This window comes from Hordeum vulgare, chromosome 2H (genome assembly GCF_904849725.1).
Source record: "Hordeum vulgare subsp. vulgare chromosome 2H, MorexV3_pseudomolecules_assembly, whole genome shotgun sequence".
In the NCBI taxonomy this organism is placed as follows: Eukaryota; Viridiplantae; Streptophyta; class Magnoliopsida; order Poales; family Poaceae; genus Hordeum; species Hordeum vulgare.
Genome location: NC_058519.1, coordinates 661,715,988 through 661,788,076, shown reverse-complemented (window position 1 = coordinate 661,788,076; position 72,089 = coordinate 661,715,988). Strand labels below are relative to the sequence as shown.

The 72,089-nt window shown below is 43.9% G+C and overlaps 1 protein-coding gene across 1 annotated transcript; it reads right to left on the bottom strand.

Moving 5' to 3' along the window:
• Positions 1–37,562: 37,562 nt before the first annotated feature.
• LOC123428549 (transportin-1) lies at positions 37,563–49,981 on the bottom strand. Its single transcript, XM_045112770.1, has 29 exons — positions 49,554–49,981; positions 47,909–48,196; positions 47,318–47,407; positions 46,886–46,963; positions 46,735–46,815; positions 46,429–46,479; positions 46,224–46,309; positions 45,992–46,058; positions 45,847–45,903; positions 45,732–45,761; positions 45,224–45,283; positions 45,010–45,126; positions 43,320–43,433; positions 42,761–42,859; positions 42,286–42,411; positions 42,125–42,199; positions 41,857–41,928; positions 41,610–41,720; positions 41,093–41,176; positions 40,120–40,227; positions 39,732–39,833; positions 39,587–39,649; positions 39,371–39,445; positions 39,054–39,125; positions 38,853–38,977; positions 38,676–38,727; positions 38,509–38,577; positions 38,372–38,431; positions 37,563–38,280 (listed from the first exon to the last, which is right to left on the bottom strand). Exons 1-29 carry the CDS (start codon positions 49,737–49,739, stop codon positions 38,197–38,199), a joined length of 2,682 nt encoding a protein of 893 aa, XP_044968705.1. The 5' UTR covers positions 49,740–49,981; the 3' UTR covers positions 37,563–38,196.
• Positions 49,982–72,089: the final 22,108 nt, after the last annotated feature.

The following is a 72,089-nucleotide window of genomic DNA, read 5'->3' as shown; positions in this document are numbered from 1 at the left end:
TCTTATTGCTCCACTATTTGATTTTTTGTAAACATAAGAAGAATTGTGACATAACTATTAGCATTAACAACTCAAAATATGTGCATTTACATTAAGGTTCAAATTTTTAATAAAGTTAAATAATTCAATTTTGATACAATTTTTTGTTGATTGAAGCTTATATTCTTTTGCAACATGTGTTTGTATAATTTATGTTATGGGTATTTCTTAAAGAAAACTTTTGTTATAGTGGGTTTCACCAAAAAGTTCAGAGGAAACCAATACTTTAACATTTTTTCGCCAATTTACAAATGCCCCGAATATATTATAATATGTTTTTATATGAATCATTAAATATCTTTAGAACTTAGTAGAGTAAGTTTAGAGTATCTACACTCTAAAGCATATCTATATACATCTGTATGTAATTCGTAGTGGAATATCTAAAGAGACTTATATTTAGGAACGGGGCGAATATTATGTACCCACGAAATTGTATTATGTTTCATTAAAAAATCTTATATAATTTTTTTCCCACGAAATTGTATTATGTTAATATTAATTTCAGTAAGAATTGCAGCACGATTTGGTTTACAAGGTTCAGACTTTGCTGCGGTTCGATTTCAGATTCAGTTTCATCAAACTAAAGAGAGTCGGTGACGAAAAGGGACATCTTCTTTTGGGGTTTTCTTGCTGGGGACGGAGCGCAATCCGATCCGATCCCCTGCAGGCGACGGAATACGGCGAAACCTATCAGCAATGGCCGGCGTCGCCAGCCTCCCACCGGACATGCTGGCCAACATCCACTGCCGCCTGCTCTTCCTCGACCGCCTGTCCTTCGCCGCGGTCTTCCCGGCCGCGCGTGCCGCGTTCAAGCCGGAGGCGCCGTGGCTCATCCTGCACGGTGGCGACACCTCGGAGAGCGCCACGCTTTTCTCCCTCTCTGACCCACGCGCCGCCGCTGCGTGCGCTCCGGGGGCCGACCAGGTCATCCTGGGATCCTCCTCCCACGGCTGGCTCGTCGTCGCCGACGAGAAGGCCCAGCTGCGCCTCATTAACCCGGTCACCGGCGAGCGGCGCATGCTCCCGGCCATCACCACCATCCCCTGCCTCATTGACAATGGCTTCAACTTTACGATGGTCCAGCAAAAATACTTCGTCAAGGGTCCCCCGTACCCCGGCGGCGGCGACCGTCCGTCATTGGCGACGTATACGGTCCGTGCTGACCTGATGCGCCGCTTCTTCTATCGCAAGGTCGTCCTCTCTGATTCCGCCGCCATGATGGTCACGGGAACGCGATTCGGGGTCCCGGCCTTCGCCACGGCGGGTGGTGGCGCGTGGAAGATGGCGCCCTCACGCGATGGCATCGAGGACGCCATCAACCACAACGGCAAGTTCCACTCCATCACCTACGCCGGCGCTGTCGAGGTGTGGGAGCAGGACGCAGATGCAGACGACGTGTTCAGGAGCGCAGTGATCGCGCCAAAGCTGCTACCGCTGCCCGCCGATGCGGATCACCGCAAGTACCTTGTGGTGGCGCCGGACGGCCGGCTGATGGTGGTGCTGGAGGACTCCAAGGAGACCTGGGACGTATGCTGCCGTCGTCGGAGGGCGTGCTCCTTCAAGGTGTATGTCCTTGTTGGCGAGCAGTGGAAGGAGACCGACGACATTGGAGAATCCGTGCTGTTTGTCGGGGTGAACGGCTCGCTGTGCGTGTCAACGATGCAGCACCCGGAGCTCAGGGCTGGCTGCGTCTACTACACCGAGAACGATGTGGGGCTGTGCAACGACCTGCACAAGCACGAGCAGAGTGGCATCGGGGTGTACAGCCTCAAGGACGGCACGGTGGAGAAGGTCGAGGGCCTCGGGCGGCACCGGAGCTGGCCACCACCGGCCTGGTTCATTCCTTTCATCCCTTGATAATAGATAAGATGATTGATTTCACACTACTTTATTACTGGTCAGTACAGATGCAGTAACAGTTTGGTTTGAGCATAGCTTGTTTTCAAGTTTTTCTGAGTAAACGGTTCGATTTATTCCGATTTCATGATACCATGATTACAACAATGATTATGAATTGGTTAATTATTAACTTGTGAGGTTTCTGGATCAATAAATTTAATTCAGAACTAAGCTGCAGAATAGAAGTGTAATTGTGGTTATTTCTTCCAAACTGCAATCAAGCTAACAACAGACTGCACTTGTTCCTCTCGAGGATGAATAGATTGTTTCAAAGGGGATTTATTGTAGTGTGCAGCAGATCGACATAGCTAATACAGTTTCGTTTGCAAAGGGTTCAGTCTAGCATGCAACATAAATGAACCATGTTGCAAACTGCAACCAAGTTTGTTTCCTCAGAAAACATGTTGCAAACTTGTCATGTATTTTGTGATTGTTTCAGACAGCAACCAAGTTGTTACAGCATGCATCATAAACCAACTATGAAATAAAATATGTTTACCTACCATGCATGGTCGGGAGTACGGCATCTCTTACTTCCTATGGATGATCAAGGTTAGTTTGAACAATGAAAAGGTGTAGGGTGTTGTGTGGGTACAGTACATTACCAGCCAAATCGGTGGCGTTCGGTTTCTGCTGGAGCTGGAGCAGCATCCTCTGCTTTCGTTTACCAGCAGAGTAACTAAAGAGAACAGTTTGGTTTGCAACTAGTTTCTCTTCTTCCTTTCTTGCTGTAACACATTAACAGTTCAGCTTGTTGGATGGTTCCTTACCTGTATCTGTATGTATGCTTGCCATGAAAAGCTACACGTGTTCTTCAGGACAGATTATTCCAGCAGGAATTTAGATGTGCTCCTAGTCACTCATGCCCTATCTGCTGCTGAGAGGGAAAACTTTGTCAGGCTCCCCGCTCCTCACTCAGTCATGTCCAAGATTGTTAGCTTCACCTCTCTCTTCCGCGAAATGTTGCATAGAACCATGGTCAGCACCACACATCTCAGAGTTGCATAAGTTCAAAAAACAAGGAACATCTGGACTTGAGAGTGAGTTTCTTTTTACACGAGTGCATCGGCTCACCTTATTTTATATAGTTTTGAAATCACATTTAAATTTTGAAATATTTCAAAAAGAATTCTACATGATCATATGGATGTATATTATGCATGTGTAAATTTTGGTGATGAAATGAGTAAACGTGTGATCTTTAAAAATGACAAATTAATGAGTGAATAATACATGCCCTGTTCATCTTCCCACAATCGCGTATATCATTTTTGTGTAATTCACTTGCACATGTGTAATATACGTCCATATGAACATGTTGAATGTTTGTGAAACATAAAAGCATATAGAGCTCGTGCACCAAAGTGACTTTTTGGGAAATCTCTTTCACGTTTCAACTCCATCATGCCTCCCCCCAACCCCCACACCCACCGCTCTTCCTATCAGCTCCATACACTTGAATATTTAAGAGCCACGTCTCACTTGCATATCCCAGAATACTTCGTGTACGTCATTTTCAGTCAAAGTAATGTGTATTTTTGTTAATTGCAAAGACAAACTGTAACTTGAGTTTACAACTTTACTTTCCCCCAATGATCATTGGAAACGATTACTTGAGTTTACACGCTAGAATTTCTATGGAATACAAACGATTTGTTAGGAAAATCCCTATAGGATTTTATCCTAGGAAACAAATGACCAACATAGCAAAAATTATAGGGATTGTAATCCTACAGAAGTCCTATGACAATTCTTTAAATCAAAGAGACCCTCAAAGTGTGCGCCTTTGGATATGACGGTTCTATCAATAAACACGAGTTAGAGGGCACTGAAGAAGAATACTTCTAAAATTGAAGGGCTATCCATTGGCCACAAAAACCCCCGGGATGCATGTTAAGCATGGACCTTCAAGCATCGCATAGGAATTTTTTCACTCTGGAGAGAATTGTGGGAATTAAAACAAAAAGAGACCCCGGCCATCAACACCATCGACTGCGTGCCATGTCTAGCTAGCTCATGAGCCAACATATTGGCTTCCCTTCCCTTAAATTTTGATTCGATCCATGAAAAAACGAGAAATAACTGGTCATCCCTCTGATAATGAGACCGCACACGCATTTATCCCTCTTTTCTTTCCAATCTTTCACAAAAACTTGGCAGTCAGTTTCAATCTCCACGGTTGCCCATCCTTGCTCAATCGCAAAGAGCATAGCTCCCCGCAAACGAGGGCTTCACCTATATAGGTATCGGCTATTCTTTGGTGCGTATTAAATCTCCTGGCCAAAAATTACCTTGGTGGCCATGAGCCACCATTGCCGTACCAGACGCCCCCACATTGATGTCCATGACTGCATCGGTGTTAATTTTGACCTTTCCTTCCTTTGAAAGTTAATTGCAAAAACCATCGACATGGAAGGCTAAAATTGCAAAAACCACAATTTTACAGATTTGTGTCAAAAACCACTAATTCTGAGCCTAATGTTTTGCAGAAAACACTAGTTGACGACTTAGGCCATTTTAATCACGATTATGATAGATGGGTCCCGCTTTTGCTGACGTGGTACAACTGTTCGAGCAAGCCGGCGTTAGATGTCGTTAGTCCTAAATTTACAAAGCAGTATATAACATTTTATATAGAAACTCTTCAATAAAAAAACAATCAGCCACATGTGTATGTATAGACGAGCGTGTGTCAACCTCAGCGCTGTTGTTGCTTGTGGCTCGGCTGGCGCTGGTGCTACTCGTGGCCTAGCCTAACGCCGGTACTCCTGCTGCTCATGGCCCGGCTGGCGCTGCTGCTGCTCGTGGCCTAGCCTAACGTTGGTATTGTTGGTGCTTCTTCTCACGGCCCGACCAAACGCCGGCTCGGCTGCTGCGCTTGCGCTCCAACCAAACGCTGGCGATGTTGTTGTTGCTCGCGGCCCGTGGCTGCACTACTGGTGTTGCTTCTCGTGGCTCGGCCTAGCGCTACTGCTGCTCGGGCCCGGTCAAACGCCGGTGGCGCCGTTGATAGTTATAAGTGAGCGGTTTAAGTCCATGCACACACACCAATTTTTTTATTATTTATAAGAGGCTAGAAAGTGGACTATGCCGTCGTGGAAGGGCTTTTTTCGTGAGAAGAAAATTCGAAGTGTTTTTTTTCCAAAATAGTAGATCACACGTCCACTTTGTCATCCAGTCGCTAACGGCCGGTCTAATGCCATGTTAGCATGCCTAATCAGCATCTTGTTTCATATAAAAATGTGATTTACACCATATGTGCACGTCAAAATCAAGTTATGACACCAGTTTAATGTATATCACAAGTTTTATCACTAAACTGTTTTTTTTTGGGTCAAGTTATGGCACCAGTGGTGTAATTGACTCTAAAAATATATTTAGCTATGTACTTATATTAGACTTTTTTACCTTTTAATATATATTATTCTTATTGCTCCACTATTTGATTTTTTGTAAACATAAGAAGAATTGTGACATAACTATTAGCATTAACAACTCAAAATATGTGCATTTACATTAAGGTTCAAATTTTTAATAAAGTTAAATAATTCAATTTTGATACAATTTTTTGTTGATTGAAGCTTATATTCTTTTGCAACATGTGTTTGTATAATCTATGTTATGGGTATTTCTTAAAGAAAACTTTTGTTATAGTGGGTTTCACCAAAAAGTTCAGAGGAAACCAATACTTTAACATTTTTTCGCCAATTTACAAATACCCCGAATATATTATAATATGTTTTTATATGAATCATTAAATATCTTTAGAACTTAGTAGAGTAAGTTTAGAGTATCTACACTCTAAAGCATGTCTATATACATCTGTATGTAATTCGTAGTGGAATATCTAAAGAGACTTATATTTAGGAACGGAGCGAATATTATGTACCCGTACCGAATTGCTTAGTAATTACCCGCACGCATGTTAAAGCTTATTACTGCAAGTGTGTATGTAAAAGAGCACACCAAATCAATGGGAAAAGCAAAAAAGGAAAGACGGGCAAGATACACATTTGATGATTCACACAATCACAAACATCGATAGGAATAAAATGAGAGGAAGATGAATCTATCCAGGGACATAATATGATTGGAATGCGATCAGAAGAATAAGACTGTGACCATCAACAATGAGGTCTGAGTGATCTAGCCCTAGCCCCGCAAGAAGAAGTAATCTTGATTGTCAACGGGGAGCTAAGCAGATGTTGCAGTGCTCTCTCTCATCATGTCCCAGAGTTGGTTTATGATTCTAGCTTATCTTTAGAAACGAAGAAAGAACACACACACATAGACACCTGACTTGCGAACGCATGGCAGGGTACTGTTAGGTTGATCTCTCGTTCAATGGGCCCAACGGCTCATTGGAACCTTGACCCACGCCCTGATCAGGGGCGTCCAGCCCAAGCAAGGCTGGTGGGCCCCTGTCGCGCAGTGCTATAAAGAGGAGGTGGGGACCATGGCACAAGATACGAGGTTCGCCGCCGCCACTGGTTCCCCACTCTCAACCCTAATCCGATCCAGAGGGTAGCACTGAAGCGATGGGAAGTCCATCACCGCCGCTACCGGATCTCTCTCTGCTTCCCCACCGTCGTCACCACCTCACGACGATCGACCGGAGGGAGCTCATCGAGTGCACCACAAGGTAATAAATCACTGTCTGATACCGAACACATCTAGCCTAAGATCCACGGGATCTATCAATGGCATCATGAGCCATGAGGCTTTTTGATGTGTTTTCGGATGAAGAAGTACAAGTAAAGATTTCCTCCTCCCCCTATGAAAGATGGAAAAGAAAGGTCATAACTTGAGGGAATATATTCTCTCTAAAGAATGGCTTCACAAGAAAAGAACTCTTGGATATTAATTCAAGAAAAGAAAGAGATATATCATTGAGAGTCTTGGTTGACGAATGTCTTTCATGTACTCTCTATGAAGCAGTCTCCCTTTCAGTCAACACGATTGAGATACATGCATGCTTAATTTGACCAACGTTGGATCAAGTATGTGTGTCAAAGATAATTCAGATTTATTTCTGAATTTGATGATTGAATATGCAGTCAAAAGAGCCAATTATGGCATTTATGTCCCTTACAGGGAATTACCCGCATGGCGGGAAAAGTCTGGGAAAAATGCCTGCGTAACCGGGTAAAGTTGACATTGTATTATGTCAACAATCCGTGTATGGTGGGAGAAATTTTGGCAAAGGCCTTATCCTGTATGACAGGAGAAAGTTATGATGACTCATGTGCGGTTAATGTGTCCCACTATGGGAGAAAAGTATGGAGTAGCTATTAAGCTTTCCTAGTATCGACCGTACACCTTATGTGTAACGGTCATTAAGCAATCACTAAATCCAGAAAGGATAAAAGTAACAGACGAACCTAAAGACAAGAATGATATGCAAGTGTGACTTGCAAAAGTGACAATTATAAAGAACTCTGTTGAGTTTCTGAAATGAAATGAGGAAAAAGTACTCCTATACTAGTTAACTTATAACTTCATTTTACATGAAGTGATAAGATGACTGGGTTTCGAAATTGTGGCAGAAAAGTTCTTGCCACATTTCGAGGGGGAGAAAGAGACATGAAATACATTGTAGTGTACTTCATGACTCATCTGTACTTTAGATGATGTGATGCACATTACTCCTCTGTACTTTAGATGATGTGATGCACATTATGCATCTAAAGTGATCCATTAATGAAGAATGTGATTATCAAGGAGAGTACAGCAGTCATTAGATACCGTCATTATGATACCCCTAAAGAAAAGAAACAGTTGTGTTTCCGGATCTTTTATAGTTCCGAAAGCAGACTAAGGAATACAACAGTGGTGCTTAAACTGCCATAAAGAAGAAAGTTTAAAGATACGCCATTTCTTTAGTGAAGATGGAGTAATCTGGGGGAGCATGTTGTATGACCTATACAACACCTGTTGTTAGCTCTACAAGGGATCTTGTGATACAGGTCCCTGTAATACCTATTGCCTTTTGGAAATGGGTGACTATGGAATTAATATGCCTTTTGGCAATGACAAAGCAACGACAACCCCATATGAAAGAAGTGCCAGTACTTGAGATTTTGATGGTCTCTAGGAACGTGAAAATCAGATACTTGTGATTACTATAAAGTCTATGTTAGTGAAATTCCACCATTTGAATTTCGCTAACATAGACTTTATGAAGGGTCTACAAGGCAAATGTGACTCCAAAGGAAATATGTAAAGGTGTAAAACATGACTTAAATCGAAAGATTTTGTGCAAAGAAAATGAGAGGACAATTGCATTCATGCAAAGTTATAGAATGGGAAATTCGTTTCCCAATTCCTATGCATGTGGATGATATCCTACTTGCTAGTGGTGATGTCAATCTACTGCAGGAGGAGAAAAGAAGTTCTTGTCCTCAAAGTTCAAAAGAATAAAAGGGGTATTAGGAATGTCGCATGGACATGCTAAGAAAGATCTCTAAAGTATGCATACGAGAAAACCTACGTGTGTTCTTATAGTCAAGGGTAATGGAACTGGAAACTATGGTGTTTCAAAAGTTAATAAGAAAAGATTGTAAACGAACATGGTACCATATGCTTCAGTTGTTGGAAGCTCAAGATATTATCCTGACACAGTTCACGTATATATCCGGGTTGTTTTGGCAATGTCCAGTCCATAGATAAATCAATGGAATGGAGTCAAAGATATCGGCCTCATGCTGAAAGAAATAAGTGCTCTCAAAATATTGTGAGTACAAAGGCAGGACTTGTGAAATGTATAGCGAAATCCACAATTGTCGCTAACTTTCATACTCGGAGTTTTGTGTGGAAAATCTCCAAATGAGTGAAACGATTGTCATCAGTGTGATGCAATGATATGTTATAGCTTGATATGAGGCTGAGGAACAGGCAAAATGGTTAAGGCTACCTGTACCCGGAGTTGATAATGGTTGACAACAACGATAACCATTTTAAGTTCTTTCGCTCCTGTCACAACGAGTCAAGTGTTGATGCCAAACACACTGACAAAGAGTTACGTGTTGTGAAGGAGAAAGTCCGGAATTATGGAAAAATGCTTGAAGCATAAAAGCAACAAACAAGTGTTTGCAGATCTGCTTATCAAAGGCTTACCGCCCAGTGTGTCCGGAGAACACAAAGTCGACATGGGTTTTATGGTATAGTCTAATATTTCCAGACAATAAAGGGCCCAAGGTTAAAGAATCTGTCTCAAAATAGAGAGGTACATTGTGGCTGTCTGATTCCATCGGCAATTGAGCTGTGACGATGAAACATGCCCTATGTATTGATCTGTTGCGAAACGAGTAAAGTTAAAAGCATACGATGAGATAAGGGGAAGAATGTTAGGTTGATCTCTCGTTCAATGGGCCCAACGGCCCATTGGAACCTTAACCCACGCCGTGATCGGGGGCGTCCAGCCCAAGCAAGGCTGGTGGGCCCCTGTCGCGCAGTGTTATAAAGTGAAGGTGGGGACCATGGCACAAGATACGAGGTTCGCTGCTGCCACTGGTTCCCCACTCTCAACCCTAATCCTATCCAGAGGGTAGCACTGAAGCGATGGGAAGTCCATCACCGTCGCTACCGGATCTCTCTCTGCTTCCCCACCGTCGTCACCACCTCACGACGGTTGACCGGAGGGAGCTCATTGAGTGCACCACAAGGTAATAAATCACTGTCTCATACCAAATACATCTAGCCTAAGATCCACGGGATCTATCAGGTACAGCCAGAACCTTCTCTTGGAGATGCACGAGGAAATGGTCTGAATCGCCTTGCCTGTTCAGTCTTCAATTTCCCTGATTCTTGTGTAGACTGCAGACCCATCCTAATTCACCTAATCAGGATCTCAAACCGTATGTGCTATCTACATGGCTCAAAGGCCAGCAGCAGCCAGGAGCAAACAATGACAAAAGACTTCATTGCAGTTTGAAACAATGACAAAAGACTTGAGAGAGTCTCGCCACTGCTGCAAACCAAACACCGTCTCAAAAATTGTGATGTAAGCACCACCATGGCAACATTCAGATCAGAGCCTAAACTAATTAAAAGCACAAATGCAAGGCTCTCAGATTAGGCCTACGATTCTTAGCTCATGTACCCCAGGACCAATATGCATTCCTCCTCAGCCTCCCAACCTCCCAACCCTCCCAACCCTAGCCGCCCCCCGGCCTCACTCCCTCCCCCTCCCTTCCTCGCCGCCGAGTGAGGCAGCCGCCGGGCAAGCCCGGTGCGCCAAGGATCGCGGCGGCGGGGCCTTGGCCGCCCTGCCTCTGCGTGGGGAACCCCGGATCTGTAGCGGTGGCTCCATGGACGAGGCACGGCAAGCTAGCAGCCATGCGGGCGGTGGATCTGGCGTCCCGGCCGCGCGGGCGGCGAGATCCGGTGGTCGTTGACGGACGGCGGCGGCTTCTGCGGTGGCCGGTGAGCGCGATCTGGCGCATCCCCTCTTTCCCTGTTCGGCGTGTGGGCTAGCCTAGTCGGGCCGCGCTTCCTTGGATCGCCGGTTCTGTACAGGAGGCGTTGTTGGTGGCGAGGATCTAGTTCGGGCGAAATCCCTGGCCGGCCATGGCCGGCCGCGTCGATGGCATCGCCTGAGGACGACGTTCCCCTCCTTGGAGGCGTCGGTATGAACTGATCCCCTCACTTCCCCTTCCCCTAGGTCTCCTGGGCGAAAGCCCTAACTTTATTGGGCGGCGGCGGCGCTCACGGCGTCGTTCCCTTCTTGAAGGCACCGCTTTGGGAACCTTGGGGTTGGGTGGAGCTTGTGGATGGTGGGCGACGGCGGTGGTGCGGCCTATCCTAGCATGGATATGCGTCCGCTACTTGGAGATGGACTCGCGTAGGTGGAGGTCGTCGTTTGGCGTCATGATGGCGTCGATGGCGGAGGCACCTGCCAAGGCTGGCACCTCAATCTGCTCTGAAGATAAACCGGTGGAAGATGGTGGCGGCGACACATGTGAGTGCGTCAGACCGGTTTGTGCCCCGGACCCGGTATGTGGCTCGGTCGGGGCCTCTGGCTTTAGATGTTAGGCTTAGGTGAGAGGTCTGGGTATTTGGCCCAGCTTGCACCCCTTCATCATATAGATAGGAGTAGCGGCAGATGTTGCCAAGATGGCGGATTCAGGCATATTGGTATACTACTTTGTAAGGTCTTCAAAAATAATCAATAAAATGGTCGCATGCATCTCCCAGATGCAGAGACCGGGGGTCATCCTCCTTTTCTAAAATATATATATATATATATACATTCCTCCTTAATACTCCCTTCGTCCGAAATTACCTGACGCAAAAATTGATAAAAATGAATGTATCTACAAGTAAAATACATCTAGATACATCGATTCCTCCGACAAGTATTTTCCGACGGAGGAAATATATTATAACATACCAAGGATGTATTGATCAAGTTCGGATCCTAAGATTCTTAGCTCAGGTTGAAGACTGATGATGTCGCAACAGTCCTCAACAGGAATATAAACAGAGGATGCTACCCTTGTATAGGAATATAAAATTGTTTTCAGCTTGGTTGCAGTTGGGAAAAATAATAACCATAATTATTCTTATACTTCATCCGTTCCAAAATAAATGTGCAAGTCTAATATAACTTTATATTAAAGTCCGTACAAACTTGAGACACTCATTTTAAGACAGAGAGGGTACATATTATGTTTCGCTCTGAATTAAACCTGCTAATCCAGAAACCTCAAAAGCCAGTGATTGATTAGAAACTTCTTGGTTGCAATATATCATCGTATCATATTCATATCAGAAAATCAAATCTCTGATGCCTGTGGGCTAATTAATTAAACTGTTTGTTGAGGAAGAAACTGCAAACTGAGCTGTTCTCTGAGTTGTGAAGCATTTTTACTGAACCACCAATCCAAGGGGATGGAAGGCGTGAACCACGTCGGCGGCGGCCAGCTCGGCCGACAAGGGCCTCCACCTCCTCCACCGTGCCATCCTTGAGGCTGAACACACTGATGCTGATGCCACCCTGGCAGCCGTCCTCGGTGTAGTAGGCGCAGCCGGCCCTGAGCTCCGGGTGACTCCTCGTTGACACGTAGAAGGCGCGCGTCATTGATGTCCTCCGTTTCCTTCCACCTCTCCCTGTCGGCGTCGAGGACGCGCACCTTGAAGGTCTCATCCTCGGACTCCTTCAGCACCATCATCAGCCGTCCCCCCGGCGCGGCCACTAGGCATTTGCGGTGCTCCCGACTGGGCAGTGACAGCAGCCCTTGCCCGACCATGCCGGGGCCGTCCTGCTCCCACGCTTTGACCTCATCGGAGTAGGCGATTGAGTAGAACGAACCTGCCCGCTTGGTGGACGGCGTCCTCGATGCTGTCGCGCGAGGGTCCCGTCGGCCAGTTGATACTCTCCTTCCCAACCTTGGCACCACCGTGGCGCGAAGGCGCCAGCCTCCACCGGCGATGCTCCGCCGTGGCGAAAGCTGCGGCGCCGTACCGTGGATCGGTGATCAGCATGGCGACGGCGGTGAAGTCGGAGAGGACGACCTTGCGGTACAAGCGGCGGCGCATTGCGTTTGGGGTCATCGATACACCGCCGTCCGGATACAGTGGGGTCCCTCTCATGAACTGCTTCAGGTTGAGCGAGAAGCTGGACCCACCGTCATGGTCAAAGAGGCCGGAGATGGTGTCGATGGGCGGCAGCGCACGCCGCTCGCCGGTGATCTGGTGGACAAGGCGCAGACAGGCCCGGTCGTCGGCTACTGGGGCGTGCACGACGGCGGAGCAGCGGTCGGCGAGCGAGAAGAGTGTGGCGGTCTCCCAGGCGTCCCCGGGGCAGTGTTTTGGTTTTCAGTTTTGCATTTTTCTCGCCCCAGGCCGAGACGACCGAATTTCGGTCATTTTTAAAAATTCCGGTTGAAATTTGATCAACATTTGACTGAAATTTGATCAAAATTTATCAAATTTAACCAAAAATCATTCTTTTTGGCCGATAGATATTTCTCGTCCCAGGCCGAGATGGCCAAAATTTGCCTTTTACGGCCAAAATTCAAAACACTGCCGCGGGGAGAATGAGCCACGGCGCCTCCGGCTTGGACGCGTCGCACGAGGAGCGGAAAGCGGCGGTGCGAGGCGGTCGAGGAGGCTCAGGTGGTCGTGGATGTTGGATAGCGTGTCCAGCGGGAGCGGGAGGCTGGCGGCGCCGGCGACGGCCCGCGTGTGCCCGATTTGGCCGCATTGGCAGGATCGAGTGAGGATGGAATGGGAGAGGATGATCTGCATGGTCGGGGTATGTGATCAACGGTTCCAAAGTTACCCTTTCTTAGGTTCCAAAGTTACTCAACCTTACCGACTCTGCCTCTCTCCTCCTTTTTGAGAAAAACGGTAGAATATCCAAAAATACATTAATTAAATGTATACAATTAAACCCAAAGTGGTGCAGCAAAATATCCAAATAATACATTAATTAAATGTGTATAATTAAACCCAAAGTGATGCAGCTTAGAGCATCTCATGGGATCTCTTCCCGTGTTTGTGGCATTGTCTCTGATGTCATGGTGGAGCAGGAAGGTTTTGACATTCAGACTAACGGTTGTCTACGCAAGTGATAGCTGGAAGATGGTGCATCTTCTGCTGGGTTTATGGTTGGTGGCTCACAGTTTTGGTTTCCTTCTTCGACGTCGTTGTCGTGTGGGGTGTCAGATTTAGACTTTGATGGTATGTTCAGGGACATGTTTCTGTTCAGGGACATGTTTCTTTCAATCGCAATGGTTTTGCTTCTCGTCAACTACGTTGGAGGTTCCTAAAGCTGCAGATCAACGATAGAGTCAGGTCGAGCTCGGGTAAAGAGGTGGTTTGTCTTCTTTCACTTTGGTGGCCACTTCGATGGTGTCAAAGTAGAGGGACAGGCGATGGTATTTTGCGTAGGATTATCCTATCTTTTCAGTCTTGTAAGGTCGATGTTTATGTACCTTGTAACTTGGACTTATTCTATCGATGAGATACATATTACCATGAAAAAAATGATACGAGCGCCGGTAATACAACCGCATGCCCAAAATATCCTCCTCAGGTCCGGTCCAGCTGGATACATCTGAAGTGCAAATGTTGACCAACGGCAATTTGATAAGCATATAAAAGTGCATATATATATGCAATCTTCACAAACCAAAAAAGATAGATGCTCATAAGTTTTTACATATGTCCGATCAAAAAAGTTATAGTCGATAAACATCAAATATTTTTGCCCATATCAGTTGTCCGTACCTCCTCCGTCATCCCTCTATCGCCAACTCCTCCGCTTTGTTCGCCTTGCTATCAAATGCTTTGACATCATTGTGCATGGTTTGCATGATCTTTTGCTGCATCGGGATCCAACTTGTTCGTCTTCATGGTCAACATTTTGGTTTCCTCCAATGTGGCTGCGAACTCAACCCTTCTCTCTTCAAGCTCGGTCTTCTTCTCACTACTAGAAAAAACCCTATCACTAGCATAGGTCAGAAGTCTATCAATATCGCGGGCAGCCGCGCTGCTGCTATGGTGCTACACCTAACTTTTAGCAGTAGCGCATGTGTCCCGGCGCTACTGTTAACTACATTAGCAGCAACGCTTTTTTCTGACCCGCGCTACTAATAACCGCACATATTTTTTTATTTATATTGTATTTACACACGGTTATACATATTAATATACAACAACAAAAATAGTTGTGTAAAAACAATATTTAGATTGAAGTGGATGGATGCAAGTGATCAAGTTGGGTTAGAGGGGAATATGATGTTGTGAATTGCAACATCATATTTTCCTCTAATTCAATTTGGTCACTTGCATCCATCCACTTTAATCATCTAATAACTCATCATCCTCTTGATCATCTAAAAGCTCATCATCATCTTAATCATACCAAGTTAAAATGTGATAAAACAAAAAAATGCCATAATCATCATCGTCCTAGTTGATAATGCCAAGTTCATATAAACCAGAAAAACTCCTCTCTCATAGGACCTGGTCCACTCTCCTAGGTAAAATGTCATAAAATAGAATAACACATATATCTCCATGATGAAGTAAACAGATCCAACGGTCTCCAACTTGTGGATTGTGATCCTTCTTTATTTCTCCTCATCAGCCTCAACCTATGCACTAGTGGCATATATAATGTATAATGTGGGTCAGGTCCATTGTATATGTTGTCCTTAGCAGACATAACACTATTAACAAAGGGGACAAGAGAATCCTTCTCCTCCAAGTTAGATGCGATCCATAAGTATAGTGTGTCATGTCTAATTTCTTATGTGTTTCACTCAAAGACGGAAAATAAGCTTTCAATTAAAAATAAACAAGTTAAGTAGGAATGAACACCAAGTATTTTTAAATAAACAATGCAAATTACTTAACAAATATGGTTGACAAACTCACATAGAGGTCAAACTGGAAGCATATCGACATCCACCCAAATGTCGATATTACCTTCAATATCATCGTCAGGACGAATATCAAAGGTTATTTCCATATCCTCCTAAAATCCATATGCCTTGCATAGAGCTTGCCAAGTTGAGCAACCAAAATGTGAGTGATTAAATGCATTGTATAGTTTAACCAGAAATGTAAAACCATGTTTAGTCCTCAGGTGAACTCTCCTCGTCTCCATATTCTCCATTTCTTCAAAATCGAGCTTCTCCAAGACATACCGTCTTGCATGGCAGGGGATGCACTAATCGAATTTAAAAAAAAACAGAAATTACACGTTGAAGCAAAGAAACACAAAGCAAAGAAGCCAAAATAGTGGTCATTATTGCATACTGTAAAGACATCAAAAGTCTCGTCAAACTTGATGGTGAAGAACATGTCGTTTCGCACGTAAGGCATGTCGCACAGATCTTGATCTTTGCCGCAATAATCACACTCAGGAATCCCCTCGTCGTGAGACGACATTTCCTGTGTTCATGATTCAAGGATTAAAAATCGATGACAATTATTGATGTATATGAAAAATAAGAATGGGTTGAGTTTCGGTCTGTCGAGGCTTCCTTGAAAAACTCCCATATCTCATGGTGTATATGGTGGACACTCTCTCACACTCATATGCTGGTGTATATTGGTAGACACTCCCTCACACTACTATTTTGACCGTCGATGATGACCACTCCTCCCTTCGTTCCCGCATGCATTACCAAAACCTCTAGCACACGGGAATGAAGGAGGAAGCGGCCCCCATGACAACAGTCGGGATTCTTCCACTGATGTTTCGACCGTCGCTGATGGTCGCTTCCTCCTCTTCTTCTCTCCCTCACACTATTATTTCGACCATCGGTGAAGGTTGGACCTCTTCTTTTCTCCTTGCTCTTATACCGAGGTATATATCGCAAGAAGAAAATAAGAGGAAGCGACCCCCACAGCAACATTCGGTATTCCTCCATCAAGAACATACTGAAAGTTACACGAGGAGCTCCAAGAGACCAAAAGTCACCCAAATCATAAGCCAGGTAACATTACATAAAAAATGAAAAATGCAAAAATAGGACATATCGAGCGCCTAAAATTTGCCGAAAAAGAAATGAATCAATATTCTGGCAAAACATAGGCACTAGTAGGTGCTCAATGCAAAATGATACAAGTAGCACCAACAAAATGATGCAAAAAAATTCAATAGCAATATTATCACGATGAAGTACTAATATCCATCTAAATACATCCATAAATCCATCTAACTGATGTCTACTACACAACTTGTTCTTGTAGACTCGTGTTGGGTCTCCAAGCGCAGAGTTTTGTAGGAGAGTAGCAAATTATCCTCAAGTGGATGACCTAAGGTTTATCAATACATGGGAGGCATAAGATGAAGATGGTGTCTCTCAAACAACCCTGCAACCAGATAACAAAGAGTCTCTTGTGTCCCCAATACACCCAATACGATGGTAAATTGTATAGGTGCACTAGTTCGGTAAAGAGATGGTGATACAAGTGTAATATGGATGGTAGAAATATATTTTTATAATCTGAATAGATGAAAACAGCAAGGTAGCAATTCATAAAATGTAGCACAAACGGTATTGCAATGCTTGAAAATGAGGCCTAGGGTCCGTTCTTTCGCTAGTGCAGTCTCTCAACAATGCTAATATAATTGGATCATATAATAATACCTCAACCTGCGATAAAGAATCACTCTAAAGTTCTCATCTAGCGGAGAACATACGAAGAAATTGTTTGTAGGGTACGAAACCACCTCAAAGTTATTATTTCCGGTCAATCTTTCCAAGAGTTCATACTAAAATAACAAGTTATCCTTTCCGATCGAACCATTCAAGAGTTCATACTAAAATAACACCATTGATACATATCAATCAACCCTAATGTCACCTAGATACTCCAATGTCACCTCAAGTATGTGTGGGCTGATTATACGACATGCATCAAACAATTTCAGATTCTTCATATTCAATCCAACACAAAGAACTTCAAGGAGCACCCCAAGATTGCTATCGGAGAACATAGTATGAAAACGTGTAATCAACCCCTATGCATAGATCCCCAAGGTCACCGGAATATGCAAGTTGATGCCACAACATATATCAAATGAATCACTTGAATATCCCAATGTCACTATGGGTATCCGCATGCAAGACATATATCATGTGCTCTCAAACCTGAATATTCAATCCAACATAACGAGATCTTAAAGTGAAAGATTCAATTCATCACAATAATAGCATGGGACAAACACCATATGATCCAACTATATTAACAAGGTCTGTGATATATCAAGATCATGACATCTCAAGAACACGAGAGGGAGAGAGAGAGAGAGAGAGAGAGATTAAACAAATAGTTGCTGGTACAAACCCTCAGCCCCGAGGGTGGACTACTCCCTCCTCATCATGGCCTCCGCCGGGATGATGAAGATGGCCACTGGAGATGATCTCCCCCTCCAGCGGGGTGTCGGAACGAGAACCTGATTGGTTTCTCGTGGCTTTTGAAGCTTGCGGCTGTGGAACTTCTCATCTAGAGTTATTTCTAGAGGTTTCTCTATTTATAGGAATTTCTCGCGTTGGAATCACACCAAGATGGGCCATGATGTGCCCACTAGGTACCAGGCTGTGCCAGGGGGCAGGCGTGCCCTGGTGCGTAGTGAGAAGCCTGGGCCTCCTCTTCTTGGCCTGCTTGGTCCTCTCGATGTCTTCTGGGCGGAAAAAATCTCCAAAAAGTTTCGTGACATTTGTACTCGGTTTGATATTGATTTTCTACAAAGTAAAAAAAACAAGCAAAAAATAGTAACTGGCACTGGGCACTTTGTCAATAGGTTAGTTCCAAAAAATGATATAAAGTTGCTATAAAATGATCATAAAACATCCAAGAATTATAATATAACAGCATGGAACAATCAAAAATTATCTAAATGCATCCATCCAAATGCACTCCTCTACATTGATCTATCTAACCATCTAAATGCATCCATCCATCCATCTAAATGCACACACTCATCTAAATACATACATCCATCAATCTAACCATCTAAATGCATCCATTGATCTAAATGCATCCATTTATCTAAATGCATCCATTCAACTAACAGTCTGTCCATATAATTAAATGCATCAATTCATCCATCCATTCATCTTATCTAGCACTGCAAAAACAGAGGGGGAGGGACAAGGGGGGAGTGGGAGAGAGGAGGGAGGGAGAGCTACCGTTGCGTGGATGGTTGGCACGGGGAGGTCCACCGTGTGGGGAGGGCCGTGTGGGGAGGCTCGTGACGGGGAGGGCCACCGGGATGCGGGAGCGGCACCGGCGCGAGGGAGATACTGGATCGAGAGAAAGAGAGTGGGGAGTGAGGCGGTGGGCAGGCGTGTTCCTGGCCTGGAGCTCCTTCGTTTTCTCCGACTTTTTCTGCGCTTCTTCTATAGCGCAAGTCTCCTTGAATTTTTCAAAGTCCTCTACCATTAGTGACGGATTGTCAGCATGAATCTTGGACCACGGTTCATTCTTCAGAGTTTATTGTTTTCACCCTTACTTTACAGGTGAACAAGGCGTTGGTGAACGTCGCCATTGCCTTGTTGTTTATCTTTGTCATGGGTTCGTCAACCCATGGAAGTTTTTTTTTAGTCCGCACGGGAACAAGAACCTATTGTGCAACTTCGTTAGGAGTGTGTGGTCCATATGTGGTATCTTCTTTCACATGACACATATATCTAACACACACAAAAGAGTGACATGCTGCCTATAATAAAACAACCATGATGTATTTCATAAAAATGGTCATGGTCTTAATTAATAAAAGTGTCATACTACCTACAAATAGAACTACCATGATCTAATTAATACTAAAAGTGTCATGCTATCCTATGCACTGTCCTATGCACTAGCTCACTGCCAATGGGACTCCCTGTATATTTTTTGTGTTATTCTGTTAGTATATAAATTGCCATATTTGGATCAGTCCAGATATGGACATGCCACAATTGGCACTTGCCAAATTGGGTCCTCATGTGACATATAAGTGCAATAGGAATTGGGTGTATTTTTTCTTTTCGGTTTTGTGGTTGTTTTCGCCATAGAAACATATAGGTGTGATACATGATTTGGGGGGTATAAAAGCCCAAGGAATCCAATGGTGGGATTGGATTTCACTTTTGAGCAAGTTTGCAAAACTCCTATTTTGCGGTGATGTGGCATTTTGTGAATTTTGTAGTATTTATTCTAGGCATGCTTTGGAGTTTGTGATAACATGAAAGTGCTATACTTTTGTGGGTACTAGGCCTTGGTAATCTTGGTTGCCAAGATAAACTTACAGATGAGTGGATTTCTTGCTATTTAGTAGCGAAGAAACTGTTGCACAATCGCATGCTAGAATTTTACTAAGTGTTGAGACTCTTATTTTCGTTCCCTCTTCTGTTGATGGTTCCCATGGCTATTTTGATCCTTAGTGGTTGCTCCAATTGCATGATATGTATTGTTTGAACTCATCTACAACTTGGTGCCACAAGTTTGTCAATAGTACCTTGCATCATAGTTTTATTCAGTGTCAAAGTTGCTATGTTGATGAAAACTGCATCTAGTCAAAATCTATGATTTTGGCTAAGTCTGAGATTCTATGTTTATATTCTTGTCGTGTTGAATTGATGCTAGCAAGTATTCTGTGGGGATTTAGCCCAAGCTCAGTACTAGTGCTTTGTAGTATTTGTTGTATCCTATCGCCATGTTAAATTTCATGCCATGAGGTTGGCTGTAGCATAGTATTTTGTTGCTGTCAATATGCTTCAGGTTATGAACTGCCAGCAAGAATCAGCTCAACCCCACCTACAGAACGACGATGGCACGCGGGGGGGGGGGGGAGGGGGAGAGGCAGGAGTGGAGGGAGAGGGGGTGGAGGGAGAGAGGGAGAGGCATGGGTGGAGGGAGGGGGATCGGCCATGCGACGGTGACGACAACGACGATGGCAACACAGAGGGGTAAGGAGGGGAGGGGCGGCGTACCTCGGGGGAGAAAGGCCATGTGACGGCGATGGCTTGACGTCAAGGAAGAGGGAGCAGGCGACCGGCGACGACGGCGACGGCGCCGACAGAGGAGGGCGCGCAGGGACGGGCGGCGGCGGGGACACAAGAGCGGGGGGGAGGGGGAGAGGCAGGAGTGGAGGGAGAGGAGGAGTTAGGAAAATTTTGGAGCTGGTTAAGTAAACGTAGTAGTAGCACTGGAGTAGTAGCGTTGGTTAGCAGTAGCGCAGGTACCAATCGAGCGCTACTGCTAAATTCTTTTTCTTTATTAATTTCTTTTTATTATTTTTCTTGTTGTTATTTTTCTTTCCTTTTTATTATTTTGCTTTCCTTTTATGTTTACTTTTCTTTTTCTTTTGTATTGCTTTATCCCTTTTTTTTCCGACGGCATCGCACGCATGCAGTCGACAACGAGAATGTCTCCCTCCCACACTACACGGATATTACTGGAACCATGTGTTGTTTCGTACACAAAATACATACATATCTATAAATGATTGTTTCTCAGATGCATCGAAGACGTTTCACATTGAGCTTCTTTCCTTTCTTGTTTGTTGTCTTGATTCTTCTTTTCTGGCACCATGGAATACGATCTTTCTTAGGTAATGTAGTCTTGATTCTTATTTTCACGTATGCTTCATCGTCATCGTCATCTTCCCTCATCGGGTTGTTGTATTGGTCGTGGTCTTCCTCGCTGGCGACTCCATCCATTCCGACGATGTTCCTTTTGCCTCTCCTCACGACAACACGGCTGGGATTGATCGGGTCGGTTATGAAGAAGCATTGTGTCACGTGCTTATCATGTATCCATGGCTCAGTTCTCGCGATGACATTAACGGTCACGGTAGCGCTCTTTGCATCAGGTATAGACATGGTAGTGAAATACTTGTTTTATCTTACGACGGTCTTAGCCCACCTGACTTGGACAATCATCGCATCATGCCTTCCATCGTAGTTAAGCTCCCAGACCTCTTCGACCCTTCCGTAGAATCTTTCAGTTTTGCCGTTGGAGTCGGCCACGCATTCAATCGTCACACCTGAGTTCTGGTAATCACTGTCCATGTACCTGTTGATATCATATGCCTCATAGGACACGAGTTTGGGTGCGGGGCCATGTGCTAAGACGTGTATGAGAAACCCATTCGCACTGCCCTCTTCCGGGGGATTAGCACGAACCTGCTCTTTGAACCAACGCAAGAAAGTGGCGTTGTGCTCTACAGTAACTTCGTCGTCTGTCTTGTGCATCCCCTGATCAGGGTACTTATTTGCGATGATTTCTTTGTGCGGTGTCACATAATAATATACCACATCTAGGTGTTATAGCACTACTAAGTTAGCCATGTCAAAGTCGTCTCGTCGATCCGAGTAGTCCACGTGCAATTCCCTCGTGTCGTTGTTGTGACCTTCTCCTCCGAGCCTCCCATGGTGCTTCTTGACGGGCAAACCAACAACAGGGTCTTCTTTGCCTATATAATTCTCGCAAAATGAGATGCACTCTTGGGTCAGATACCCCTGGATGATGCTCCCCTCGGAACGGGACATGTTAAGAACGAATCCTTTGATGACCCCATTCATCCTCTCGAACGGCATCATGCTGTGAAGGAATGTCGGCCCGAGGTCGATGATGTCGTCCACGATGTGGACACACAGATGCACCAAGACGTCAAAGAATGCGGGCGAGAAGTACATCTCAAGATCACATAGTATGACAACGATCTCTTCTTGTAGCCTTCGGAGCTGCTTCACACTGATGGACTTTCGAGAGATGACGTCTAAGAAGTTGCAGAGACCAGTAAGCGTCTCACGGACGTGCTTGTCCATTATCCCTCTAATGGAAAGCGGGATTATCTACGTCATCATCACGTGACAGTCATGAGAATTCATCCCGCTCAACCTTTTCTTCTTGGTGTCTAGAAATCTACATATCTTCCCACAGTAACCGGAACTGACTTTGATTCCCGTAAGGCACTTGATGAATTGATCGATCTCCTTCGTACTTAAAGTGAAGCAAGAAGGGCGGCAACAATTCTCCTCCTTCTTGTTGACTTTTCTTCCCCTTGGCCCCGTCGCCATCTCCGTCTCCCTCTCATCCTTCGACTTTTTACGAGGCATGTGGAGATCCCCCTTGATTTCCAAATCTTCCAAGTCTTTCCTTGCCTTTGGCCCATCCTCGGTCTTCTCCGGCATGTTCGTAAGTGTGCCAAGCAAGCGCTCGAGGACATTCTTCGTGATATGAATTTGATCAAGGCAATGAGGCGTGTCGTGATTTGGCCAGTACTCCAACTCACAGAAAATAGACCTTGTTTTCCATACTTTTAGCAGCGTCTCCAGTGCCTTTTCCATCTTTCCCAACGTGGGGCACTGTACCTAGTTATTCAACAGGTCGTTGATTTCGGCGCCGCTCCTCTTACGTGGAGGCCGTCGATGCTCAGACAAACCATTGAATAGATCTCCAAGTTTTCTCCACGGGTCATCCTCGTCGAGCCATCTACGATGCCCCATGTACATGATTTTCCCACACCCGCCATCTTTCGTTGACGTAAGCTGCTGAGACGTTGTATCATCCATGCACCTCGTGCATCCGCAGTATCCGTGGCACACCTGGCCTCAGGTGTACCCGTTGTTGGGTAACGTAGCATAAATTCAAAATTTTCCTACGCATGTTCAGATCTTCCTATGGAGAGACCAGCAACGAGAGAGGGGTAAGAGCATCTTCGTACCTTTGAAGATCGCTAAGCGGAAGCGTTGCTAGAACGCGGTTGATGGAGTCGTACTCGCAGCGATTCCGATCTAGTGCCGAACAACGGCACCTCCGCGTTCAACACACGTGCAGCCCGGTGACGTCTCCCGCACCTTGATCCAGCAAGGAGGAGGGAGAGGTTGGGGAAGAATACCAGCAACACGACGGCGTGGTGTTGGTGGAGAGACGAGGTCTCCCGGCAAGGCTTCGCCAAGCGCCGGCAGAGAGGAGGAGGAAGAAGTGCAGGGCTGCGCCGAGGGAGAGGGAAAACTGTGTCCTCCAAAGGCCAAAAGTGCCCACTATATATAGGGGAAGGGGAGAGGGGGTGCCACCCCTAGGGTTCCCACCCTAGGGGGTGCGGCAGCCCTCCTAGATGGGGGGTGTGGCGGCCAGATGGGGAGGAGGGGGTGGCGCACCCCTCTGGTGGGCCTAAGGCCCACCTAAGTTAAGGTTCCCCCCCTCTTTTTCTTTCCCCTGCGCCATGGGCTGAGTGGGGAGGCGCACCAGCCCAACTAGGGGCTGGTTCCCACCCCCACTTAGCCCATCTTACCTCTTGGGGTCGCAGCCCCCCTTCGGTGGTCCCGGTGGTCCCGGTACGTTACCGGTGATGCCCGAAACACTTCCGGTGTCCGAAACCATCCGTCCTATATATCAATCTTTACCTCCGGACCATTCCGGAGCTCCTCGTGACGTACGGGATCTCATCCGGGACTCCGAACAACTTTCGGTAATCTCGTATAACAATTCCCTATAACCCTAGCGTCATCGAACCTTAAGTGTGTAGACCCTACGGGTTCGGGAGACAGGCAGACATGACCGAGACACCTCTCTGGCCAATAACCATCAGCGGGGTCTGGATACCCATGGTGGCTCCCACTAGCTCCACGATGATCTCATCGGATGAACCACGATGTCAAGGATTCAATCAATCCCGTATACGATTCCCTTTGTCTGTCGGTATAGAACTTGCCCGAGATTCGATCGTCGGTATACCTATACCTCAATCTCGTTGCCGGTAAGTCTCTTTACTCGTTCGGTAGCACGTCATCGTGTGACTAACTCCTTAGTCACATTGAGCTCATGATGATGTTCTACCGAGTGGGCCCAGAGATACCTCTCCGTCACACGGAGTGACAAATCCCGATCTCGATTCGTGCCAACCCAACAGACACTTTCGGAGGTACCCGTAGTGCACCTTTATAGTCACCCAGTTATGTTGTGACGTTTGATACACCCAAAGCACTCCTACGGTATCCGGGAGTTGCACAATCTCACGGTCGAAGGAAAAGATACTTGACATTAGAAAAGCATTAGCATACGAACAATACGATCTAGTGCTAGGCTTAGGATTGGGTCTTGTCCACCACATCATTCTCCCAATGATGTGATCCCGTTATCAATGACATCCAATGTCCATGATCAGGAAACCATGATCATCTATTGACTAACGAGCTAGCTAACTAGAGGCTTGCTAGGGACACATTGTGATCTATTCATTCACACGTGTATTAGTGTTTCCTGTTAATACAATTATAGCATGAACGATAGACGATTATCATGAACAAGGAAATATGATAATAACCATTTTATTATTGCCTCTAGGGCATATTTCCAACAGTCTCCCACTTGCACTAGAGACAATAATCTAGTTACATTGTGATGTATCGAACACCCATAGCATTATGGTGCTGATCATGTTTTGCTCGTGGAAGAGGTTTAGTCAACGGGTCTGCAATATTCAGATCCGTGTGTACTTTACAAATATCTATCACTCCAGTTTGGACATGGTCCTGGATGGAGTTGTAGCGGCGCTTGATGTGCTTCGTCTTCCGGTGAAACCTGGGCTCTTTGGCTATGGCAATGGCTCCAGTGTTATCACAGAAGAGTGTCATAGGACCCGACGCGCTTGGAACCACTCCAAGGTCGGTGATGAGCTCCTTCATCCAAATTCCTTCATGAGCCGCTTCTGAAGCAGCTATGTACTCCGCTTCACATGTAGATGCTGCCACGACTTCTTGCTTGCTGCTGCACCAGCTCACTGCCCCACCATTCAACACATATACGTATCCGGTTTGTGACTTAGAGTCATCCGGATCTGTGTCGAAGCTAGCATCGACGTAACCCTTTACGACGAGCTCTTCGTCACCTCCATAAACGAGAAACATTTCCTTAGTCCTTTTCAGGTACTTAAGGATATTCTTGACCGCTGTCCAGTGTTCCGCACCGGGATTACTTTGGTACCTCCCTACCAAGCTTATCGCAAGGTTTATATCAGGTCTGGTACACAGCATGGCATACATTAGAGAGCCCACGGCTGAAGCGTAGGGGACAGAACTCATCTTCTCTCTATCTGCTGCCGTGGTCGGCGACTGAGTCTTACTCAATCTCATACCTTGCAAAACTGGCAAGAACCCTTTCTTTGAGTTTTCCATATTGAATTTTTTCAATATCTTGTCAAGGTATGTACTTTGCGAAAGACCTATGAGGCGTCTCGATCTATCTCTATAGATCTTGATGCCTAATATGTATGCAGCTTCTCCAAGGTCCTTCATTGAAAAACTCTTGTTCAAATAGGCCTTTATGCTCTCCAACATCTCTATATCATTCCCCATCAATAATATGTCATCCACATATAGTACGAGGAAAGCTACAGAGCTCCCACTCACTTTCTTGTACAGACAGGCTTCTCCGTAAACCTGTATGAACCCAAACGCTTTAATCACCTCATTAAAGCGAATGTTCCAACTCCGAGATGCTTGCACCAGCCCATAGATGGAGCGCTGGAGCTTGCATACTTTGTGAGCACCTTTAGGATCGACAAAACCTTCTGGTTGCATCATATACAACTCTTCCTTAAGATTCCCGTTAAGGAATGCTGTTTTGACGTCCATTTGCCAAATTTCATAATCATAAAAGGCGGCAATTGCTAACATGATTCGGACTGATTTCAGCTTCGCTACGGGAGAGAAAGTCTCTTCGTAGTCAACTCCTTGAATTTGTCGAAAACCCTTTGCGACAAGTCGAGCTTTGTAAACGGTTACATTACCGTTTGCATCAGTCTTCTTCTTGAAGATCCATTTATTTTCTATGGCTCGCTGGTCATCGGGCAAGTCCACCAAAGTCCATACTTTGTTCTCATACATGGATCCTATCTCGGATTTCATGGCCTCAAGCCATTTGTTGGAATCCGGGCCCGCCATCGCTTCTTCATAGTTCGAAGGTTCACCGTTGTCTAACAACATGATTTCCATCACAGGGTTGCCGTACCACTCTGGTGCGGAGTGTACCCTTGTGGACCTTCGTGGTTCAGTAGTAACTTGATCCGAAGCTTCATGATCATCATCATTAACTTCCTCTTCAGTTGGTGTAGGCATCACAGGAACAACTTCTTGCGTTGCGCTACTTTCCTGTTCTAGAGGGGGTGTAATTACCTCATCAAGTTCTACCTTCCTCCCACTTACTTCTTTCGAGAGAAACTCTTTCTCTAGAAAGGATCCGTTCTTGGCAACAAAGGTTTTACCTTCGGATCTAAGATAGAAGGTATACCCGATAGTTTCCTTAGGGTATCCTATGAATACGCATTTCTCCGCTTTGGGTTCGAGCTTTTCTGGTTGAAGTTTCTTCACATAAGCATCGCAGCCCCAAACTTTAAGAAACGACAACTTAGGTTTCTTGCCAAACCACAGTTCATACGGTGTCATCTCAACGGATTTAGACGGTGCCCTATTTAAAGTGAATGCTGCAGTTTCTAATGCGTATCCCCAAAATGATAGCGGCAAGTCGGTGAGAGACATCATAGATCGTACCATATCTAATAAGGTGCGATTACGACGTTCAGACACTCCGTTGCGCTGCGGTGTGCCAGGCGGCGTTAGTTGTGAAACGATTCCACACTTTCTTAGGTGTGTGCCAAACTCGTGACTCAAATATTCTCCTCCACGATCAGATCGTAGACATTTTATTTTTCTGTCACGTTGATTCTCAACCTCACTCTGAAATTCCTTGAACTTTTCAAACGTCTCAGATTTGTGCTTCATCAAGTAGATATACCCATACCTACTCAAATCATCGGTGAGAGTGAGAACATAACGATAACCACCGCGAGCTTCAACGTTCATTGGACCACACACATCAGTATGTATTATTTCCAATAAGTCGGAGGCTCTCTCCATTATTCCTGAGAATGGAGTCTTAGTCATCTTGCCCATGAGGCACGGTTCGCATGTGTCAAATGATTCAAAGTCAAGAGACTCTAGCAGTCCATCAGTATGGAGCTTCTTCATGCGCTTAACGCCGATATGACCAAGGCGGCAGTGCCACAAGTATGTGGGACTATCATTATCAACTTTGCATCTTTTGGTACTCACACTATGAATATGTGTAACATCACGATCGAGATTCATCAAGAATAAACCATTCACCAGCGCAGCATGACCATAAAACATATCACTCATATAAATAGAACAACCATTATTCTCTGACTTAAATGAGTAGCCGTCTCGCATTAAGCAAGACCCTGATACAATGTTCATGCTTAAAGCTGGTACTAAATAACAATTATTAAGGTTTAAAACTAATCCCGACGGTAGATGTAGAGGTAGCGTGCCGACGGCGATCACATCGACCTTTGAACCATTCCCGACGCGCATCGTCACCTCGTCCTTGGCCAGTCTCCGCTTATTCCGCAGTTCCTGCTTTGAGTTGCAAATGTGAGCAACAGCACCGGTATCAAATACCCAGGAGCTACTACGAGCGCTGGTAAGGTACACATCAATAACATGTATATCATATATACCTTTAACGTTGCCGGCCTTCTTGTCCGCTAAGTATTTGGGGCAGTTCCGCTTCCAGTGACCTTTTCCCTTGCAGTAGAAGCACTCAGTCTCAGGCTTGGGTCCGTTCTTTTTCTTCTTCCCGGCATCTGGCTTACCGGGCGCGGCAACAGCTTTGCCGTCTTTCTTGAAGTTCTTCTTACCCCTGCCTTTCTTGAAACTAGTGGTCTTGTTGACCATCAACACTTGATGCTCCTTCTTGATTTCTACTTCTGCAGACTTGAGCATCGAGTACAACTCGGGAATGGTTTTCTCCATCCCTTGCATGTTGTAGTTAAGCACAAAGCCTTTGTAGCTTGGTGGGAGAGACTGGAGGATTCTGTCAATGATAGCATCATCCGGAAGTTCGACTCCAAGTGAAGTCAGACGACCGTGTAACCCAGACATTTTGAGTATGTGCTCACTGACAGTACTGTTCTCCTCCATCTTACAGATGAAGAACTTGTCGGGGACTTCATATCTCTCGACACGGGCATGAGCTTGAAAAACTAGCTTCAGCTCTTGGAACATCTCATATGCCCCGTGTTGCTCAAAACGTCTTTGGAGCCCCGTTTCTAAACTGTATAACATGCCACACCTGACCAGAGAGTAGTCATCACTCCGCGCTTGCCAGACGTTTAGAACGTCCTGGGCTGCTGCGGGAGCGGGAGGGTCACCTAGCGGCGCATTAAGGACATAAGCCTTTTTAGCTGCTTCAAGGATGAGCTTCAGGTTGCGAACCCAGTCCGCATAGTTGCTACCATCATCTTTCAGCTTGTTTTTCTCTAGGAATGCGTTGAAGTTGAGGTTGACGTTGGACATCTACAATATTTATAAAGACAACTTTTAGACTAAGTTCATGACAATCAGGTTCATTTAATCAAATTAAGTATGAACTCCCACTTAAATTGACATCCCTCTAGTCATCTAAGTGATACATGATCCATGTTGACTAACCCGTGTCCGATCATCACGTGAGACGGACTAGTCACCATGGTGAGCAACTTCATGCTGATCGTATTCAACCATACGACTCATGTTCGACCTTTCGGTCTCTTGTATTCGAGGTCATGTTTGTACATGCTAAGCTCGTCGAGTCAACCTAAGTGTTTTGCGTGTGTAAATCTGGCTTACACCCGTTGTATGCGAACGTTAGAATCTATCACACCCGATCATCACGTGGTGCTTCGAGACAACGAACCTTCGCAACGGTGCACACTTAGGGGAATACTTTCTCGAAATTTTAGGAGGGATCATCTTATTATGCTACCGTCGTTTTAAGCAATAAGATGTAAAACATGATAAACATCACAATGCAATCATATAGTGACATGATATGGCCATTATCATCTTTGCTCATTCGATCTCCATCTTCAGGCATCGCATGATCATCATCGTCACCGGCGTGACACCATGATCTCCATCATCATGATCTCCATCATCGTGTCTCCGTGAAGTCGTCACGCCAACTACTACTATCACTACTACTATGGCTAACCGTTAGCAATGAAGTAAAAGTAGCAAGCACAAGGCGTTGCATCTCATACAATAAATTAAGACAACTCCTATGGCTCCTGCCGGTTGTCATACTCATCGACATGCAAGTCGTGAAACCTATTACAATAACATGATCATCTCATACATCATACATGCAACATCACAACTTTGGCCATATCACATCACATGTCAAACCCTGCAAAAACAAGTTAGACGTCCTCTAATTGTTGTTGCAAGTTTTACGTGGCTGATTTGGGTTTCTAGCAAGAACGCCTTCTTACCTACGTGACAGCCACAACGATGATATGCCAAAGCTATTTACCCTTCATAAGGACCCTTTTCATCAAATCCAATCCGACTAGAGTAGGAGAGACAGACACCCGCTAGCCACCTTTATGCACGATGTGCATGTCTGTCGGTGGAACCAGTCTCACGTAAGCGTACGTGTAAGGTCGGTCCGGGCCGCTTCATCCCACAATACCGCCGGAAAAGAATAAGACTAGTAACGGCAAGCAAATTGACAAACCATCGCCCACAACTTTTGTGCTCTACTCGTGCATAGAATCTACGCATAGAAAACCTGGCTCGGATGCCACTGTTGGGTAACGTAGCATAAATTCAAAATTTTCCTACGCATGTTCAGATCTTCCTATGGAGAGACCAGCAACGAGAGAGGGGTAAGAGCATCTTCGTACCTTTGAAGATCGCTAAGTGGAAGCGTTGCTAGAACGCGGTTGATGGAGTCGTACTCGCAGCGATTCCGATCTAGTGCCGAACAACGGCACCTCCGCGTTCAACACACGTGCAGCCCGGTGACGTCTCCCGCACCTTGATCCAGCAAGGAGGAGGGAGAGGTTGGGGAAGAAGACCAGCAACACGACGGCGTGGTGTTGGTGGAGAGACGAGGTCTCCCGGCAGGGCTTCACCAAGCGCCGGCAGAGAGGAGGAGGAAGAAGTGCAGGGCTGCGCCGAGGGAGAGGGAAAACTGTGTCCTCCAAAGGCCAAAAGTGCCCACTATATATAGGGGAAGGGGAGAGGGGGTGCCACCCCTAGGGTTCCCACCCTAGGGGGTGCGGCAGCCCTCCCAGATGGGGGGTGTGGCGGCCAGATGGGGAGGAGGGGGTGGCGCACCCCTCTGGTGGGCCTAAGGCCCACCTAAGTTAGGGTTCCCCCCCTCTTTTTCTTTCCCCTGCGCCATGGGCTGAGTGGGGAGGCGCACCAGCCCAACTAGGGGCTGGTTCCCACCCCCACTTAGCCCATCTTACCTCTTGGGGTCGCAGCCCCCCTTCGGTGGTCCCCCGGGACCACCTCCGGTGGTCCCGGTGGTCCCGGTACGTTACCGGTGATGCCCGAAACACTTCCGGTGTCCGAAACCATCCGTCCTATATATCAATCTTTACCTCCGGACCATTCCGGAGCTCCTCGTGACATCCGGGATCTCATCCGGGACTCCGAACAACTTTCGGTAATCTCGTATAACAATTCCCTATAACCCTAGCGTCATCGAACCTTAAGTGTGTAGACCCTACGGGTTCGGGAGACAGGCAGACATGACCGAGACACCTCTCTGGCCAATAACCATCAGCAGGGTCTGGATACCCATGGTGGCTCCCACTAGCTCCACGATGATCTCATCGGATGAACCACGATGTCAAGGATTCAATCAATCCCGTATACGATTCCCTTTGTCTGTCGGTATAGAACTTGCCCGAGATTCGATCGTCGGTATACCTATACCTTGTTCAATCTAGTTGCCGGTAAGTCTCTTTACTCGTTCCGTAGCACGTCATCGTGTGACTAACTCCTTAGTCACATTGAGCTCATGATGATGTTCTACCGAGTGGGCCCAGAGATACCTCTCCGTCACACGGAGTGACAAATCCCGATCTCGATTCATGCCAACCCAACAGACACTTTCGGAGGTACCCGTAGTGCACCTTTATAGTCACCCAGTTATGTTGTGACGTTTGATACACCCAAAGCACTCCTACGGTATCCGGGAGTTGTACAATCTCACGGTCGAAGGAAAAGATACTTGACATTAGAAAAGCATTAGCATACGAACAATACGATCTAGTGCTAGGCTTAGGATTGGGTCTTGTCCACCACATCATTCTCCCAATGATGTGATCCCGTTATCAATGACATCCAATGTCCATGATCAGGAAACCATGATCATCTATTGACTAACAAGCTAGCTAACTAGAGGCTTGCTAGGGACACATTGTGATCTATTCATTCACACGTGTATTAGTGTTTCCTGTTAATACAATTATAGCATGAACGATAGACGATTATCATGAACAAGGAAATATGATAATAACCATTTTATTATTGCCTCTAGGGCATATTTCCAACACCCGTAACCGAGATAGTCGTGCACCTTCATCATCAAGGCAGCTCTCATATAGAAATATTCTCTTGTGTTGGCGTCCCATGTCTTGACCGGCGATTTTCATAATGTGTAGCTCCTCTTTCAGAAGCCTCATATACAGGTTAATACTATTTCCTGGTTGTTTCGGCCCTTGAATCAGCATGCTCATGTGTATGTACTTTGTCTTCATGCACTTCCATGGGGGGAGGTTGTACATCCATACAAAGACGGGTCGTGTCTTGTGGTTGGTGCTCTGATTTCCAAATGGATTCATGCCATTGGTACTCGCACCAAGCATGATGTTCCTTGCATCTTCTCCAAAAAATCCATATTCGGTATTGAATGCTCTCCACTGGTTAGCATCTGCGAGGTGTCTCAATTTTGGATCATCTCCATCATCGAGCTTCTTCCTCTCTGCGTGCTAGCGTATGAGCTTTGTTTCCTTAGGATCTACGAAATACCACTGCAGACGGGGAGTGATCGGAAAGTACCATACAACTTTCTGAGGAGCTTTCTTTCCTGCCTTCTTGTATCGAGAAGCATTGCACACTTTACACCTGGTTTTTTCCGCGTGCTCCCCCCGATAAATGATGCAATCATTGATGCATGTGTGGTATCTAATGTGCAGCAGATCAAGAGGGAAAACGATTTTCTTGGCCTCCTCGACACTAATAGGACACAGATTCCCTGCAAGAAGAACTTTATTATGTTGATACTTCAAATGCTCATCGAGGCTTTTGTTTGTCCATTTGTTTTTGGACTTCGTATTTAGAAGTTCGAGCGTGAAAATCAAGCGGGTCACCTCAGGATCGCAACCGTCATATAATGGAGTCTTCAAGTCTACTTCAAGTTGTGCCACTTGCCCTCCTCTCTAGAAGCAACTCTATCGCTAGTCGTACTCTTGTGAAGGAGGTCTCGAACATGAGGGTTCTGCATGACTGAACTTAGTAGTGTCGAAGACTGCGGTGTGTTCGTCGCCTCTTCTCTGCCATGTCCGGGCTCAGCCCCGCCGCTGTGTCCGGACTCTTCCCTGCCGCCGTCTCTGGACTCTTCCTCGCCGCCGTCTTCGGACTCGTCGCCGTCTCCGGACTCTTCCCCGCCGCTGACTCCGGTGCCAACGTCTTCGTGTGGATCAGTCATCTCTTCGTCTAGTCCCATGTCGTTATTCCGTGCCATGTGGACGTCGTCATCATCATCTTCACTTATCCACCGAGTATAGCCATCCATGAAACCATTAATCAGCAAGTGGGCCTTCAAACTGCCACGATCAAAAGGGTCCAAAATTACTCCTTCTTTGCATCTTGTACACGGACATCTAATCCTAGTCCGTTTATTTGCATACATGTCCATCACCGCGGATTGCAAGTATTGCTCCACCTTCCTTCCACTCACCTTCATGATTGCAAGGTATAACAAGAAAAAGGGTGATAAACAGTAATGATCAAAGTCATGAACATACAACTCAGGAAATGAAAGACTTTAGGAATTAGAACCAGGTGCTCGATGAAGACGGTGGTTTGATGACCCAGTTCCAACTGATGTGACAGTCATACGTCTGGTTTGGAGCGGCTTGGTATTTAAACCAAAGGACACATGGTCCGAGGACACACGGTCCTTACCGTATTCTCCTTGAGCTAAGGACACACAGTCCTCGCCCAACACTCGTGGTAAGTCTTCAGGGCAGACTTCCAAACCCTCATAAACTTGGTCACCTCGCGATCCACAATTTACTGCTAGATGCTCTAGACCATGACGCCTAACCGTCTGGAGGATGCACGGTCCTCAAAGGTAACAAGTGTTGGTTCCACACAGGAACAATCTCTTCGGTGATGCTCAATCACTTTGGGATATTTGGGTTTTGGTTGGGGTGTTTGGGGTTTTTCCTCATTGATGAATTTCTCTCAAAGTCTTCGAGGAATGGGCTGCTCTCAAATGACAAGTGTTAGTTTCTCTCACGGAGCAGCCAACCAGTTAGTGGTTATGGGGGCAGGCTATTTATAGCCTCGGAGCAATCTCAACATGATTTGACATAAATGCCCCCAATGATATGACTGTTATGTGGATAAGGTTGGGGACAGTTGGCGCACGACGCAGCAACGGTCAAAATGTTTCAACTGTCAAAGTCCTCACATCACTCATCTTCCTCAGTGGTAGGTAATTCGCACTAGAGAAAACCTAACTCCTCAGTTAGAGCAAATTCCTCACACACTAGAAGATCTTCGTCTGTGTCACTGAAGAATTTGACTAAACAATAAATGATTTCCAAAGGCTTCACTCGAAGGATTTGTATGTGTAGGCTTTGAGATGAGCATCACGTGGAAACGTTTCCTTAGTTTTACCTTGACCCCTTTAATAGTATGGTGGTCCTATGACTCCAAATGAAACTACGAAAATAAAAGTCTTCACGCTTCAAAGTCCTCGCATCAATTTCTGCACGGACACACCAATTTCGTCACTTTCAAAGTCTTCGAGGAAATACCAAAGTCTTCAGCCGAAGACATATATTTTTAGGGGTCGATATTCTTCGAATAACTCAAACTCCTCAGTGACTTATATAGCATGTGTACACTCACAAACACGTTACTCTCTTAACCTATAAGTCTTCAATACACCAAAATCACTAAGGGGCACTAGATGCACTTACACATAGGCAGTCCACTTGTCCATTTAATGGACCAAGGCCGAGGTACTTGTAATTATCAATGTTCATTTCATCACTTGTTTTATTATGTACTCTCTCCGTCCCAAATTAAGTGACTCAACTTTGTACTAACTTTAGTACAAAGTTGAGTCACTTATTTTGGAACGGAGGGAGTACTAACTTGTTTATATTTGTGCAGGAAAAGGAAAAAAGGAGCACCAAGATATCCAATTGATTATGATTCCCCAGCACCCGAACCTGAAGTGGCAGCCCCGCAACTTGAAGTTGTTCTCACTCCAAATAGGCACATGATCACTATGCCACAAAGTCTTCAAGGCAGTCCCAATCCAGTGACAAGAAGGTAGCACATCCACACACTATAGAAATATCTAATTTTCCTTGGAATTCTTAAATTTCTCGATACATGCAGGATGTTGGCTACGGCGTTGGCTGATGAGAAGACATGTGCATCATCACTACTTGAAGTTGTTGCCAGTCACAATAGGCACAAGATCACTATGCCACATAGTCTTCAAGGAAGCCCCAATCCTGTGACAAGAAGGAAGTTGGCTATGGCATTGGCGGATGAGGTGTCCCAACAACCGACCACAACCGTTGGGAACACCATGATTGCATATGACATGTCCTCGAGTTCAAGGGCTAGAAAGTTGACCCCGGAGAGAAGGAAGAGCTAGTGTTGTGCTTGATCTTCTATGTTCTCTATGTTTTTTTACTTGTAATTTGTCAGACTTGGCATCCTACTTTGTGTAGAACAATGCATCAAGTGCTTCCTTATGTTTTTGGTTGTAATATGTCAGACTTGACACCTTATGTTAGATGATGTATGAAAATGGATGATGTATGGACATGTAAAATGCTTTATTTTGCTATACTAAATTCAAGTGTGATATGGATATGAATATGTCTTTACAGAAATATATGTTAGAATTTGGATGATATGTGCATAAATTTTGTGAAATAGTAAGAAAACAATGGAAATGTTGTCCAAATTGAGCCAAAATGCTGCCCAAATTTTGGACTTTTTTCAAACAACCCGGAAAAAATTGAAAAAAAAAATCCATAAAAACAACCATACATGTGTGACCATTTTAGTAAAATCTGGGCTCATTTCAATGAGCCATTTTGGTGGAAATTCAAATTCAAATTCTATCTGCAAATTTTGACCAAATTTGTAAGTAATCAAAAAAAATACAGAAAATCACTTATACATGAGTAACTAATCTAGGAAAGTTTCATATATTTTTATCAATGGTTCAAATGATTTCTATGCACTCAAACATTCAGCTTAACTAGTTTGACCAAAGTTTGAGCAAAATTTAAAAGTCCTCAGAAAAAATTGAAAAAATTACAGAAGATCAATCATGTATGGGTGAGTAATCTGGAAAGGTTTCGTCATATTTAGATCAATGGTTCAACAGTTTCATGCATTTCAACTTTCAGCTCAACGACTTTGAGCATGTGAAGCGAGGCGAGTGCGATATGCGAGGGAGGAGCAGGGTGGAGCAAGGGAAGCATGAGGGGGTGCGATAGTAAGGTAGCAGGGGTGGGTGGGGTGGGAGGGCAGCAGCTAGGGTTCATAATGTTTTTGGGGTGGAGTTGATCTATGTTTCAGTCAAAGAGGTATAAGGGTATACTTGTCCTCTGATTTCTGCAGGTATTTCTTTTAGCATTCGCAAAGATTGTTTTTGTGTTACAATGTGGAAAAATATTAAATTTCAAAGTAAAAGGTGGCAGAATATCAAATACAAAATTAAAGTTGGCAAATAATCAATGTACCAAGTAAGGAGTGGCAAATACTCAAATTCCCCTTTTTTAGTTGACTAACAAATATTCCACACTTGACTCAGTCGCACATTAAAAAATATATTTACCTATCTATTTCAACTTAACTTTTTAATTTAACTAATGTATGTTATTTTATTGATACATTATTTGATTATTTATATAGATAAAACCTTTTTGGTTTAACTAGCAGCTTTGAAAACTCTAAAAATGCACATTTATAATACGGTACAAATTTGTCATACAATTAATTTAGTCACCATTAAAAATACATTTGTGCTACATTGAACTGTATTTTTTGAAAGAAAATACATTATTTATTTCATGGTGTTTAAGAAAAATTAATTGTCACATTCGTTTCAGCATAAAGCAAAGAGCAAACCAATACTTTCACATTATTCCACCAATTTACATATATACCCTTTGACATATTATAATGTGTTTTAATATGTAACACTAAATATCTTTAGAACTTGGTAGAGTGATTTTACAATATATATGGTTGTAGTAAATAGCATGAAAGATTGACACCGGTTCATTGGTGCAATATAAGAATTATTTATTTCATGGTGTTTAAGAAAAATTCTGGAGCTCAAATGGTCCCTTGTGAATAGTAAAATAAAAAAATAGTAAAACAATTCTCAATTGGCTCTCCCTTTAGCACGCCTCCCCCAGGTTGCACTGCACTAACGCTGCAGCTCACGCCTTTCTGCCTGCTCCGCGGCTCGCACCGTCCTCTGCCGCACCCAGAACTTACATTCGTCTATGACGTCTTGCAGGAAGCGCTGGCGCCACACCTCCATGGCATGCTCGTCTATCCCGACGATGAGGAGGCAGCGATCCTGCCTCTGAGCAGCCGGAAAGTTCATCTGCAAGAGCGCAGCCGCAGGCGGCCGCTTCGACGGTCTCAAAAATGTCGAGCCCGAGGCAAATGTGCTCCAGAGCGTATCTCCACATAAAGTGTCAAGCCCGAGGCAAATGTATCCAATAAAACTACTCAAAGGGTGCGACGGCATCGTGGCAACGAGGAAGAGGCAGGGGCAAGGAAGAAGGGCGCCGACGACGAGGAAGGACACAAGGGACGGTCAATGACGCAATAAAGGCAAGGAAGAAGACGACGAAGGTGACGGTTTTCAAGCGCCCGGGCATGGAGAGTTACCGCGCACGAGCTTTTCCCGCGCCTACTGGAACACACAAGACACCCTCGCATGCACAAAAAGCGCGTTTTTTCCAGCACGCGCCACATTTACCGCGCCTGTCAGGGTTGCTCTTAGAACAGAAGCTGATTAAAAATAGATTATCGCTGCTCCAATCTCTTTTTTTATTGTTGGGAACGAATCAATACAAGGACGCCCTTCCTATTAATTAAGGATTACAAAAGCAAACCCTAGACCTAAACTCTCTCTCTCTTTCTCTCTTTTTCTCTCACATAGAATAGAATAGAATACATGCAACAAAAGAACTCTTTGAATGTTGCTGCTGGGGTTGCCAATGGAGCGCGACACCAAAACCCCAAAAAAGCCCCCACTGGAACCAGCCAATACAAATTTTGACTCGACAGACAGACCAAACCCAAGTCCTCCTATAACCTACAAGACGCACAACCACACCGCCTTTTCCGACTCGACAAAAGCAGACGTCCTCCCGTCGCAATTCAATTCCTCGACTCAGTCACGCTACACTTTTGAGCAGACCTGTATACAACCAGAGGACAGCATACAACACCAGCCAACCCAGGCAGGCAGAATCAACCAATCAATCGCATCATCATCATATAGGAAACCACACAATGTGCTACGCCCTGGACACCTGACGGACCAACGACTTTGCCCAATCTCATGCCCTTCCCTCCTTTTCTGATGTTCAGCTCCGTTGGTGGTGGTGGTGGTGGTGGTATAGCGAGAAACTGTGACGAGGATCTGTCGGCACCATCAGACCCCGTATCTCGCTAATCTCTGCACCACTGCCGGTTCCAGGGTGGACATGCACTGTTCCCAGCCGGCAGCTCCGAACATCTACAAGGAAAGAAAAGATCACTATTAAGTTTCTTGCATACAACATGCACAAAACTGAAACGACGACGACAACAATATAAAAGTTTTTTACCTGCTTGTAGCCATTCAAAATCTGGGACACTTCATTGTGCAAACCTTCGCTTTTTATCTCCTGTGCACAGATACAGGTGAGCTCATACATGCGACACTACTGTAGGTATACGGATGTAACAGAAACGACCAACTTACATTCCAACTTGCACAGGCCTGGCATACGTGGACTAGTGAGCTCACAGCCCCTGTGGGGTTTGCTGCCACCTAGTAGTGCACACACAAGAGTTTTTGTTGTAAGTGACCATTCGCATCTATGAAGAGTGTAATAGCAAGCATTATTATGTAAAGAGCTGCAGGTTTACCATTGCGCACAGACCATGGAACGCATCCTCTTTCTCGAAATCATCTCTTATCCTGTGCAAGAAGGATTGCACAAAAGCATTAAGAAAAAACATGCTCCATATCTCATATGCTGTCGAGCTACAAACAAAATCTTTGGCTATAGCATAAAAGCTACAGAAAGAAAAAGGAATGCTCACATGCACAAGGCATTGCACCAGGCTGGCATGAAATGCTCCATATGAGGGGCCACAATGTCTGGGCAGACCCATGACAGCCTCCCGAGAGTGATCGCACTATTTTCAATGAGTGACTTGTTCAAGCTCTGTAAATGGCAACACATAAAACACTTAGCTGGAATGCTCACTCACCTAGAGAACATGATGAGAAAAAAAAATCACCTCTGGGGTTGTTAGAATAGGTACCAAGCATGAAACAACACTGATCACCACAGGTGAAATTTCCTTGCCAATCTGCCAAGGAATAGTCAATCAGACATGCAAGAACTTTTACAATAGTATGCTTGACTTTAAGGCACAAAACAGAGAGCGCCCGCTGCTCACAACTCTTATAAATACAGTTTTGAAATTGTTATGGGGCATGTAATAAATGTCAAAAGGCTGGCGCTACAAGTAGTAAACCAAAGGTATATGCTGAGAAACTACTCAAGGCACATGAAAATAATATACTTGCCAGTAATAATACGCTTGGCACGAACCTTGATTGCTAATTCTCCAATGGCCCAACAAGCATTGTTAGCAACTGACACAGCATCCTTCACAGATTGCGGAGTCTAGATCAAAGAAACAATGTGAGGAACAAATGGAGATATTATAATGATGGACCAGAAAGAACATAGGAAGAAACAATGTGAGGAACAAATGGAGATATTATAATGATGGACCAGAAAGAACATAGGCACTTAGTCACGTACCAATTGCTTTGCTGCAGCAGTAAGGAATTCTTGGAGGCGTGGATGAAGATGTATAGGGCAGACCTATATATGAAAAGGTGTTGTGTTATAGGCTCAAAATGGCCGTAGCGGTAACAAATATCAGTTTAGGAGCTTTGTGACCAACCCTAGCAAAGTCACCGAGAAGGGCCAGAGCACTTTGTCGAACATCCGGTGCCTCATCCACGCAGCATTGCAGAAGTAGATCTCTCAAGTTGCTTTGCGCAACCTAAAACAAAGAAAAAGATAGCTTGCCCAATAAGGAAGTCTTCCTGGTATGATAAAATTTAGTACTAGCCAAACTCACATCAGTACTGTGTCAGGGGTATATGAACCTTAACGAGTGTGTATTTTAGCTATTATGAAGAACATGTACTACATGATACTAATAAATTCAACTTTGTTTTCGCCATAAGTTGCCAGCACATGCAACCCCCTCAAATTACTTTGGTAGTTCCACGTTGAGAACATAAGGCAGGCAAAGTGAATATCATTGATGGGAGAGTTGAATTTACCAGACTTTCGATACCACTGCCAAGTCCTTCTGTAAGTCCAGACAATAGGTCCAATGCACAGACAATGAACTCCTTATCATACAACGCACCTGCTGCAGCAGGATCAACCTGCATGTAGAAAGGAGATATCCCTTGAGCAACAGAATGGCATGAGTTTGTCTCATGTAATTAAACCTATAGCAAGCTCCAGCAAAGATTGATGTCAAATTGGCAAACACATTGATTTTAAGTGGCAATAATCCAGGGTACTTAAAAGAAGAGAGTACCAGAAACCAAGCAAACAGGAGAAGAAAACCTCTATGCTTAGACTCGACAAAACTTATGACTGCAACTGTTCACAGAATGCGTCTCTAGTTAGGAGCAACTTCATCAAGTATCTTCTATATCAACAAGAATGACGAGGACAGATTATGTAAGGCTACTCATAGTGGGGGGTATCATATACTAGTATTGTTCATATGATACTAGTGTATGATACTACCTTCATAGTGCATATTATCATAGAGTAGTATCACATATGATCTTATTTATTGCCATGCATGACACAAAGTAGCATAGCATTTAACATGATACACTATCTACCTATATTACTCTAACCCTTTCTCTCTTTTTTAATTCTCTGCCACATCAGCATGTTTGCTATTCCCGAGTGCATGATACCGGTTAAGATATCATCACTATGGCCAGCCTAAGAGGTTTTCACCAATGTGTACTAATACAAGGAAGATATAACCTGGAAAGATCCTACTTGATATCATATTATTAATTCATCTTCCAGAAGTGACCAAAAAACACACATTAAGCATTGAGTGCTAAACACTGCATCATTAAGGCCTCAATTAAAACAAAACAAAAACTTGCATGTTAGGGCACGAGAATGTGTTTTGTGCCTTCATGGTTAGATTTGATGTACAGATCACAGTAAGTAATAAAGTTAAATCTAGCCTTATAGTAGGAAAAAAATCGTGCAGACCTTTGCCAACTGCTGGGTTTGGATAAGGCTGATGCACCTCACAAACACTGGCTCAGCAAACTGAGAAAATCCTGGTCCCAGTGCCTGAAAAGAAAAGGTCCATAGGAATTCCCAATGTTATTTTGAGTACAATAAGACGGGATTCAACAGAGGTTCTTTTGAGGCCACTCATCATGTCCTAACCCACAATGGAATGCAAAGTAATTCTGCTTTAGTAGAATGAGAACTAACTTATAGCAAACTAATTGCTGCAGCAGGAGTTATACTAGTGCAAACATACGAGAGAACTTTTCACTTCTTGTAGTACAGTATCAAAATAGGCAACTGTTGGTGGTAATGAATAGACAAACACTAGGCAAACTGGAGGACTTCAGATTAACAGTATTCTACATACCAATATACCATGCGAAGTTTATAAGGAAGATTAACATGGACTACAGAACTTTGACATAGATACAGCAAGTTCAGACTTCAAAACTACAAGATGGTCTTTCCAAGATGAAAAAATTAACAATACCTGTGCAATGGATGTAAAGCATTCAAGCAGTGGAAATAGATCCTTGTCAGAGTTGGGAAGTTGCTGCCACTTCGCGATTAATGGTGGCATAAATATATCAAGATATTTTGCCTGCATGGCATTTTAAAAGGAATTAATAATCTCTACAAGGAACTAGCACGCTGAAAAACTGAATGAGGAAACCATCAAAGAAATATATTTGATAGTCAAGAGAGCAAGTAAAAGAGTAATTCATCAAATGCTGAACCTGGTTTAGCTCTGCTCCAACAGCATCAGCAAGGGTGCCAAGAGCGTCATAGAGTATCCTAAGGTTTCGCCTCTGCTCAGAAGGAAAACATAACATTACAACTAAGAAAAGATAGACCCTGGGCTATGCCTGTAACTTGCCCCATTTCGGTATACAAGGTCAACCTCATGTTTGAGTCTAACTACCATGAACTAGGTGAGATGGTCTTGTATACCAAAATGGAGGGAATAGCTGATTGCAAACTATGAATGTTTGAAATCTAATGAACCTGGTATTTTCCATATGCACACATAAGGTGCTGCAAAATGACTTCCAGTCGCGGTACTAGTTCTTCTGCAGCCTCCTGAAGAACAGAAACCAATATGTACTAATTAGTAATTACACACAAGATCTCAGTGCAGGAAAACAACTCAAAAATAGGTAAATAACCTCTTCAAGCGTTGCAAATGCAGAACAGGCAGCCTCCTGCACTCTTTTGTTAGTATCCAATATCCTTCTAAGCAAACCCATAAGGATCTTATCAAATTGCTCGCGACCATTTGGATGGCCAAGGCTCTGTGCCAGCAAAAAAAAAGTGTCACAAGAAGTTAACAGAGACAGATCTACGAACTGAGCACACATAAACAAAGAACAAGTCAGCATCAGTAAAACATTATCTGAAGTCCACAGTAGAACAGACCTGCCCCAAAAGAATTAGAAACACATACAGACCACTGGGTGTATACATTGAAATGAGAGTCCACCAATACAAAACATATTATACATGTATCAATACAATCAAAAAAGCTACATATTGTAACTACACTACATCGTGGGTAGAAAATATAATGCTTTTGCAGCCTTGCAGCAAAGGTATACTTCCAAACAGATAGGTAGCATCAAATACATATGATTATTCTGTTACCTGAACAATGAACTTGCTGTATCGGGAGAGGGTCCAACAAGTAATACTCCGAATAAGAGGAAACTTATCATCAAGAAGTGGGATTAGGAAGGCAACCATCTGCAATTGAACAGAACATCTCAGAAAAGATGCAGCAAATTGCAAGCGATGTAGATAGATAATTGAAGACAGGAAAATTAGTACTTGAATTGCAACTCACTAGAATCCAAAATCTCACAGATATAACACAGATCATGGAAGAATGTGAAATTTATTCTGCAGGAACTATGATGCAAATGATTTCTTTTTATGATTTTATCATGTAGGGAACTAATGATTGCATCAACAAAATATTCCTACAATCAGCATTCCAAACTTATGACATGCTGAGAAGAAAATTCGCTGAGAAGAAAATTCACAGAAATGTTACAGAAGGTTCATGAGAGAAGCAAGTAAAATTCAGGAAATTATCAGCCACGGTTTGATGCATGGCATGTGTTCTTACTGTTACTGAGGCTTAGTCAGGAGAGGAATTGCTTTCTTGCAATGTATGTGGGGCTATGAATATGTCGTTGGTTACCTGTGGAAGATGGGGATATAACCCAGTGATGCATCCCTCTGCTATAGCACCAATCGATAAAACAGCAGCTTCCCGCTCCTTCCAAGACTCATCATCTGTCCGGGCCAAATTTTGCTGCAAAATTGTACAAGTTGATGTTGGTTATCCAACAGGTTCAAGAGCAGGCCCATGAACATGCACGTGGGCTAACTAAGGCCCTGTTTGGAACCACTCAGATTATGATAATCCAGTTTTTATAATCTATACTGTCTCCAAACAGGACAGATTATGTTGTACTCCCTCCGTTCCGAAATATAAGACCTTTTAGAGTTTTGACTATAGACTACATACGGAGTAAAATGAGTGAATCTACACTCTAAAATATGACTACATACATCCGTATGTAGTATATAGTGGAATCTCTAAGAGGTCTTATATTTAGGAACGGAGGGAGTAGATTATAGAAACTAGATGGACAGATTATTAAAAACTCACAATCTACTCTACCCCAGATAAAACCAGATTATGGATTGCTAATGACCCATTATCCTTGTAAAGTTGGAGGTAATTACTAATTTCTGCCACCGCCACGACCTTCCTTTTCTCCTCAGCGCGCGCACAGGGCAGATAGGTCATTATGCAATGTAAAAATCTGGATTACAGTTTATATAATCTGGCCTCCAAACATGCCCACATAGATTATTTTTATAAACCTGATTATATAATCTATCTTCATAATCCAGATTATCATAATCTGTTGTGATTCCAAACAGGGCCTAAGCCAATTGTACCATGGGCGAGATTATGGAAACTTCCAGTTACTAGACCTACTGGCTACCACAGTAACTGGTTTCAGGGTTGGGATTCTAGACCTTTGATTAACAGTGCAGCTTTAGGTAATAGCTTTTCAGTTATCTGTGCCGCTGACTATCAGCAGCCTACATCAAGACAACTCATAACTGACACACATAGGCCACTGTCCTGAATCATTTCTGAGGAGCTTGGTCATTTCTATTCTATGTGAACTCAAGGCCCATAGTACTCCCTCCGGTCCTTTTTACTCCGCATATTAGATTTGGATCAAGTCAAACTTTACAAAGTTTGACCAAATATATATTGAAAAATATCAACATCTACAATACCAAATATACATATCATGAAACTACCTTTCGTAATGAATCTGACAATATTAATTTGGCATTGTGAATGTTGATACATGTTTCTATAAATTTGGTCAAAGTAGAGATACTTTGACTTCAAACAAAGCTAATATGCAGACTAAAAAGGACCGGAGGGAGTAATTATTATGACGCCAAAGTGCTCGGTTTGCTGCCACACTTGAGTTGGGCAAATTTGACTTCCTTAGGTGACCATTGGTTCGCACCAAAGACTGAACGTCACACTGTTTAGCAACTTGTCCCAGTCAAATATTCTTGCCCAACTTTCGCTTAACTTGTGGCGACCAATTTACTCACCACAAAATGAAAGGCTTGCCACACGTCGGCAAGAAAATTGTTCGCGGAAATTATAGTATTGAACCAAGCATGCCCATACAGATCAGGAAGAATGTTTCTCTGGGTGCTTTAATGCTAACACAGATTTACTTGCAATTGAGTAATACTTCAAGGCTTCAAGTCAATGAAGCATTGCAACCTCAACTAAGATCAACAGTTTATAGGCTCTATAGTCTGCAGAACTAGGAATGAATTACCTGAATCAAAGGCATTAAAGTAGGAAGAATGTCGTCCCCAAAAACATTAGAAAGGACATCCAACCCAGCAGCGCTGCATTTCCTCAAGTTCCAAGCATTTACAGCATCATCATCATCCTGTCCATATGGCCATTAAATTTTGCAGCTTCAAATTAACAAGTAGGCAAAATAAGTAATTAGGCTGCTTAAAAATAATCAATGTCTCTAAACTCACATCATCTTCTCCATTTTCAGATCCATGCAGTCGGGAGGCATGGAATCGGGGCTTCAAATCCTGTTACAGAATCATCTATAAGAAACAAAAAAGGCAGAAGTAATAAAGATGTACAACTTATGATGAGGGCTACAGTAACTGTAAGCTTACTGCCACCCTCCATTTCAAGACTGTTAATTTAAATTTACAGCTAGGGAGATTACAACATGCATGCTAAACAACCATTGCATTATTCTTAACATGCTATTTGCAAATACTACCAGAAGTAACTAACTTCTATGTGTTTCACAGTTCAAAATTAAAGGACTAAGTTCAATCCATTACAGCATTATACTGACCAAAAACACAAGTCTCATCCAAAATATAGTTTACAGATTACACATGAATAGAGCCAACCATTTAATCTAGCAGCTACCATTTTAAACATATAATTACAGATTACACGTGCACGGAGCCAACCATTTAATCACTGAAACATATAATTACAGAAATAGAAAAAGTAGCCAACCTGGTCCCTATCCGGAAAGGATTCGTCTTCCTGAAAACGCATAATATTTATCAGGCATGCCACTATCACACAATATCCAGCTGAGACATGCAGGATATAAAGAAATTTACCACACCTCAGCATCAGCAAGTGATTCATCATCGTCAGTGTAGACCATGTTCGACACCAAAGTCTAGGAAATAAATACAAGGGGAAGATATTAGAACTGTAAACAGGCCAAAGATTAAGTAGCATTAGCTTATACAAGGCAAATCATATACTGGTATTAAGCGTGGCAAGAACTCCCGCAGTCCTTCAGGGGGCATGCTAACATCACAATACGCTGACCTGAAAATGTTTACTTATAGTTAGTCCTCTAATAATTCAACACAACCAGTCAGTAATGTCATCAGTGGCTCATAGATAGACATGAGCACCAATCAGATGTAAAAATATTATAGTACGAAATTTGAAATTGACATGTTAAATTTACCATGTTGACAGAACGCATACCAGAATTCACAAGCCTCCAGAGCAACTTCATCATCTGAATCTTTGTTAGCTTGCAGGATCAATTCAGTAACATTCTTCAAATGTGGCTGCAGTTTTGCTATTAATTGTCAGATTCGGCATAAGCAACTGAGTTATCTGGCTACAAATTACATGGCCACAGCAGCAAATGTAATCTAAATGGGTATCAAAGAACATAATAAATTACCTCCAAAATTGATGGCCGCACTTCAACGAGCTGAACCCAGGCCGAGCAAACCTAGTAAAGAAACAAACAGGGAGAGCAATCAAGACAAAAATGCAATTGAACAACTAAACTACACTAAGCAGTACCCATAAACCCTCATTATTAGCAGTTGTGGACAAGTCGGCTACGTCCAGATCTCTACCAGCATAATAGGAATCTACTATGCAATAGTTGCATTTATAGCATTTGAACCTTTATCAGTACAAGTATACAAGATTGCAAAGAAAAAGTGCATGGGTGCACGTGTAAATCATTAAAACTAAATACCAGCTTCCGGACATCCGCTGAAGGATCCTTCACAAGGACGAATAAGCCCTGCAGGTACTGATCCATGGCCATATACAATGCCTGCAAATAAATCGAAATGTTAGACACAAAAAGTGCAGGATTAGATAGACATGTAGGGAGGGGCTCATACCGACGGCATCACCACGATATACTGGTTGATGCAGCCCAGTGAGAGTTTTCGAAGACTTGCATGTGGGGACTGGAAAAACTGAAAAAGCAACCGTATTTGCTGTGTTAGAGGAAAATCATGTGGGCGTGTTAAACTAGAGCATACAAACATGTGCGCCACAGAGGCGTGCTTAGTCAAAATATACAGGCGGCAACTTCAACAATTACAGAGTGTACAAGTGAAAGTGCACACCCTCTACTTCATTACTCCCTTCCTTCCTAAATATAGGTCTTTGTAGAGATTTCACTATGGACTACATACGAAGCAAAATGAGTGAATCTACACTCTAAAATATGTCTATATACATCCGTATGCAGTCCTTAGTGAAATCTCTAGAAAGACTTATATTTAGGAACGGAGGGAGTAGTTGATAACTATAGACGGAACACAAACCTGCAGCATCCGTGGCATAAATACATTAATTGGTCGTTCGGACAAACCAGGAACATCAACATCTAGCTCTTCAGGAACATCTTCGCATATCTGCCAGCAGAAACAAAAGCAAGCTTCTGAGCATGCTAATTGTGTTCATAAGTTAGCACATACGATTTATACTGCTAGTGGGACTTCCCTAAATGTGGACATTTAAGAAAGTTCATTCTTTTCTCAAGATGTACATTGTCTGACGAAGTGAACATGTAGATCATATGTCAGAGTATATCTAATTATGCGCTCACGAAAAAGGGCAAGGTTTTTGGGTCTGGAAATAACTATAAGTGCACAAAGTATTTTTTGCATAGCATAGATCGACATGGTTTGGGACCATAGTTTAGAGATTTCATTTAATATACCAATGTAAACATGCAAATTGTTCAGAAATTTCAAAACATGAAAGTGGGCAAAAGCAACCATGTGTGCATCCACCAATGCATTTCCGACTTCCCTCAAGCTATAGCTGCAAGCCTGCAACTAGTGGTAGTTTTCTATGCCCAGAACTACAGATTAGAATTCAAGCTCAAATATAGAAGGAGTGATGCATTGTACCTTGTAGATAGCATCCATAGCACCTTCCATATGATCCAGGTCATTACTGTCCAAACATTGATGTAGGGCCTGAAATAACTCGATCCATCCAGCAACTCCAACAATTTGAAAAAGTACACTGATAACTGTTCCAACTGTGGACCTAATTGCCCTGTTATTTGCCCCTATACATGGCAATAACTCCGATTTGATGTATTGCTGCGATGAAGGGGGCATGGAAACAAAGGCCGCTCGCAGATTGTTTTTCAATAGAAGACCGGCAGCTTGCCGTACTTCAAAAGATTTTCCCTGATGTCAGCAAGAAACATATACAGTATCTGGATTAACAATCATAACCATGTCAGGAATTCAAGACCAAGATTAACTGCAGATCTAGGCCGACAATCAACAGACTTGCTGAAAGCTAAATCTACATGAGATGTGAACCCGTATAAAAAAGGATAAAATGTTGTTTGGAAAAAAAATCTAACAAAAAAGGAAACCTTGTTTTCTCGTCTTAACTGTTTTTAGAGTCTTCTCATCCTAACTTGGTGCTTTCATTAAACATATAACATGCCAGAAGCAGAGAGATATGATACAGTTAATTGCTTATAATATATTTATATGCCTGAGTTGCTATCTGATCAAAAATTAAATTTGGCAATAGCATTACATGTGCAATGTGCCAATTTCACAGATATGAAAGTTACATGGTAGATCCTATTCAAGAAATTATTTCTTCAATGGTACCCAAGACCACGTTATCATTGCAGACATGAAGTCCTTGAAGCATGACAGATAGCTTCAATTCTATCTGTAGCTCTAACTAGAACGCGAGAGCAGTGTTCTAAATATTGGTTAACCCACCTTTGAGCACATATGGTGCTGCTGGAGCCCAACAATAAGTCAAACCTCAATAACAATACATATACAGAATATAAACCAAGCAACTAAGTGGGTAGGTGACCCATATTGCATTAGTTTGTGCCCTAACCATCAAGTTTCCAGGTGATGTTTTTCAGGAACCATGTGCCTTTTATTCATTCACCATTCATATGATGATCTGATTGTCCATCAATAAATTATATGCGTCTGCAGTTCAGAGAGCATTCCAGTGTGAATGAAGTCACTGTACTGGAAGGTGCAAACGACACGAAAACTAACACCCCGGATACTCGGTATGAGCCAAAACAACTTTCCCAAGAGCGAACGCATCACGCTTGTCGCAGAACCCCAATCGAACCCGGAGCCGTAGCAGCGCGACAAATTAACCACCAGACACATTCGTTCGCACGGCACGAAACCCTCGCTGATTGGTTCCAGGGATTCATCTGGCCACACCCGTTGAAACCATGCAGGCAATGCACAAACTGAAACTCCATATGGAACCATCAAATCTATGTAGCAGCCAAGCAGATGCACTCAGCATTCGCCTCCAAAACCCCAGATGCTATTGGCATTCCGTCCCACAATCCGAGCTCTATCCCACCAATCAGACATTGCAAGAGACCTAGCAGCGCGATTTCAGATCGAAACAGGCAGCACGCGGTGGGTGGACCCCGTTATTATCCAGTCCATGGAGCATCGGAGGGCGGGTTGAAGTAAAACCCTAGCGCGACGGGCGACGGGGAGAAGGCGGGAGGGCGGATGAGTGGGCGTTTGTTACCTGTCCTCTGGCGAGGAGGAAGACGAGGTAGTTGTTGAAGTCGGGGAACTGGGCGTAGTGCTGGAGCTGCTGCCAGATGCGGGCCTGGTCCGAGTTGGGGGAGATGTGCGCCTCCAGCACCGCGCAGATCTCGCGCAGCCCCTCCTCCTGCGGCTGCCACAGCGCGGTCGCCGCCGCGGTCGCCATCGCCTCGACTGCTGGAGCGCGCCGGGGTTGGGTGGGTGGGTTGGGTGGTGGAGGGAGAGCGGGAGCTCCGGGCGATGGGTCGGCGGCCGGCGCGTCGGAGAGGAGGGGAGGGGACGGATGAATCGGCGGCGGCGGCGGCGGCGGCGGCGGCGGGAGGCGGAGGGGAATCGATCGTCCAACCAAAGCGGGCCAAGTACTAGTGCTGGAGAGGGGAGCAGCACAAGGAAAGGAAGGGAGGTAAGTTTATAGATAGGATCTTTGCTTCTTCTCATTTTGCTCTTTTCTTCTTGCCCTTGTTGTGGTTGTTTGGGCTTTTTTGGAGGGGTTTGGTGCAAATGTGTGTCATCATTATCATTATTGTGGCAAATTAAGGTTGGACATGCTTAGTCAAAAGCATCTCCTCCAAGCTTCCCATGTTAGGTTCTTTTAGTAATCTCAATGTTAAAAATGGCATCTTCAAGCTAATTGTACATTCAGGTTAGGAGTATTCACACATTTTGATATTTTAAAAGAAACATTGTTTAATCATTTCGTGTTGAATAAATAAATTATCAGATGCCAACATTTATATTAAAACTCTTGTTTTGCGCTTTTGGGGGCCTTCGGGCCAAAATTTGGAGCCCAAGCCTCACGGAAAGACCGAAAGCTTTGTGCGATATGGTATGATTTCAAAGTTGGCGAGACATTCAATTCATTTTTCCCTCACCATTGGATGGATATGCCCTCTCGCCAGACCGAATAAGGGATGGGGGAGCGGGGGTGAATCGGTGGCGACGGTGAAGGGAATCGATCGTCCAACCAAACCAGGCCAAGTAGTTTTAGAGAGCAGCGGAGGGGGCGCATGAAGTGCAGCCTTATAGTTAGGATCTTTCTTTCTTCCAAGTTTACTATTTTCTTGCCCTTGTTGTGATTGTTTGGACTTTTTGGGGGAAGAGAGGAGGTCTGGTGTAAATGTGTGCCATCATAATTGTGGCAAGTTATAGTTCTACCATATGCTCACTCAAAAGTAGCTATCTTAAAGCTACTTGTGATTTTTTCACATGTAAGGTACCAATCTCTAAAGAGCAATGTAGATATCAAAATCTTTTGTGATTTTTTCACATGTAATCCAAGTTCATAGGTGCTCTCCGATTCGTGTCCCTTCACAATCAAATGGACTCCCGCTCTCGCTCATATTTCATACATCTCTAACTCACCGCTCAGATCATGTATACCGTCCTCCCCCCTTCCCGTATCTCGCATGGCGTCAACACTATGGTTTGATATTTTGCTTCTGGATTCTTATTTCCTATCAAAACCACACATTTTTGGGCTTTGGGGCTGAAATCTAAAGCTTAGTCGAGGCTAGCTTGACCATCGAGCAAGGCTTTCCACCTGAAGATTAGTGGAGAGGCAGAAGCTTATGTGAAAACTACAACAAGCTCTCCCCCCCCCCCCCGGCATTCAGATGCATGTATGTTATCGCCCATACGATCATACCCCTTAGTCTCGCTCACATATTTTTCATGTGAAACTGCTCTAATCCAACCATAGTGAATCATCTACCATATCTCATTGTCGTCGGCTCCAGCTCTAGCTCTTCCTCCTCACCCATCGTGCATCGGACATAATCTCTGGAGCCCTAGCAGCCCAAAAAACACATGTAAGGGCATCTCCAGTGCTGACCCACAATTTTGATCTAGTATTTGTCCGCCGAGAGGGGGGTAGTCTGTGAACACGTATGCAGGAGGCGGGCATACAATGCTACCCTTATATATCTGTATGGTAATGATGCATTTGAAATTAAAAAAATCCTACGCATACGCAAGATCTATCCATGAAGATGCATAACTACGAGAGGGGAAGTGTATCTACATACCCTTGTAGATCGCTAAGTGGAAGCATATATAACGCGATTGATGTAGTCGTACTCTTCACGATCCAATCGTGATCTAATCTGATCCAGCACTAAATGGATGACGCCTCCGCGTTCAGCACACGTGCGGCTCGATGACGTTTCCGCCTCCTCGATCCAGCGAGTGAGGACGGAGTAGTAGATGGGTTCTCAACCAGCACGACAGCATGGTGGAGATGATGTTGGACCAGTGCCAGCAGGGCTTCGCCAAGTGCTACTAGAACTGCGAACGAAGGAGCAACGGAGCAACGAGAGAGAGGGGCGCCAAGGGCTTGGTGTGTGCTCTTGGGGTGCCCTCTCCCCTCTATATATAGGTGGAGGGGTGTGGGGAACAACCCCTCCAAACCCTATGGCACAACAAATGGGAAGGAGGTGGAATCCTAGTCCTCCTCCTTCCCTTCCATATAAAGGTGGACTTTCGACCTCTCCCAAGCCACATGGGCCTTAACGGACTTGTGTGCCTGGCCCAATAAGGCCACCCCCCGAGCTCATGCTAGCCCTTGGGACGTGGTGGAACACTTGGTGGACTTCCGGACTCCTCCGAAAGTTTCTGAATCCTTCTCGAAGCTTTCCGGTATAATACCGAAAAACTCGAAACTTTTCCTGTAGCCAAAATATGACTTCCTGTATATAAATATTTACCTCTAAAACATTCCAGAGCTCCTTGTGTCGTCCGGGATATCATTCGGGACTCCGAACAACATTCGGTCACCAACATACATAACCCAATAATACTATATCGTCATCGAACGTTAAGCGTGCGGACCCTATGGGTTCGAGAATAATGTAGACATGACCGAGACACCTCTTCGATCAATAACCAATAAAGGGACCTGGATGCCCATATTATTTTCTACATATTCCACGAAGATCTTTATCGGTCGACCCGCGATGTCAAGGATTCAGTCAATCCTGTATGCAGTTTCCTTTGTCCATCGGTATGTTACTTGCCCGAGATTCGATCGTCGGTCTCCATACCTGGTTCAATATCGTTACTGGCAAGTCTCTTTACTCGTTCTTTATTACAAGATATCGTGGCTAACTCTCTAGTCACATTGCTTGCAAGCTTCTTATGATGTTGTATTACCAAGAGGGACACAGATATACCTCTCTGTTACACGGAGTGACAAATCCCAGTCTCGATCCATGCCAACACAAAAGACACCCTTGGAGATACATGCAGAGTACCTTTATGATCACCTAGTTGTGAAGTGACGTTTGATACATACAAGGCATTCCTTCGGTGTCAGGTGATAACCCACAAGTATATGAGATCGCGATAGTTTTCGAGGGTAGAGTATTCAACCCAAAATTATAGATTCGACACAAGGAGAGCCAAAGAATATTTGCACGTATTAACAGCTGAGTTGTCAATTCAACCACACCTGGAGATTTAGTATCTGAAGTACAGTGATCATTAGCACAATAATATGGTAGTTTTGATAGCAGTGGTAGCAGTAGCAGCAGTAAGGGTAACAGTAGCATCAGTAACAGTAACAATGGTAGCAATTTTGTAGCAGTTGTAATAGGAGTAGCAACAGTAGGAACTTAGCAAACACAATATGTGGAAAACTCGTAGGCACTAGATCGGTGATATTGCTGGATAATATTCATCATATAACAGTCACAACATAGGGCGACACAGAACTAGCTCTCGTTCATCGATATAATGTAAGCATTTATTACGTAAATAATCATACATGCTTATGGAAAATAACTTGCATGCCATCTTTTATCCTACCCTCCTGTGGAAACGGGGACAATAAGGAAACTAAGGGATATTAAGGCCTCCTTTTAATAGAGAACCGGAACAAAGCATTAACACATAGTAAATACATGAACTACTTATACTACAGTAATCATCGGAAAGAATCCCAATTACAGTCACCTTGGGGTATGCGGATCCTAACATGTAGTAGGTGCATATAACTTGCAAGATCAGATCAAGAACGTAGATATAAATAGTGAAAACATAAACGGTTCAGATCTGAAATCATGTCACTCGGGCCCTAGTGACAAGCATTAAGCATACCAAAGTCATAGCAATATCTATCTCCGAACAAAGTGGATACTATGGATCAAGCCCTAACAAAACTAACTCGGTTACATGATGAATCTCATCGAGCTCTTCATCGACCAGCAAGTCGGCGAAGGGAGTACTCACTCCCGATGGAGAGCATCATGGAATTGGCGGTGGAGGAGGGTTGGTGATGACGAAGACCGAAGATTCCCCTCTCCGGAGCCCCAAATGGACTCCAAATTAGGCTCCCGATGAACAACGGGAGGTGGCGGCGGCTCCGTACCGTGAAACATGATGAAACTTCCTTTCTTATTTTTTTTCTTCGAAAATAGGATTTTATAGCGTTGGGATTAGGGTCAGCCGAGCCACGTGAGCCCCACTAGACACCAGGTCGCACTAGGCCCGTGCTAGGGGGGCTCGCGCACCTTGATGTCTATTGGGCGCCTGTGGGCTGTGGCCTCCCCTCTTGTGGGTCTTGGTTCTAGTATTTTTCATTTATTTCAGAAAAAAAGCTCCAAGAAGTTTCGTTCCATTCCAAAAACTTTTATTTCTGCACAAAACAAGGCCATGGTAGTTCTGTTGAAAACAGCGTCAGTTCGGGTTAGTTTCACTCAAATCATACAAATTACAGTCTAAAACAAGAGCAAAAGAATTAGGAAAAGTAGATACGATGGAGACGTACCATGAGGGAGTTGCATGATCTCATGGTCTTAGAAACATATATACTTGACATGAAGAAAGCAATAGTAATAAACTAAGTGATACGATCAAATGGTATGCTTACGGTTGGGTCTTACCATCACATCATTCTTTTAATGATGTGATTCCATTATCAAATGACAACTCATGTCTATGATTAGGAAACCTTAACCATCTTTGATCAACGAGCTAGTCAAGTAGAAACTCATTAGGGACACGTGTTGTTCATATATCCACACATGTATTTAAGTTTTCGTGTCAATGCAATTCTAGCATGGATAATGAACGATTATCATGAACAAGGAAATATGATAATAACAACTTTGTTATTGCCTCTATGACATATTTCCAACAATATCCAAGCCATTTTTTATAGTCTGCACATTCAAATAGCCCCATACATAGTCTAAATAGTTCAAACATTCAAATGCAGCAATAGTTCAAGTTTAAAAAGTTCAAATATTATTACACTCCAACATTGTTGTCCCCCTTAACCGCTCATAGATGTTCAATCAAATCCTCTTTGAGTTGCTCGATGCTGAATTTGTTGATGCATTTGAAGAAACTCTTCAAACGTGGTCGGATTTTGGTGGGGAAGTTTGATAGAATCACTCATGTTCTCAAATTCAAGATGTGTGGCAGCATCCTCACCCTATCCTCCAGGATCATGTTATGCATGATCACACAACAAGTCATCACCTCCCATAAGTTCTCCGGGTCCCATTGTTTAGCAGGTCACGGACAAGTGCAAAACGTGTGTGCACAACTCCAAAAGCCCTCTCAACATCATTTGGAGCTCCTTCTTGTCGTTGGGAAAATTGAAACTTTTTTCTGGCCAATTGGGTTAGAGATGATGTTCATAAAGGTAACCCAAGGAGGATAGATTTCATCAACCACATAGTAGCCAATGTTGTACTCATGCCCATTGGCGAAGGAGGAGTTTTTCGTTTAGTCGTACTAGCAAACAATGGTGATCGTTGCAACACATTGATGCCATTGTGAGACCCGGACATGTCAAAGAAAGTGTGTCAAATCCAAAGATCATCTAATGCACCTGCCTCAAGAATGATGGTGGTCTTCTTAACATGATCCTGATATGACCTTGTAAAACTTTCAGGCGGTTCTTTCATTTCCAATGCATGCAGTCAAGTGACCCAAGCAAACCTGACGAACATGTTGCTTCCGAGATTGCCAATAGCCTCTCAGTGTCTGCCCCAATTGGTTTTCTTAGGTACGGAGGTCCAAACACCTCCACCACGACAGATGCAAACCTGACCATGCATCTTTGCATGTGCTCTAGGACATCCGTAGGTATTCGTCCTACGAATCAGGAGTCGTGCCATATGCAAGCATCCTAGTGTGGTCGTGCACTTCTCATAACCAAAGAACCCAAACGTTCCCACATTGTCCTTCTTCGAGACGAAGTAGTCATCTAATGATGGGCGCCATCGTAGAGACGATTGATGATATTTTTGCGCATCCGAAAGCGATGGAGAAAATTGCCAGTGAAGAAGGCATCGGGGGCAAATTAGTCATCCACCAGCGTTAAATGGTCGCCCCCCTCGGTTGCGATTGAGCACTCGATGACCCTTGATTGATCTCTTGAAATTCAGAACATGCTCCTTTGCATGCTCCGCGTGTGCAAGCATCGGATGCATCATCGCCGTCTCAACTGTGTTGTCCTCCTCGTCGGATGAGCCGCGAGACGACTCAACATAGTGCTTGTATATGTACTCCACATCGGAATCTATTGCATGAAAGAAGAAGGGGCAAAAATATTTAGCTCAGGCAATTCAGTGAATAGTTGCGGGGCATGGTGAGCATCGTAGGAGCGGACAGTGCGTGCGCGACGGAGGAGAAGCGACGTGGAACCCGTGTGTACCGTCGGAGGTGACAGAGTCATCGAATTCCGACACGGATGCGATGTGATGGCCGGAGTGGTGAAGCAACGGCGAAGACAAGAGAGAAAGACTCTAGGAGAGAAAATAGGAGGATGGAGGTGCGGGGTCCGAGAGGGGTTTTGGGTGGGTCGGGGTATTGGAGTCTTATATGGCTATTGTGCGGACTCCCTCGAAGGCCTCCATCTCATGTTCACTGGAGAAAAAAATGTCTGAAACGTTCGACGGACTGATATAAACCCACCTTGAATGACACCATCCGTGTGGAGAGTATTGTCTGAACGGTTAAGGACGGTTTGAGGGACCGCTTTAGTGTTACCATAAGTATAATCAACTGAGTATAATATGTAACTTTCAAAAAAAAAACTGAGTATAATATGGTCCACGGAGCTGTAAGCCAAAATCCCGCTAGTTGAACGTTGAGTGGGTCGAGAATAAAGTTGAAGTATAGTCTTGATCGTGCACGCAACAACAAAACAGCTCATTTTGATGCAACCATTTATATTCATCACGTTGGACAGACAGTGTCGATGCTCCACGTGGTGAGAACCAGCTGGCGTCCATCCTGGCTCCGCCGTGAAGGTGTCAACTTCAGTCACTGGCGTCCATGTGAAAATAAATGAATAAAAGTTACTGCTGGCTGGCCCTTTCTTTCTTTACTCTTTTCACTGTCACTGCACTTTGATTGTAGATTCCCGTCCCAAGAGAGAATGTCAAGGTCTGGCTGTCAAATTGACAGTGTCTTCTCTCGCAAATCACACCGGGCAAGTGAGTTAGTAGCAGTAAAAACACACTAATCATGGTAAGTCATCGAGTAGTTGAAGGGCAGCTTGACATGCATGGTGGCATGATTGATGGCGGTGGGCAGACCCAGACCCAGACCCAGTTGGATGGATGGATGATTGCTGGTGGCTTTTCCGACTCGCGCCATCATTAATTCACAGCCGTCGAAAGGCACTGCCCAATTCGTGCAAGATCATGCTACTACTACTACTTCTTTCTGGTTAAAAAAAACAGTAATAAAGCAGACCCACGACGCACGTCTTGATGAATAGAAGAGGGTACACTTTACTTAAATCCACCAACAAGTTAGCAGCAGTACACGAGCGAGTCATCAAAAGTAACAGCGGGTGAAGAAAGGAGATGATCTGATTCTGGAGGCGGTCACAGTTTTTGATTCTCCCATCTTCTTGTCCTCATAATCATAATCCACCTGTGCCAACCCTTTCACTCGCAGGGACAAGGCACCACCAAATGTCCGTGGATATGTCCCGGACATGTCCGGACAGGATAGGGGAAAGAAAAAGAATCATCCAACTCTATCCTCAAAAATGTCCCAAGGAGAGAAAAGGGACCACACCGTTGCTTTTGGTTGGACATGAGAATGTCCGGACTCCTGCAAATATCCAACAAGTTGCTTCCCCTTCATTTCTTTTTATTTGACATATAACTTTTGTCTAAAGTTAAAATATCTCTATTTTCATTAAACTTAAAGAAAAGAAAGTATCACATTCACGTTGCCAAAATCAATATCATTATATTCTTTATGGGTTGTAGTTTCATGTTCTATATATTCAGTATTGCAGATGTTTATATTTTTAAATATAAATTTGGTTAAATTTCGTAAACTTTGACTTAACACAAATCATATACCTGGAATAAAGAAAATGAAGGTAGTACAAAAAAGGACATGTGGACAGATCCATGGACATTTATGGGACTTCGTTGGATGAAAAAACGACCCACACACGTTGTTTAAATATACGCGGTCACTTTAAGACTATCTCCACTCCTATAAAAGAGCGAGTTGGTGGTGATGGTCTGCCTGCCTTCGTGTCATTGACCCCGTCCGATCTAAAATGGATGGCTAAGATTGAGATCCGCTTGCGCTTTTGCAAAAACACCCTGTGCTCAGCCATAATTTTCGATAAGGGACATCCCATACACAACACCACGTGGTGCTCGATAGTTCCAACGGTCTGGAATTCTCAGGTAAAAAAACAGGTCGGAGTCCTTTCTCCTTCTCTGGAGAAAATACAAAGTCTTCTAGACCCCTCCCAAATTCCTCCCGACGGACCCTCCCCTCTCTTTAGACAATCGGAGTTGAATCGAGTCCCTTGTCGCCGCCTGCGTTCTATGTCCCGACGGCAGGCACCGCCGCATCGGCCCCCCTGCTCGACCGCGTCGGCTCTCCTCCAGCCTGTGACCGAGGGTCGCATGGTGGGTTGCGCCGGCCTGTCCCACTGCCCCCTCGCCACCATGGGCCCGAGGCCCACGAGGTGAGGCATCCTCCCCTCCTCGCTTGGCAAGGAAGCTCGAGAAGAAGCCCCGGGACAACCCTTTTACTCACAGGGACAAGGTACCACCAAGGGGTTGTTTGGTTGGAGACTAGTGGCGCCACATTTGTTTAGCCGCACTTGCCGTGTGCCACGGAGTGTGGCTTTATCATTCTTTCATTACTGACCGATTTGGAGTTAGATGTAATCATGGATTCAATTGCCAAATATGTGAACTATTAGCTATTGCGAAATGCTCCCTGTCCCTAGCGGACACCTCGATATAGGATGCAGGCTGAGGTGGTGTTTATTTCCAAGGGACTAGACTCTTTTTTAGTCCCAGGGACTAAAGAAAAAAATCCCTCCAATAGAGTCTTTTTTTAGTCTCTTAAGAAAAAGTCCCTCCTATTTCTTTACCTAGGAACTAAAAAGGACTTTTTAGTCTAGTCCCTAGGTAAGGGAGAACAACAAGCACTAGTGGGGACGGGGCCTTTAGCCCCGACCCGTAAGGGGCTTTAGTCCCGGTTCACCAACCGTGACTAAAGGGGCGGGGCTAAAGGCCTAACCTTTAGTCCCGGCCCTGTTACAAGCCGGGACTAAAGGTGCTCCACGTGGGCGCCTCGTAGCGCCCCAGGGGCAGGACCTTTAGTCCCGGTTCGTTACACGGGCCGAGACTAAAGAGTTTCAGATTTTGCTTATTTTTGGGTTTTATTTTGAATGAAATTATTTTTGGGTTTTAGGGTTTTAGGGTTTAGGTGTTCGGGAGATTAACGTGATGCCTCGTTTGGTGTTCGGGAATTAGTTTTCATATAATTTAAATAGAAATAATTATGCATATATATATATATAAGATTAACTTATCTTACAAGCGAGCATATATATACAATTATATGGAGATCTGAATTATCGGGACTAGAACCCGTCTATTCGATTACATGGACGAACATCAGTAATGGCCCCTAGCTACACTAAATCGTCCTTTGTCATCTATAGCTTCCGTCCTCAGAAAGGTCGCAAGCTCCTCTGCAACAGCAATCACGCGTTGCTCTGGTAGGACATTCGTCCTCATGGCCGTGTACTATATAAGAAGAGGAGATGAATATGAATATCAATCATGATAACAAAGAATGACGGGTAAAAATAGAGGTGTGAATGTTCATTGCTTACGTCGAATCTGTGATCCTTGTGCTCAGAGGTAAACGTGCGAATGGTCTGGCAAACATAGTATCCGCATAGATGCGTTCCCCGTGGCTGCTGGTCACACTTTACGAGAATAGAATATATATAATCAAAATAATAATCTAGCATCATAAATGTATTGAAAATAGAAGTATATCATACTACTACTTACCTGAGCCGCTCTAAAGGTCAGCTTCTCAGGAAAGTTACCGGGAGTCACGCACTTGAACCGCTTCCAAACCCTGCCCGACAAGGATAATGATTTGCTAAGTTTTTCATTAATTGATATATCAGAAAATCATCGAAAGAGACCGATAGAGCGCAAAAATGATTGAAATTACCCTTGGAGCATGTCCTGCAGGCTTTGGAACTGTTCCAAGGGTCTCGATAATGGGTCGAAGGCATCAACTCTTCCCTTATCAATTTGAATGTCCAACAGAATCCAATGGAAGCTGCACATGTATATATATATATATCAGTTACTTATCAATTACACTTATAAGTGAATGGACACAACAGAGTAAAGACCCTCACCTGAAGTTGTATGGAAACAGTATGTGGTCACATAAATTTTGATCTGTTAGAAACCTTAGAAGGTTTTCCTCCGTCTCCTTGGGTTTATCAGTTAGCGTCACTATATGTATTTTATCTGGATCAATAAACCCAATATTTAGGATGCTCTTACTTTTACAATCCAGAATCTTCATTCTGCATAATAGAGTACAAGTTATATATAGACAATGAATTGAAATAACTAAACAAGTTATATGTAGACAACGAATTGAAAAACTTACACACAATAGCAACTCATAAGCGATTTGTCGAGGGTGTCGCCATTGTACATCTGGAAGATTTCATCAAAGTCGATATGGATTTCTTCGGGGCAGCCGTAGTACTCCCGTGGGACACTCAGCACGATCATCATTCTCCCATTCTTTGATTCACTTAAGTACCATGTATGCAAGTAACGCATATTTGTTGGGAGATCATCTTTGCTGACCAAAGGCTCTCCCATGACAAACTGTGGCTTAGGGGCTACCACAGCCTTGGGTAACCTGTCCTCTTGGGAAGCCAGAACATCTTCAACCGAGACACCCCATTGAGCCACCCAGTCCTTTGCTATTCAAAAGCTTGCCCCTGCACCGTAGGGGGAACATTCTCGGTTAACACCTTGAGGGGTGGGATCGACTGTTTGGCCTGTTGTCCAAGCTGAGGAACGTCTGATTTTTTCTTGCTTGTAGTTGAACTTGATTTGCTCCCACTTGCACTTGCACATGATCTGCTCTTTTTCAATTCCTTCTGCAATGTGTGTGTATAGTCATCAGGCTTATGGTGTAAGTCATACTGTGATGGAAGGGTCGTGAAGTATTTTGCCCATGCTATTTGCTTCTCGGTGTATTCCGCGCGGGGCTCAGGTTCCTTCTTTTTCATCTGTGCATCATGATGTTCCTTTGCTATCCTGGCGTTTTCCTCGGGGGTACGATCATAAGGTCTGATAGGAAGATTAGCATGAGGTACCTTTGGGAGGGGCGACCGTTTGCGCTTTGGGGGGCTCCGTCGCTTAGAAATCATCGGCGGAGCGTTCTTGGTGGCACGCTTCCGCTTAGTATCCTGTGCGGGCGGCGGCGGAGACGGACGACCCAAGTCCGGCGGCGGTGATCGAGATGGACTCGTGTTGTGCTGGCCGACGTCATGTGGAGGGCTTGGAGGTAATGGAGGTGTAGGTGACCTGCGACGACTCGGAGGCGGTGTCGTCCTTGGGGCCGAGCCTGGAAACTTGATGTAGTTCTTGTCCCATAGGATGACTCCACCCAGTACTTCTCCGAGTGTCCTCTCATCTTCGGGTCCAGCTATGTCGAGCTCCATATCATGAAACCCCGCCATGATTTAATCCACCCCGACTTTAGCAAAGCCAGCTGGAATCTCACGGCCATGCCAGCGTGCATCAGGGCCAGAAGGTAAAGCTTGTCCGACGGCCACCTTCATGGATATGTTCTTGAATTTCTGATGGAGTTCACATGATGTTGACTCCTTGATTCCATCCACGGGGTAGCCGGGACCACCCTCTATCATTCTTCGTGCATCGTCGGGCGGGGCCTCAGATTCAGCCACGCTGCTTTTCCGCTTAGATGGGGCGCCGGTAATATCAAGTGCAGGATCTTCCTGGCGCGCTACTCCTCTAAGCTCATCAATCTGCTTCTGTTGCTCGTTAATCCTGGCAAGCAACTGGTTGAACTTGTCATTCTCCTCATCCTGCTGCCGCTTCTTTGCTCTCTCTCGGCTTCTGTAAGTGTCTTGGTCTCTGGCAAACCCAAGCCACCACGGGTAAGAAGGACCGAAGCCTCGCGTTCGTCCTCCATGTTTGTCATTGCCGAGGACCAGTGTGAGCAAATCTTTCTCTCTACTTGCAGTGAACTTTCTTTTTCCCTCCTTAATTTCTTTCACTATCATTTTCCAATTCTCCCTGGGTATCCTAAGACCGTCACTGCAGATGAGGTCCCCTGTTGTTTCGTCGTACGACCCACCATGCGCAAGGAACCAATTTCTTGCTCTCAATTCCCACTCATCACGGAGTGGTTCAGGTACGATGCCTTTATCTAGCAGATCTTGCTCTTTCTTATCCCACTTTGGGATGACAGTCTCATAGCCCCCTGGCCCCAGCTTGTGGTGATATTTATTTTTGTCGGCATTTATCTTGTTCTTTTCTGATAATGCCTGGGCATCTTTTGACTCCTTGTACTCTTGAAATGCCTTCCAGTGATTCGCCTGCTTGGCTAGATACCCCTCGAATACTGGCACTTTCTTTGTCTTCAGATAGTTTTTCCATAGCTTCTTCTTCCAGCTACGGAACAGTTCGGCCATCTTCTTTAGAGTCCACTACTTGACTTTGGACCTCAGTTTGTCTGCGGCGTCTTCATTCTCACATTCTGGCAGGTTGAAATGTGACATGAGATCATTCCAAAGATTATCTTTGTACCTTTCGGCGACATAGACACTATCAGCTGCCCCTTTGCACTTGTTCCACTCCCGAACGCTGATCGGGACGTGATCCCTAACGAGAACTCCGCATTGCTTCTTGAATGTGTCAGCAGCATTCTTAGGAAGCTTGGGTTCCCCCGTAGGCAATATCACCTCAAAGGTGTAATGCGTCCGTGCATCCAACTTTCTAGTCGGGACTCGTTTCGTAGGTTTGCTCGATGTGGAGGCCTAAGAGGGAGAAACATTCGTCAAATGAATGTATATGTATACAATATAGAGCTATCTTCAATATTTTTCACATATTACAAGTGATTGTCGAACTTCATATGTATACCTCGCCGGACTTTATTATTTCTTCATCGGCTTCTCCACCGGCTTCTCCATCAGTGGAGCTATCACCTTCTCTGTCATTGGACCTATCTCCTGCCCCATCGGCTTCATCTTCGTGTCGCTCGACCTCCATTCCAACGTCGGGGTTTAGATATGACGACGGAGATTCAGCTGGTTCAACGTCGGGGCCGTCTTTGATTATATCTTCGAGAAGTTCTTCCTCTTCGAGGTTCCTGATATGTGGATCCATAGTTCTGCAAAAAACGGATTCTCTTAACCTTTGTACCAAAAAAGAATTATTCTATCAGGAACTCCGTTCCAAAACAACTTTAGTCCCGGGTCGTGGCTCCACCCGGGACTCCTAGATTTCTGCATAGTATTCAAAGTAGGAGTACTTTTCTAATTTGAGCAGTCAATAAGCAAAACCAAATCGTAAAATAAAGTAGTATTCAAATTAGCATGCATTCAATTATAAGCAAATACATCATCTCTTTTGTCCGTACATCATCGAATATTATCACTAATACTCCTCGAATACTATCATACATATAGCATCACTGATACATCTAGAACCGTAGCGCCCGACGGGTATCGGCGCGGGCGGTGGACACCCAAAGAGAAGGAACCATCACAGGATCATAGCTCGAGTGAGATCCCCGAAGAACCTGCCCTCCAACGCAACCATGTAGCGACGGACGTGCTCATCCTCCTCGATGACACGGTGACGTACCACCTCCGCGGTGTCCGGAAGCCTCGACACCCTCACTGGCCCACGCGACCGCCACCAAACAAGGATCCGGTCAACGACGGGCTGGCTCCTCACCAACCTACGCCCCCCGGAAGGTAGCACCTCCCAATACCAGCCGGGCGGAGCCCAGTCCCGGACAGGGCCCCTCTGATCAATCAGGTGTCCTCCGCCGAGTCGACGACGAGGATGCAGGATAGGCATCGTAAAATGAACTAAAAAAATAAAATAGTTCTATTAATTTTCTTGCTAAAAATAAACTATTAACACTTAAGCATATACAATAGCAAAATTAAACTATTAACACTTAAGCATATACAGTAGCAAAATTAAGCAATAATCTAAAAAACACTATTAACACTTAAGCATATACACTATACAATATTTCTTCTTCTTATAACCCTAAACTAATTTTTCCTCTTCTTCTACTTCTTCTTCTACTTCTACTTCTCCTCTTCTTCTACTACTTCTCCTCTTCTCTTCTTCTACTTCTCCTCTCCTCCTCTTCTAATTTTTTCTCTTCTTCTACTTCTCCTCTTCTTCTATTTTTCCTCTTCTTCTCCTCTCCTCCTCTTCTTATTCTCCTTTTTCTTCTTTTCTTCTCCTCCTCTTCTTATTTTCCTTTTTCCTAATTCTAAATATTACTAACCCTAATAATCTAGCACAAACCTAATAACAATAGGAATTAAATGACAAAAAAAATATTTTTCTTCTTTTCTTCCCTTTTTCTTCCTTTCTTCTCCTTTTTCTTCTTTTCTTCTCCTTTTTCTTCTTTTCTTCTACTCGCCCGAGTGTTGGGGAGGAGGGGGCGGGGGGCTTACCGGCCGGAGGTGTCGACGGCGCGCGATGAGGAGGAGGGCGCGGCGCGCGGCGAGGAGGAGGGCGGCGCGCGGCGAGGAGCACGGCGGCGCGCGGTGAGGAGGGCGAGGCGACGAGGAGGACGGCGGCGACGAGGAGGATGACGGCGACGGCGAGGAGGACGGCAGGCGGCGACGAGCAGGACGGCGGGCAGCCTGACGGCGTCGTCGAGTTCGTCGCTGTGCCGCGCCGGGCAGGAGAACGAGAGGAAGAAGAAGAGAAATGGACGATTTGGGTTGGAATTTTTCGAAGTCCCGCTTATATAGGTGGATCTTTAGTCCCGGAGCGTGGCTCGAACCGGTACAAAAGACCCCCTTTAGTCCCGGGTGGAGCCACGACCCGGGACTAAAGGCCCTTTTTCGGGCAGACCAGAAGGCGGGAAGCAGGGGCCTTTAGTCCCGGTGCATGGCTCCACCCGGGACGTAAGGGGGTCTTTAGTCCCGGGGCGTGGCTCCACCCGGGACTAAAGCCCCTCCTCGGCTGCACGATAAGTTTAGTCCCACCTCGCCCAACGAGGGGGACTAACACTTGTTTATAAGCCCCGTCGCAACTTCTCCATCGAGCTCCTCTCTAAAGCAGGCTTACGGGCCTAAACTCACTGAAAATTGAAACTATGTTCGAAATTATGGAGAAAATTCAACCTGAATTCAAAGTGAGTTCACTTTGAATTTAGGTTGAATTTTCTTTATAAATTCTCATATAGTTTCAATTTTTTTTATTTTCAAAATTAATTATTTTGACTATCCAAACTATTATCTATTTGTTATTTTTAATTAAAAACTATGTTTATTAAAAATTCTTTTTGCATATTTGAGAATCTGACAAAACTATGATAATGAAAAGTGTTTGAAATTGAATAAATAATTCAAAACTATTTTCTATTTTCAAAAGTAATTATTTTGACTATCCAAACTATTAACTATTTTGTTATTTTCAATTAAAAACTATGTTTATTAAAATTCTTTTTGCATATTTGAGAATTTGACAAAACTAAGATAATGAAAAGTGTTTGAAATTGAATAAGTAATTCAAAACTATTTTCTATTTTCAAAAGTAATTATTTTGACTATCCAAACTATTAACTATTTTGTTATTTTCAATTAAAAACTATGTTTATTAAAATTCTTTTTGCATATTTGAGAATTTGACAAAACTATGATAATGAAAAGTGTTTGAAATTGAATAAATAATGCAAAACTATTTTCTATTTTCAAAAGTAATTATTTTGACTATTCAAACTATTAACTATTTTGCTATTTTCAATTAAAAACTATGTTTATTAAAATTCTTTTTGCATATTTAAGAATTTGACAAAACTATGATAATGAAAAGTGTTTGAAATTGAATAAATAATGCAAAACTATTTTCAATTTTCAAAAGTAATTAATTGGACTATCCAAACTATTAACTTATTTTTTTTTGAGCTAGTTGACCCTGAAATTGAAAAGCACTACAAATGAACTCTGAAAATGTTGAAAGTTGGCATGCTATCATCATTTCACCCACATAGCATGTGTTAAAAAGTTGAGAGGGCTACGACAAAAACTGGATGCACTTCGTGTACAAAACGAACAATCTCTCTCGAAGTATCAGCGTTTCGAACGAGAACTCATCTCTTACAAAGGGATTTCATTTTTTTGAACTTATTTGAACTCCATACTTTTTGTGTGTTCAAAATGCACCATTCAAAGGCACATCACAAAATTTCAACAATTTCTGATTTCATTTGGTATTCTTCGTGCATTTACTTTTTTTTTGAGCTAGTTGACCCTGAAATTGAAAATCACTACAAATGAACTCTGAAAATGTTGAAAGTTGGCATGCTATCATCATTTCACCCACACAACATGTGTTAAAAAGTTGAGAGGGCTACGACAAAAACTGGATGCACTTCGTGTACAAAACGGACAATCTCTCTCGAAGTATCAGCGTTTCGAACGAGAACTCATCTCTTACAAAGGGATTTCATTTTTTTGAACTTATTTGAACTCCATACTTTTTGTGTGTTCAAAATGCACCATTCAAAGGCACATCACAAAATTTCAACAATTTCTGACTTCATTTGCTATTCTTCGTGCATTTACTTATTTTTTTTGAGCTAGTTGACCCTGAAATTGAAAAGCACTACAAATGAACTCTGAAAATGTTGAAAGTTGGCATGCTATCATCATTTCACCCATATAGCATGTGTTAAAAAGTTGAGAGGGCTACGACAAAAACTGGATGCACTTCGTGTACAAAACAGACAATCTCTCTTGAAGTATCAACGTTTCGAACGAGAACTCATCTCTTACAAAGGGATTTCATTTTTTTGAACTTATTTGAACTCCATACTTTTTGTGTGTTCAAAATGCACCATTCAAAGGCACATCACAAAATTTCAACAATTTCTGACTTCATTTGGTATTCTTCGTGCATTTACTTTTTTTTTTGAGCTAGTTGACCCTGAAATTGAAAAGCACTACAAATGAACTCTAAAAATGTTGAAAGTTGGCATGCTATCAACATTTCACCCACGTAGCATGTGCAAGAAAGTTGAGAGGGTTACGTTAAAAACTGGATGCACTTCGTGTACAAAATGGACAATCTCTTTGGAAGTAGAAGCGACCCCCACAATAAGAGACGACATTCTTCTTCTCTCATATATGGTGGACACTAGCTCACCTGATTTTTCAACCGTCGATGATGTTCGCTACTCCTACTTCCCCTAGTGCATAACCAATATCTAGCACAAGGAGAAGAAGGAGAAACGACCCCCCACAGCAACAGTCGACATTCTTCTTCTCTCATGTATGGTGGACACTCCCTCACGTGATTTTTCGATCGTCGATGATGGTCGCTACTCCTTCTTCCCCTAGTGCATAACAAATATCTAGCACAAAGAGAAGAAGGAGAAGCAACCCCCACAACAACAGTCGGCATTCTTCTTCTCTCATGTATGGTGGACACTCCCTCACCTGATTTTTTGATCGTCAATGGTGGTCGCTATTCCTTCTTTCCCTAATGCATAACAAATATCTAGCACAAGGAGAAGAAGGAAAAGAGACCCCCACAACAAAAGTGGTTCCGCTGCACGCCACGTGGTTCCGCTGCACGACACGTGGGAAAATGGTCTTTCTTTTTTAAATGACTGTTTTAATCAAAAATAGATCTGTTACAAAAGGGATTTCATTTTTTGAAATTATTTGAATGAAGACTTTTTGTATATATATGTAGTCGAAATGCATGATACCATGAAGTTAGAAAGGGCTAAACCATTCAAAAGTAGCAAATGAAGTTAGAAAGGGCTAAACCATTCAAATTTGGAAACTATAATGGCACAAACAGAAACTAGACATATATAAATTGGTCCAAGTAGTACATGATACTAGTCCAAATAGTACATAATAATAGCTATCATAGATATATAGCTGGCCATAGTTGATACTAGTCCAATCAGAATGTCCACCTTATTCGAGGTGACGCTGGCCATAGTTGACGACTCGAATCTTGCGGTACAACTCGTATGAAACGTATGCATCTTTTGCTGCATGCTCAATGTTGATACGATCAAGTGGGGTCTTCTCTCAAAGTTTGTGCTGAGACTTTGGGAAATTGCTCTTCATATCACCATATTCCTCATCGATCAAGGCAACTGCCATATGAGCCATCGAAGTCCTGACATGTCGAAGCCTGAATACGGTTTGGAGATCAATGAGGCAACCAGTTGGTATCTCAATACCGAAGTTGTACCTCATCTTCATCTTGTCGTTCGTTATGTCAACGGTAGCAAAAGTGATGCCGTTGCGAAGGAAGTCCATGAGTTCTGGACAATGCTTATCACTACTGCAACAGAAACAAATTAAAATGGAACAAATGTTACATACTGCTGCAATAAGGAAACATGTTTCACTACAACTAAAGAGAAAATTATCTTTAGGATTCAAATAGAACATATGCAATGGAACCTAGAGAGATCACTATAGCTATTCAATGGAACCTAGAGAGATCACTAGCTATATGCAATTTTCATGACTATGACATATCATATTGCTATCCAATGGAACCTAGAGAGATCACTAGCTATATGCAATTTTCATAACCTTGGATCAAAGAACACCGCATAAAATTGTATCACTACAACTATGATTTCAATGGAACATATTGAACCAATCAGATTTTTCAGATTGTGGAACACTATTCCAATCAGATTGTGTTCCCTTCAACTAATCAAAATTGTTTCACTACAACTATTTGAAGCGAACCAACTATGATTCCAATGGAACATATTAAACACTAGTTGATTCTAATACGATTTTTCAGATTATGGAACACTATTCCAATCAGATTGTGTTCCCCTTCAACTAATCAAAATTGTTTCACTACAACTATTTGAAGGGAACCAACTATGATTGAAACAAATAAACTTACAATGTCATTACATTGGATCAAAGAAAGCCTCAAAACTTACCTCGCCCATTGGAAGATCAAGACATGGTGTGCGAAGCATAGTTGGATGACGGCAACACCGCGTTGATCGGCCATGTACTCCAGATCAAGCCCCAAGAACTTCTCATGATCCATTGCGGCGTCAAGCCATCGTTCCTTCAACTGTTCAAGAAAATACGGCATCTCACTACTCTCGTTCGTGTACACGACATCGAGCATGGTCGTGCCATGTGCGAGCACCTCTCCAAAGCGAGTTGGCATGGTGGAAGAAGAGAAGGGAAGAAGAGAGGAGAAGAACAGAGAGCGAGAGCGAGAGAGAAGAAGAAACAGAGAAATATCGACTCTGCTTCGATTCGTGCTTTTCATCGCCCGAAACGACGCGGGATACAAACCGTTTAGGGCCTTTAGTCCCGGGTTGAGCCACCAACCGGGACTAAAGAGGTATACCAACGGTTGCCACCACTACGGCATGCCACGTGTTAGGCCTTTAGTCCCGGGTTGAGCCACCAACCGGGACTAAAGGGGGATACGAACGGTTGCCACCACCACTGCCCACCGTGTAGCCCTTTAGTCCCGGTTTGGGACACGAACCGGGACTAAAGGCTCCTTACGGGCCGGGACTAAAGCCTCGAGGGAGGCAGTGAGAATTGGGGCGACGTGGCCGGGCCTTTAGTCCCGGCCCAGAGGCAGTCCGGGACTAAAGGGTCCCGGCCAAAGGCCCGTTTTCCACTAGTGAAGTCCTCTTGCAAGGTGAAAAAAGAAGCTTGTATGTTTCCGATCAAATATTTAAATGTATGACATCTTTTTGATCAATATCTCGCTACATCATTTATTGTCCCCTAGCATTGCACTTACGCCTGCTACATTATTTCATTATCCCCAAGCATTGCACTCACATCTTATTTTTGATTTCGTAGCATAGCACGGGAGTCTTACTCCCTCCGTCTCGGTATATAAGTCATCTTAGGTTGTGCACCGTGACCAAGACGGAGAGGAAAACGAGAGAAATCAATGCTAATTTGCTAATTAATACCATTGCATGCAATGAATTGACCAATGCATGTTGTGCTATTTAGTCTCAAGTCATTAAAAACATACATGCCCCACGTCTCTTATTGGTTGATTCCTTTATTCATGTCAAAAAATAAGAAACGAGGTGAAAGTTAATGCATCGTGCCTAAGTGTTTTGGGATTATTTGGTTTTCGTGAGATGACTTATTCGACGAGACGGAGGGAGTACTAGTGAGTAGAAAAGGGGAAGATGGTTTGTGGCAAACAGGTTTGACGACATTAATTTCTGTCCATTTGATTGCTTCATTATTCGGAAACAGGCTTGGCCTTTGTATGTGCGTTAGCTCTATCACCTTAATCGGGTCCATGTGGGCAACTTTCCTTAACTTTTGGCAGCTCCACACACGTTTTTCTTTTGACTTTCAATTGTGAATTCATTATATATTTCGAATCAAATGTCGAATTTATATTTTGTTTGCATATTCGTGTTTTTTGTGATGAGGGCTTTCAAGTAAGATCAATTTTAAATACTTTTTGATCAGTTTTCAAAAACATTGTTAAGTTGCAACTATTAAAAATTGGTATGAGCAAACGAAAACAGGCTGTCCCAATGTATTACATTATCTCCAACGCTGACCCCCAAACGAACACCGTATCCATGTGCTAATCAGGGGGAGGGGTGGGGGTCTAGTCCGCGAGCACGGATGCGGGAACTGGCATCCAACCATGGCCGCATATATGTGTCCCATTTTTTGAAAGCAAGCATGCTCAAAATAACCGGATATCAAGTTTCAGTTTAGCTAAAAAATGTTCTAATGCAACAACAGTTCTAATTTAAATACTACAATCCAACAAAGTATTAAAATTATAGTAGTTCAAATTTAATTCAACTAGCACATATGTACTAGTTGTCCCCTTTAACTGTCCACAAATACTCAATCAAATCTTCCTCGAGTTGCTCGATGCAAAAATTGTTGATGCATTTGAACAAACTCATCATACGTGTTTGGATTCTATCTGGAAGTTTGATAGGCTCACTCATGTCCTCAAATTCAAGAGTTGCGACATCACACTCACCCTCATCCTCCACAATTGTATTGTGCATGATCACACAACATGTCACCGCTTCCCATAAGGTCTTCAAATCCCATTGTTTAGTAGGTCCACAAGCACCTATAAAACGAGTCTAGAGAATTCCAAATGCCCTCTCAACATCTTTAAGAGCCGCTTCTTGTCTTTGGGCAAAGCGAGACTTTTTATGACCAACTATCTCAGAGATGATCTAGACAAAGTTAGCCCACAGAGGATGGATATCGTCAACTAGTTAGTAGCCCATTTTGTATTTATGTGCATTAACAGTATAGTTGCAAGAAGGAGCATTCCCTTTGGCCTGCCTAGCAAACAATGGTGATTGTTGCAGCACATTGATGTTATTGTGAGACCCGGGCATGCCAAAGAAAGCTTGTCAAATCTAGAAGTCATGTGATACAACTCTTTCAAGAATGATAGTGGACTTCTTAACATGCCCATGATATTGTCCTTGTAGAGATTTTGAACAATTCTTGTATCTCCAATGCATGCACTCAAGAGGTCCGAGCAAATATGGCCACCCTCTTGCTTCCAACATTGCCAAGATCCTCCGTGTGTGTGCAACAGTTGGTTCTCTCACATACCAAGGTCCAAACACCAAGACCACAACAATAACGAATCTGATCATGGCGTCGACTCTGCATGTGCTCTCCGACAACCGTAGTTATTTGTCCCACGAATAGACATCAGTGCCATATGCAAGCATCTGCAATGCAGCCAAGCATTTTTGGTAACCGGAGAACCCAATCCTTCCAATGACATCCTTCTTCAAGATGAAGTAGTGATCAAAGGAACAAATGTCGTGGTAGAGACGATCAAAGACATTTTTCCGCATCTCAAAGTGCGAGTGAAACTTATCAGCGAATAGGACACCTGCGCAAAGTAATCATCCATCAACGTCAAAAGGTCGCGCACCCTGCTGCGATTGAGCACTTGATGACCCT

What these genes read in the sequence shown, in the direction of transcription:
- LOC123428549 (XM_045112770.1), bottom strand. Translation starts at nt 49,739, where the DNA reads ATGGCGACCGCGGCGGCGACCGCGCTGTGGCAGCCGCAGGAGGAGGGG. An exon ending in ACAGCAAGTTCATTGTTCAG is followed by an intron (nt 42,412 to 42,760) that starts GTAACAGAATAA and finishes TTGCTGGCACAG; the next exon opens with AGCCTTGGCCATCCAAATGG. An exon ending in CTATTCTAACAACCCCAGAG is followed by an intron (nt 38,978 to 39,053) that starts GTGATTTTTTTT and finishes TGCCATTTACAG; the next exon opens with AGCTTGAACAAGTCACTCAT.